At 35.0% G+C, this 65,509-nt stretch overlaps 1 protein-coding gene across 1 annotated transcript; it reads left to right on the forward strand.

The window, feature by feature from the left end:
- Positions 1-42,190: 42,190 nt before the first annotated feature.
- On the forward strand, positions 42,191-52,062 carry LOC107843002. Its single transcript, XM_016687121.2, has 2 exons — positions 42,191-42,567; positions 51,738-52,062. Exons 1-2 carry the CDS (start codon positions 42,406-42,408, stop codon positions 51,795-51,797), a joined length of 222 nt encoding a protein of 73 aa, XP_016542607.1. The 5' UTR covers positions 42,191-42,405; the 3' UTR covers positions 51,798-52,062.
- Positions 52,063-65,509: the final 13,447 nt, after the last annotated feature.

Here is a 65,509-nt window from a genome sequence, read left to right on the forward strand (position 1 = left end):
CTGAAATGCTGAAATAATAATCATATCCTCGAACTATGAGAACTCACCACTAACTCTGGCTGCTGAAGATCTGAACTGCTAAGGGTGCTTGGGAGCTCGTATGTCTGAACCTATGATATAAAACATCATAGCGCAAGAGAAAAGAATGTGTCATTACTTTGAATGTACTGATATGCTAAGTGGGGTAGGCTGAAATGTATGGGTTCATATGCATAAACAATACTGACTTAATAACATGTGTATAACTGGATGAGAGTACATACATGAATGCATAACTGTAATTGAGATCGTGATAACACTAAATACTGATTAACTGATATCTAAGTATACTGATACTAAATTACTGATAACTGAACGACTGTATCTGACAGTTCTGATTCTGTGGAACTATACTGAGTTTTGTACTGAGCTGAGTGACTATGTCTGACAGTCCTAAATCTATAGAACTTAACTATACTGAGACTAAATCTAAAACTAAGACTGAGGGAGGTAATCACCTAACCGATATTCCCTTTTCTAAATAGATTAAGGTCCAACCTATAACCCCAGTTGGAAGGGTATCAATACCGTGCCACGGATAAAGAAAAGCTGTGAGTTAACTCTCTCTGATAGAAAGCTCTTTCATCAACCCTCGCTGGCAGGAAAACTCAAATGAGATGTATCAACCCTCATTATATCTGGCCAGAAGATATCTAAACCTACACTAGCTATGTAGTTCTGTAACGTAGGGATTACTACTAAGGGTCAAACCCTTTGCTGGCAGGAATGCCCCCATCCCTGGGTTAACTTGGTGCTGAATCCTACTCCCATCTGAATAGACACTGAACTGATTTCCTAGTTCATACTAGCCTTGACTGGACTGTTACTGATTATACTATCTAACTAAATTAAACTGAGTTCACTGAGTTTCGTTGACTGGTGTAATACTACTGAATTTTGTTAACTGACTAAATTTACTGAGGTCTAAACTGAATACTGAACTGGACTAGACTGATACAGAGTCTATAAAGTTTTACTGAGTCCTGTAACTGACTGAGAGTACTTCTAAATCATGGCATGACTGATATTATTCTGTATCTGACACTGGCTCTAGGTAAATAGCTAAATTCTTGGGTATTAAATACCCCAAGGACTCGATAACATAAAAGTAAAGCATCGCATGATCTTGCATAGCATAAAATGCACACTTGTTCATAATGTATCTATAGAGACATTTTATCAAACACTTGCATGGTATAACTTGCACATAAGCTAGCATGACATGATTTCTTTCCCTTACTAGTTCACATGGACAATTCATCAAGCACTTGTGAGCATAATATATGCACATAATAAGAGGGCATCATGATTCACTTCCAGTTTCAAAATTTCACGGGGTTTAACATGGATTCATACGAATCTACACACATAATAACCAATTCCACATAAAAGGTATAATAAATCATGAAATAGAAATCTAATTCAAATAATAATCATGAATACACTTTAATTCTAATCATGGAAGTCATAATTTCCAACTACTTGAAGTTTAAGAGAGTTTCTTGGACTCCAAGGGTGGAAGGAACCCTTGGATGAACACTTCACATACCTTAGTTGGCGAATTTTTGAAGAATAATGGTGGAAACATTGAGTCTTGGATCTTGAATGTGATGAACTAGGGTTTCTTCTTGATAAATGCTAGAGAGAATGAGTATATTTTGCCTCTTGGACGGCTTAATGATATGTTCTAAAGGCTGACATAAGGTGGAAAAAGACCCATTTACCCCTCTGGACGCGGGTTTAAAAGATTAAAAATTGAACCAGTGACGCACAGGCCGACACACCACATCAATGTTATCAACGCAATGACCAACGTGTCGCATCGAGTCCGTGTTGGTTCACTGGAATTTTCCATTAGAAGCCAAGGAAAATATTAATCGATGCAATGGCCGATGCACCGCGCTGAGATCGCATCAATACACTATTTTGGATTCCCAAACATAGTTCAAACGGGGTCCAAAAAATTTGAAACTCGCATGAATCAATCTAAATATTGATATTTTAAGGTCATAGAGGCCATGAAATAGCATTACCAACTTACGAAGGCCAGAATAATACTAAATCTGAATACTTAGCTAGAATTTTCTAAGTCTGGGCCTCTTAGCAAGCTTTTAGGGACTGAGTTAAACTTAGGATTTTGTGGGGTCTTACAATGTCTCCCCCTTGGGAATATTCATCCTCGAATGACACTGACTAAGATGAGAATACTGCTAGACTGTATAGACACTATACATGCACAACTGAAGCATGATTTCATTACTGAGATTACTGATATACTGAATTATCATACTAAATATGCATATCTGATGCATGCATACATAGATGAACATGATTCATAAATGCATGACTGGGATTACTGATAAGCTGAGTTTATATACTGAACATGCATATCTGATGCATGGGTATATGACTGAACTGATTTGTGAAGGCATGACTGAGTATACAACGTTAATTGATACCAAGTTGGTAGCTATATCTAAGAATGAGACTAAGTAAGTTTAAGGAAAAACTATTACCTTGGGCTGATTCTGAGTTTACAGAGAAGAGGTGAGGATACTTGGTTTGAATATCTTTTTTGCTTCCCAAGTAGCTCCCTCAACGGACTAATTTTGCCAAAGAACTTTGACTAGAGGAACTTCTTTGTTCCTCAGTCTGTGAATCTGATAAGCAAGGATTTCGACTGGGATATCTTCATAAGAGAGGCTATTCTGAATATCTATGCCCTCAATAAGGACTACGGTTGTTGGGTCACCTATGCATTTCTTTAGCAAGGAGACATGAAACACTAGGTGCACTAAAGCTAAGTCTGAAGGCAACTCAAGCTCATAAGCTACCTTTCCGAAACGGCTGAGAATTTGGTAAGGACCGATATATCGGGGACTGAGTTTCCCTTTCTTGCCAAACCTCTTCACTCCTTTCATAGGAGATATTTTCAAATACATAAAATCACCAATATCAAACTTGAGATCCTTTTTGCATACATCTGCATATGATTTCTATCAGCTCTGAGCTATCTTAAGCCTTTCCCTGATCAACCGGATTTCTCTAAGAAATCAAATACCAAGTCAGGACCTACCACTACGGCCTTACCCACTTTAAACCAGCCAATAGAAGATCTGCATCTCCTACCATAAAGCATCTCAAATGGAGCCATCTGAATACTGGAATGATAGCTGTTGTTATATGAAAATTCAATCAAAGGCAAGTGGTCATCCCAACTACCTTTAAAGTCAATCGCACACACTCACAGCATATCTTCTAAAGTCTGAATGGTCCTTTCTGCTTGACCATCTATCTGGTGATGAAAGCTTGTACTGAGGTGAACTTGGGTACCAAGACCCTTTTGGAATGCCTTTTAGAAATGAAAGGTGAACTGGCTACCTCTATCTGAGATAATGGACAATGAAACACCTTGCAGTCTGACCAACTCCCTGATATAGAGTTTGGCATAATCCTCAACTAAATAAGAGGTATGGAATGGTAGGAAATAAGCTGATTTAGTCATCCTATCTACGATGACCCAAACTAAATCATGCTGGCGACGAGTTTGAGGCAAACCCATCGCAAAGTCCATGTTCAGTTTTTCCCACTTTCAAGTGGGAATACTGACCTCTTGCATGGACCCACTAGGCTTCTGATGATCAATTTTAACCTATTGATATTTTAAGCACTTATCCATAAACTCTGTAATATCTCTCTTCATCCCACTCTACCAATAGATCTTCCACAAATAACGGTCCATCTTAGAGGCCCTTGGATGAATAGAGTAGTGCGCGTCATGCTCCTCTGCAAGAATTCACTGTCTCAAATCACCTACACTTGGCATACATAGCCGACCCTGACAGTGCAATACAGCGTCTTCCCCCTGCGAGAAAACCTCTACCATATAATCTCTGACTGATTCCTTAAACTTCACTAGACTGGGATCTTTATTCTGCTTTTTATTCACCTCAGTAACTAGGAATGATTCTGAACTACTCTGTACCCATACACTACCTTCTGCTAAATTGACTAAGTGAACACCTAGTCGGGCAAGCTGATGAACTTCCTGAGCTAACTTCTTAATGTTCTCAACATGAACAACACTCCCCATAGACATCCTACTATGAGTATCAGCTACTATATTAGCTTTACCTGAATGATACAATACACTCATATCGTAGTCCTTCAATAACTCCAACCATCTTCTCTGACGAAGGTTTAGATCTTTCTGAGAGAACACATACTGTAGGATCTTATGGTCAATGAACACATCAACGCGTGCCCTATACAAATAGTGCCTCCAAATCTTAAGGCAAACACTACTACTGCTAACTCAAGATCATGAGTAGAATAGTTCTTTTCATGGGGCTTAAGCTGTCTAGAGGGGTAGGCTATGACCTTACCTCTCTGTATCAAAACACACCCCAAACCAACTCTGGAGGCATCACAATACACCACAAACCCATCTTAACCATCTGGTAGGGTCAAAACTAGAGGTATAGTGAGTTAGTCTTCAACTCCTGAAAACTCTTCTCACAAAAATCTGACCACTAGAATTTGACTTTCTACTGAGTCAATCTGGACATAGGGGATGAAATAGATGAAAATCCCTCAATAAACCATCGGTAATAGCCATCCAAGCCCAAGAAACTCCTGATATTTGATGGAGAGATGGGTCTAGGCCAGTTTTTCACTGCTTCAGCCTTTTGGGGATCAACACTAATGTCATCACCAAAAATTATATGGCCAAGAAAAGCTACTGAACTTAGCCAAAATTTGCACTTACTGAATTTAGTGAATAGCTGATGGTTTTTGAGAGTCTGTAACACTATTCTGAGATGGTCTACATGATCATGCTCACTGCGGGAGTAGACAAGAATGTCATCTATGAAGATTATGATGAACATGTCCAAGTACTGCTTGAACACACAATTCATTAATTTTGGGAAAAGGGTACTTTTTTTTAACCATGACTTTATTTAGCTGGCAGTAATCAATACACATTCTGAGAGAGCCATCTTTCTTATGCACGAATAAAACTGGTGCACCCCACGGGGATATACTGGGTCTGATAAATCCCTTATTTAAGAAACCCTTTAACTGTTCTTTTTACTCTCTGAGTTCTACTGGGACCATTCTGTATGGCGGAATAGATATGCATTGAGTATCTGGGAGAAAATCAATTCCAAAATCAATTTCCCTTTCAGGAAGAACTCCGGGAAGATTTTTGGGGAACACATCTGGGAATTCACATGCTACTGACACTGATTCAAGAGTAGGGGTTTCTGAACTAGAGTCCTGGACTCAAACGAGATGGTAAACACATCCCTTAGATATCATCTTTCTTTCTCAAAGGTAAGAAATAAGCAGAACCCTAAGTACTGAAGTACTACCCCTCCACTCTAGGACGGGTTCATTCAAAAATTAAAATTGGACAATTTTGTTTTTCCAGTCGACTGAGGCATAGCGGAATGAAGCCAATCCATGCCGAGAACGACATTAAAATTGGTCATCTCTAATTCAACTAAGTCTGCTGAAGTGACTTTTTAATAATCGGGCAGTTCCTATATACTTGCCTAGCTATGATGGATTTACCTACTGGGGTCGAGCCTGAAAAAGGCTCTACTAGAATTTTAAGAATGACTCTGAAATCAGTTGTTATATGGAGTAACAAAGGACAAAGAAGCTCCTGGATCTAGAATACCATAGACATATAAATGGAAAACTTGTAATGTACCAGTGACCACATCAAGAGAACTCTCCTGATCCTATCGGGACTGAAGAGCATAGATTTTGTTTGGGTACTGCCCACTGATGGCACTGAATGCAGTACCCTACTGATTCGAGGGACTGGACTGAGCTGGGAGAAAGTTATGCTGACTCTGAGGACCCACCTGAGGACACTGTCTAACCTTGTGGCCTGGTTTGCCACATCTAAAACACACATCACTACCAGCTCTGTAGATACCCTGGTAGTTTCTGCCATACTTCTAATAAAGAAGATTGGTTCGAGCACTGCTAACACTACCCTGCCGTTTAGGGCCTAACGTCCTATCTCTATTTTCGTCTCTAAATGTCAGCACAGGAGCACTGGCTGAGGATGGAGCTAGAATTGACGATTTTGGGTAGAACTAAAACGATTCCCACCCTCTGACTTAGGCTAATTAACTTGAAACTACCTGTTCTTGTTCTCTTGTTCTCTTGTTCTCTCTATCCCTCTCTTTATTCTTGGCCTCCTTTATCTACTAAGCATGGACCATGATCTTAGATATGTCTATCTCTTTAATCATTATCACGGTCCTACACTCTTTGACCACACTGTTAGACACCTCAGACACAAACTTACTCATCTTTGCTCTGCTATCTTCTTATCTAGCTAACTGAGTAAACTTGAGAGAATATTCTTGTACTGTCATATTACCCTACTTCAGGTTTATAATCTCTAAAACCTTCACTTCTCTCAACTCTAGCGGGAAGAACCTATCTAAAAATGCAACTACAAACTTCTCCAATTCTATGGGCCCTGAATCTGCAGCCCTTTCTGCTTTCCACTGTTTAAACCATGAGTGTGAAACATCTTGTAATTGATATGCGGCCAACTCAGCACTCTCAACAGCAGTCACCCCCATAATATCAGTAACTTTCTGCACCTGATCAAGAAATTTCTGAGTGTCTTTATTTGACTTAGACCTTGTAAAAGATGGAGGGTTCATTCGAGCGAAGTCCAGAATCCTAGAAGTAGCAGTATTGGCCACTGAATTGGCCAAAACAACAGTTGGACGTTCATTCTGGCCTACCACAAAATAAACTAGGGTGGTGAAAGCTACTCAAAACTTAGCGTGGGAGACATGTTCGTCCAGAGGATTTGGCTGGACGGACTGAGGTTTTGGTTGGTCTCCCATTTCTCTTCCCTTAGTTCTCTTTGGAGGCATGTTCTGTAAATAGAAGAGAAATTTGGATTAGACAGGGAGTTTAACTGGAGCTCATGCTCACTCGCATTACATGAATACTAAAAGAAGGGAAACTTTTCCTAAAACATCTCGTAGCCTCCTATTCATAAGTGTGGTGCGCTACACACCTATGCACAAGACTCTACTAGATATAGCTTTCAGACTTCCTAGGAATCTATTGAAACTTAGGCTTTGATACCAATTTAGTAATGCCCCAAGTCTGTACCCCGGACGCTACATAGTGCTCATAATCCCGAAGGACCATAAGCTAACCCATGACTGGTACCTACTGTAATAACTGAATAATGATAATACTGAAATATATGGAAACTAGGCGGAAAATATGCCATAAGATTCAATACTAAAATAAATCTATTTGCGGTATAGTAATACCAAAACTGATACATCTGTCTGAAAATACTCTAGTTTGAAAAGCCTCTAAACTGTCTGAAATATGGAGTTGATGGGACAAGTCCCCAACTAACTTTGACTACTAAAATAAACTGAAATGCTAAAAGAATAATTATATTCTCGACTATAAGGACTCACCACTAACTCTAGCTGCTGAAGATTTGAACTGCTAAGGGTGCTTAGGATCCCGTGCATCTGAACCTATGATATAAAACATCATAGCGCAAGAGAAAAGTATGCATCATTACTTTCAATGTACTGGTATGCTAAGTAAGGTAGGCTGAAATACATGGGTTCATATGCATGAATAATACTGACTAAATGATATAAGTATAACTGGATGATAGTACATGCATGAATGTGTAACTGTAATTGAGATTGTGATAACACTGAATACTGAGTTGAATACTGATTAACTAATATCTAAGTATACTGATACTAAATTACTGATAACTGAATGACTGTATCTGACATTACTGATTCTGTGGAACTACACTGTTTCGTACTGAGCTGAGTAACTGGGTCTAACAGTCTTGAATCTGTAGAACTGAATTGAGTTTGATACTGAGACTGAATCTAAAATTGAGACTGTGGGAGGTAATCATCTAAACGACATGCTCCTTTCTAAATAAATTGGGGTCCAACCTGTAACCCCAGTTAGAAGGATGTCAATACCGTGCCATGAGTAAAGACAAGCTATGAGTTAACCCTTTCTGATAGGAAGCTCTTTTGTCAACCCTCGCTAGCAGAAAAACTCGAATGAGATGTATCAACCCTTATTATATCCATCAAAAAAATATCTAAACCTACGCTAGCTAAGTAGTTTTGTAATGCAAGGGTTACTATTAAGGGTCAAACCCTCTGCTGGCAGGAATGCCCCCAGGGTTAAATCGGTGTTGAATCCTACTCCCATCTGAATAGACACTGAACTGATTTCCTAGTTCATACTAGGGTTAACTGGATTGTTACTGATTATACTGTCTAACTACACTAAACTGAGTTCACTGAGTTTCTTTAATTGATGGAATACTACTGAATGCTATTAACTGACTGAATTTACTAAGGTCTGAACTGAATACTAAACTGGACTAGACTGATACAAAGTCTACTGAGTTTTTCTGAGTCCTATAAATGACTGAGAGTACTACTGAATTGTGACATGACTGGTATTATTCTGTAGCTAACACTGGCTCTAGGTAAACAGCTAAATTGTCGGGTATTAAATACCCACAGGACTCAATAGCATAAAAAGTAAAGCATCACATGATCTTGCATAGCATAAAATGCTCACTTATTCATAATGTATCTATAGAGACATTTTATCAAACATTTGCATAGTATAACTTGCACATAATCTAGCATGACATGATTTCTTTCCCTTATTAGTTCACATGAACAATTCATCAAGAAATTGTGAGCATAATATATGCACATAATAAGAGGGTATCATGATTCACTTCTAATTTCACAATTTCAAGGGGTTTAACAGGGATTCATACGAATCTACACATATAATAACCAATTCCACATGAAACGTATAATAAATCATGACATAGAAATCTAATTCAAATAATAATCATGAATACACTTTAATTCCAATCATATAAGTCATAAATTCTAACTACTTGAAGTTTAAAAGAGTTTCTTGGACTCCAAGGGCGGAAGGAACCCTTGGATGAACACTTCACATACCTTAGATGGTGAATTCTTGAAGAATAATGGTGGAAACCTTGAGTCTTGGATCTTGAATGTGATGAATTAGGGTTGTTCTTGATAAATGCTAGAGACAATGAGTATATTTTGCCTCTTGAATGGCTTAATGATATATTTTGGGGGCTGATATAACGTGGGAAAAGACCCATTTACCCCTCCGGATGCGAGTTTAAAAGACTGAAAGTTGAACCATTAATGCGCTGGCCGATGCATCGTGTTGTTGCCATTGACGCGCTGTGTCGAGTCTGCATCGGTTCACTAGAAATTTCTATTAAAATCTAAGGAAAATATTGATTGACGTGATGGCCGATGCGCCGCACCGAGATCGTGTCGATTCACTATTTGGATTCCCAAACGCAATGCAAACGAGGCCCAAAAAATTTAAACTCGTCCAGAAATACCTACTGACATTCCTATTCATGAATCAACCTAAAGATTGACATTTTAAAGTCATAGAGGTCATGAAATATTGTTGCCAACTTACGAAGGCCAAAATAATACTAAGTTTGAATACTTAGCTAGAATTTTCCAAGTTTGGGACCCCTTAGCAAGCTTTTAGGGACTGAGTTAAGCTTAGGATTTTGTAGGGTCTTACGCTTTTTGATTACTGGGAAAAGTTATGACTTAATTAAATCAAGCTGCTGATTGACTTTGATTATTGTGATAAGTCTTATTATTATTAATTAGTTCTTTTGAATAATCATTTTTATTGAGTTGTGGCAACAGATTATATATCTTTTGCATTAGATAACCTAACTGTGACAACCGATAATTTATTTGTTGCAACAAATCAACAATCTATTGCATCAAATAATCTATTTGTTGCACATATAAGCTATCTTTTTTAATAATCACCTTATTTTTAATTGAAATTTGGTGACTTTTTTATTATATAAATTAAAAAATAGATCTAAAAATAAATATGTCGAAAAGTCATGATCAATTATTAAAATTAAATAATCATTCTTTTACGGTTATAAATTGTGCTTATCATTTATTTCTGTATTTTACGAATCTTTTTTCATATGAAATAATCGAAAAGTCAAGACTAAAGTCATTTCACCTTCTCAATAATAATAATCACCCTTTTTTATTAATAATCGCCTGTTGCAACATATGATCCATCTGTCGCAACAGATTAACCATCTGTTGCAACATATGGTTCATCCGTTTCCATAAACGCTCAATCCTTACCTCCAACCATCGACTTGTTGACAATAAGGAATAGACAAAATAAAAATTAAATATTAAATAAGAGTTAAAAATTCAAAGTTGACCAAGATTTTTGAATCCCTTAGGTAGATTCGATATAAAAAAGGAAAATACATACGCTAAAAGGAAAAACATTACGCATTTATTATTATTACTATTATTATTATCATTATTATTATTATAAGTATTACTATTACTACTTCATTGTCTGAAGGACAATTTTTATCCGGCAGTAGCAGGACCTTCCTTAACCTTGCTCTGAAGTTGGTCAAATCCCTCTAGAGTTCATCATACTGCCTTCGAAGTTCCTAGAAGGACTTGATATAAATCTTCTTGGACGAATCTGGATCAGTCATATCTGGAAGTGTAGTAGTAGAATGAACGAGTAAGGAAGGACCTATTTATAAATAAAGGGGTTAGTAAAAAAAGTCACGACTGTTCAGCCCTTAATTAAATAAAAATGGCGACTTTTCGACTATGTAAATTAAAAAATGGATCTAAATAAACATTTTATATTTATTGTATATTGTAAAGAAAATAAAATTTCTTTAAAATAAATCTAACAGATGGGTAATCTATTGTAAAATACATTCTATGTGTTAGATAATTTACAAAATATTGAAACAGTTGCAACAGATACATATATCTGTTTGATTTTTCGAACAGATAAGTCAGATGTTACAAAAGATTGATCATCTATCGTAACAGATATCTAAAACTGTTTGATAATTTTAACAGGATAGTCATCGGGAGTTAAACCATAGATAGGCTAGGAAGAATAATGTGTGTGAAGATGGATGTATCCACTTTCATGTGTGGGAGTTATGTATTATTGATATGGTCACCGGTACAACACATATAAAGTGCAATGATTTTGTGAATGCGGTTTTTAATCGATTAGACATTTGATCATTCAAACAAGATCCTGGATAATCAGTTAAGTTTGATAGGTTCAAATGGATGAAGCCAAGGGGACTATGAATTTGGTGCCGATATCCTGTTATGAATTAATGACAGTTGTTGCTCATGTTTATGTATGTCAATTGTTGAGAAGAGATCAATATTTGGTGTCATTGCAGAGATTCAATAGTGATTGGACTTAACTTTAAGCATGCATTAGACTTTGAGAAGGCCTTCAAAGCTTAGCACTGTATCAAACAAGAATGAAAAAACAACAGAAATTCCCCCTCACCTAAATTTATATGGAAGGATTGTTCTAGAAGATAATGATACATCAGAAGGAGTCGGAGGAGAAGACCTAAGAGTGAAAGGGGAGTTGATGAATGACTATATCATCTAAGAGCTAATTGAAGAGGAGACATAGGATAAGAGGGAATTTGTAGTGAATTTGGTCGATTAAGCTGATTTAAAACATGATAAAACTAAATCAAGTGAAAATATGAAATTATATCCAGTAATGAAAATCCATCTGTCGTCTCTCTCAAAGAAAAATACTGCAGTATATTAAGAAAAGAGCACCTACATAGAAAAGAGCATAACACCAAAAAAGTAGCTTTGCGGGCATCGAGGCCTTAAATGATGTATAGTAAGTTAAGAAAACTTATACCAAGAACAGCTAAATTTAACATACGGAATCAAGAGAAGGCGGCAATTTTTGAATTTTAAGTTGCATCCCATGCCTTCTTGTTTGTGTTTTCGATTAGGTCCACTGTTGTTGACTTGATCGAAAGGCAGATTGAGTATCATTACTTCCTTAGATATATGGATATACTTGATTGTGTTTTCTAGCCTTAACATGCTTTCAACATATCTTGGAGAGGATCAGAGGCTTATTATAGTATGCGAATCTCGATAATTTTCAAGCTTGCCCCCAGCTTGTGGATTCAGTATTAAAGCTTTTGTCATTGCCGTCTTTGAGGTTGGTATAGAATTCCTGATCTTTTGTGAGCTCCTCGATGAGGAACACTTTATTTAAAGTTGTGAAATTGTAAAAGGCCTTCAGAACACTTTCTTTAAAAGGCTTAAATAATACATGGAGGGTCGTTGTATTGGTTTTAAGACAACATATTGATGCACACTCAAGTAGTGGTCCCAACAGTTGAACATCTCACCTTTATCGAGGGTTGATCAATGCAGCTCGCTTAACCAACCTTCAAAGGATTTGATGAATTAATTAGCCTAGAATTACGAAAGGTGATATTGAGATATTACTAGTCATGCCTTCTGAAGACTTTCGCTGTCAGCAAAAGGCATGACTAGTAATCTCTCAATATCACCTTTTGTAATTCTAGGCTAATTAATTTATCAAATCCTTTGAAGGTTGGTTGAGCAAGATACATTGAGCAACCCTCAATATAAGTGAATTTTTTAACTATTGGGACCACTACCTGAGTGTGAATCAACATATTTTGATCTAAAACAAACACAGCAATCCTCCATGTATCATATAAGGCTTCTGAAGAAAGTGTTTTGAAGGCCTTTTACAATGCAACAAATTTGAAGAAAAGTGTTCCTCATTGAAGAGCTAACAAAAAACCAGGAACTCTATACCATCCTCAAAGACGGAAACGACATGCTTGAATACCGAATCTGTAAGCTGGAGGCAAGCTTGAAAATTATTGGTATTCACATACTACAATAAGTCTTCGATCTTCTCTAAGATATGTTAAAAGTATGCGAAACCTAGAAAACACAATCAATTATATCCATAGTGCTATGGAAGTAATGATACTCAATCTACCTTTCAATCTTGTTTGTGGAACCAATCAAGTCAACAATAGTGGACCTAATCGAAAACACAAACAAGAAGGCATAAGATGCAATTTAAAATTCAGAAATGGCCTCCCTCAATTGAGTCCCTATTTTAACTTCAGCTTTTCTTGGCGTAAGTTTTCTTGACTTACTGTACATCATTTAAGACCTCGGTGCCTACAAAGCTATTATTTTGGTGTTATGCTATTTTTTATGTAGGTGATCATCCAGACCACGCTTTCTAGTCACAGCTTCCCTAGCAAATTTCCTAGCTCCACTATTTCTCTTTGAGAGAAAGAACAGATGGATTTTCATTTTTGGATACACTTTTATATTTGCTCTTGATTCAGATTTCTCATGTTCCAAGTCAATTTCATCAGCCAGATTCACTACAAATTCCCTCCTATCCTATGTTTCCTCTTTAATTAGCTCTCAGATGATATCATTTTTCATCAACACATCTTTTCCCATGCAGGTATTCTCCTACCACACCTTCTGGCGTATAATCATCACCCTGATTAACCCAACCATATAAATTTGGGCTAGGGCAATAACTATATAGGTTTTCCATTCTTGTTAGATGCAGTGCTAGGCTTTGAAGGCCTTCTTAAAGTCCAATGCACCCTAAAAGTTAGTCCAATCACTATTGAATCTATCTATTTACAATGCCACCAAAAGTTGATCCCTTCACAAAGCTTGACACATAAACATGAGCAACAACCATCATTAAATCTTAAAAAGGTATGAAAACCATATACATGGTCCCTCATCCTTATCAGTTAGACCTATAAAACTTAACTGTAAAATTACAGATATCTTGTTTGAATGACCAATGCCTAATCAATTTAAAATAGTATTCACAAAATCAGTGTACTCTATGTATGTTTTCATGATAACATTATAAAATAATACATACCTCTCACATATAAAGTGGTTTCATTAGCAACAGCTTATTCCTTCGAACCCATTTTTACTGTAGCCTCTTGTGCTGGTTGGAAAAAAGTTGATCAACTTTCATTACCTTATATTTACAAATAAGAGAAAAATAATTTATGTCAAACAAGAGAAGATCATAAAGAACATTACCCATCTGATGTAATAGATTACCCATTTTTTGCAACAGACTCCACATTTGTTGTAATAGATGCCCCATCTGTTCAACAAATGGGCAATCTGTTATAACAGGATACTCATATGTTGCAACAGATGCGTATCTTATTACAACATATAGTAAATCTATTGGAATAGATCAAACCAGCCTAGCTAGTGGTTTGATTTATTTCAATAGTCGCTCCGTCTGTTGCAACATCAAAAACAACATCAACAAAAAAGAAACTACTAATACATAACATCATTTGTTCCAACACCATCAACAACACCATACCACACATTCCAACAACATCAATAATAGCATCAACAATAAGGAAACAAACAAAATACATACAAAAAAATGATACAAACAATAAGACTTTTAAACTTCTCCCAACATATGACTTTTTTCGCATATTTTAGTAATAACAATGATTCATTCATTCCAGACTTAAAAGTCACCTTTTCCTTCAAATTTTTTAAAATAAATAGGATATGGGTAAAGGGTAATTAAATAAAAAACAATTGTAAATAACTAATTTATAAAACTTGCAAAGAAAAAGGCGAGAATGAAAAAAAAATAGTGAATCATACCTGCAATATCAAAGGCAAGGGGATCAAAACATTAATTTCAATAGAAAAGTTATAGATCGGTTGAGATCCGAAAGTATACTCACAAGAAAGCGGAGAGAAAAGATAGAAAAAAAGGAGCCAGTTATGATAACCCTAAAGAGTAGAGCAAGAAAAAGAGTAGATCAGAATAAATTTATGGCTGAAGGAGAGATAATTATAGAGAAGGCAACTAAATATTCATTAATAATAACTTTGAGGAGCCCGAGGAAGATGGGTGACATTGAAAAGACAAGATAAGACTAATTAAGGAGGAGATTTTTGAGTTATTCAAGAAATATTTTTTACCGTCTTTAGTATTTCATTTTTGTTTTGGAAAAAAAATTTCTTTAAAATAAAAAAAAATTCAAATATATATGTCACCTATTCAACAAATAACAATATCTGTTTGAACATTTCCTACAAGTCAGTTATCTATCGAAATAGATGCAAATGTCTATTTGATAATTAAAATAGATCTATAATTTGCTGCAACATATCACAATATCCGTTTGAAAATCTCCAATAACTCAGTCGTCTGTTGCAACAGATTTCTAAGTAATTGATTTAGGTAGAACTAGGGATGAGTTCATAGGGTCAACTACAACATCAAATGAGTCTTTACAATTGTATGCTTTAGGTATTGTGTTCATCTAGACCCGAATCATCGATCGATCACTCTGAGTTGAAAAGATTCTCATTAACTTAATGTTAAGCTAGTACCTAAATTGATTTAGGTAGAACATGGGATGATCTCATAGGGTCAACTAAAACTTCAATTGAGTCTATCCAATTGCATGGTGTTGATATTGCATTTATCCCGACCCAATGTAAGACCCGCAAAATTCTAAGCTTAACTCAGTTCGTTAAAGCTTGAAGAGAGCTTCCAGACTTAGAAATTTCAGCTAAGTGTTTATACTTAGAAGTATTTTAGCCTTCGTAAGTTGGAAATACTATTTTATGACTCCTATGACATAAAAATATTGATCCTTAGGTTGATTCATGATTAGGGATGTTAGTAGGCATTCTCGGGCGAGTTTTGGATTTTTTGAACACAGTTTGAGGCACGTTTGGAAGTCCAAACTAGTGGATCAACGCAATCTTATTGCGCCGCATTGCCTATCATGTTGATAAGTATTTTTCCCAGCTCCCAATGTCAAATTCCAGTGAGCCGACGTAGACTCGATGCAGCGCGTCATCCATAGCGTCGATCCCATCGATGTGGTGTGTCGGGCTATGTGTCACTGGGCATATTTTCAGACATTAAAAGCCCATATTCATAGGGGTATTTGGGTCACTCTCCCACCCATTTTCAGCCCCAAAACATAGAATTAAGCGACCCTAGAGGCTAAATTGCTCACCTTCTTTCAAATTCTCTCAAAGCTACTCAAGAACAAACCCTAAGGCCTTTAATTTCAAAAGCAAATCTTCAAGGAAGCACCATCAACCTTCACTAATTCAAGAACCAAGGTATGTGAAGTGTCCATCCTAGGGTTCCTTCCACCGTTGGAGTTCAAAAAACTCTTTTCTACAAGTAAATTGATTTCATGAATTCCATGTGGGATTTGAGTGTATTCATGGTTTTGATGTTAATTATGTTTAAAGCCAAGGTTTACTTCAAGTTTCATCTGAAATTATTTATCATGTATTTAGTATCATGTGAATTCATGTTAAAGCCCTTAATTTGCAAAGTGGGATTTGAAAGTATGATGCTTACATGTTGCCTAGTATAATGTGGATAGATTTTGATCCCCAAGTGCTTCATAAATGGCTCATGTGAGTTAAAGGTGAAAATCATGCCATGTTATCATATGTGCAAACTTATTTCTCACAAGTATTTGATGAAATATCTCTATGAATGAATTATGAACAAGTGTGCATCGTTGTGCTTTTCAAGTTCATGCTATGTTTGCTTTTATGCTATCGAGTCCTGGAGGTATTCAATACCTAAAAATCTAGCTATTTACCTAGAGCTACGGTAGTTATAGAACAGTCTTAGTAGTGTCACAAACAGTAATACTCAGAAGCCAGTCCCCAGTCTCAGTTCAAAATTCAGTAATTTTAGTTAGCTAACAGAACTCAGTAGTACTCCATCACTTAATAGAACCAAGTAAACTCAGTTCATTTCAGTCAGTTAAAACGATCAGTAATAGTTCAGTCCAACCTAGAACAGTGTAGAAATCAGTTCAGAGTCTATTCAGTTGGGAGTAGGATTCAGCACCAAGTGAACCCAAGGATGGGGACTCACCTGCCAGTAGAGGGTGTGAACCTTAGAAGCAGTCCTTGTGTTCCAGAACTATGCAGCCAGCATAGGTTCAGACATCAATCTTCCAGTTGAGGGTTGACGAGGTGTTTTGACCTTCTAGTTGAGGGTACCACCGTTCTCATTAGAGTACCTGCCAGATGAGGGTAACTCTTCAGCTTGTCCTTACCTATGGGACAGTACTGACACCTTTCCACATGGGGTTACAGGTTAGACCCCAATTAGTTTAGAGATGGGCATGTCAGTTAGATGATTACCTCTCACAGTTTCAGTTTCAATCTCAGTATAGAACTAAGTTCAGTTCTACAGAATCAAGACTATTAGACACAGTCGCTCAGCTCAGTATGGAACTCTGCAAGTTCCATAAAATTAGGACTGTCAAAAACAGTCACCCTGCTATCCATAATGCAATTATCAATAAACTAAGATATTTGTTATTTAGTTGTCTGAACACAGTACCTAGTGTGACTATGATCTCTGACATAGTATATGTAGATATATGCACAGTATTGCATAATCAGTCTTTTATTATTGCATAATCAGTCTTTTATTAATTTTAGTTATACGTGTACTCTCATTCAGTTGTATTCATATTACTCAGTCAGTTATTGTTCATGCATATCAGCCTACCTCACTTGGCATACCAGTACATTCAAAGTAGCATACCTTTTTTTTGCACTATGATATTTTATATCATAGGTTCGGATGTATGGGCTCCTAACCGCACTTAGCAGCCCAGCTATCAGCAGCAGACTTAGTGTGATTCCTCATAGTTTGAGGACAAAGTTATTATATCATTTCATTATTTCAGTTTTCAGTTTAGTTTAGTAGTCAGAGTTAGTTGGGAAATTATCCCGTCAACACCATATTCAGACAGTTAGAGGCTTTTAGACTAGAGTATTTTAGATAGATATTTTAGTATTCAATTTGTAGTATTCAGTATTTGTTTCAATTATGAACCTTAAGGTGATTTCCAGCCTATCTTTCACAATTATTTCAGATATATTATCATTGTAGTGTTGTTATTATTTAGTGCTCACAGCAGGTACCAGTCATGGGTTAGCTAGTGGTCTTTCGGGGTCGCCAGCACTGTGTAGTATTTGGGGTACAGACTCGGGGCATTCCAAACTTAGTATCAGATCCTAAGCTTAAATAGAGTCCTAGGAAGTTTGAAACTAGCATATAGTAGAGTCTTATGCATGGGGGTGTAGTGCGCCACACTTATGGACAGAAGGCTATGAGATATTTTAGGAAAAGTTTCCCTTCTTTCAGTATTCATGTTGTGCGAGTGAGAACAAGCTCAAATTAAACTCTCAGTCTAATCTTTTTCTTACTTCTACTTATAGAACATACCTCCCATGAAGAACAACGAAAGAAGAATAGGAAATCACTAGTACCTCAGCCTATTTAGGTAAATCCCCTGGATGAGCATGTCTCCCATACCGAATTTAGAGCTGCTTTCACCACCTATCCAATTCCATTCCAGCTAAGAATAAATGGCTAGCTATTTTTCCAGCCAACCTAGTGGCCAATACTATTGCAGCTAGAATTCGGGACTTCACCCAAATGAACCCTCCAGCTTTTACCTAGTCTAAGTCAGATAAAGACCTATAGGAATTTCTTGATCAGGTGCAGAAAGTTACAAATATTATGGAGGTGACAACTAGTAAGAGTGCTGAGTTAGCCGCATATCAGTTGCAAGATATGTCTCAATCATAGTTCAAGTAGTGGGAGGCTGAGAGGGTCACAGATGTAGGGCCCATAGAATGGGAGGAGTTTGCCACTACTTTTTTGGGCAGGTTCTTCCCACTGGAGTTGAGGAAAGTGAAGGTGTTGAATTTTATTAATTTGAAGTAGGGTAATATGAAAGTGAAAGAGTATTCTCTCAAGTTTACTCAACTAGCCAAATACGCCCCTTATGTGGTAGCAGATAGTAAATCTAAGATGAGTAAGTTTGTGTTTGGCGTGTCTAACAGTATGGTTAAGGAGTGTATGACTGCAATGCTGATCAAGGATATGGACATACCCAGGCTTATAGTACTTGGTCAGCAGATAGAGGAGGCTAAGAATAGGGAGAATAATATAGCTAGAACAGGTAGCTTCAATTTCGCTCAGCCTAAGTCAAAAGGTGGAAATCGTTCCCAGTTCTGCCTGAAATCTTCAGTTCCAACGCCGTCCTCATCTAGTGCTCTAGTGCCAAAATTTAGGGATGGCAATAAAAATAGGGCACCAAGCTCGAAACCTCAGGGCAGTGTTAGCAGTGCCCGAACAAACTCTCTTTGCCAAAAATATGGCAGAAACCATCAGGGTGTCTATAGGGCTAGCAGTGATGTATGTTACAAATGTATTAAGCTAGGCCACAGGGTCATAGATTATCCTCGTTTAGGTTCTCAAGGTCAGTATAATCATCCCCCATCTTAGTCTGGTCGCCCGAATCAGCAGGGTGCCGCTTCCAGTGCCACCAGTGGGCAATGCCCAAACAAACTCTATGTACTTTATTCTCGACAAGATCAGGAAAGTTATCTTGATGTGGTTACTGGTACATTACAAGTTTATCACTTACATGTTTATGTTTTGTTAGATCCAGGAGCTTCTTTGTCTTTTGTAACTCCTTATATAGCTGATGACTTTGGAGTCAGTCTCGAAATCCTAATAGAGCCTTTCTCAGTCTCTACGCTAGTAGGTAAATCTATCATAGCCTGACGGGTATACAGGAACTGTCCGATTATGGTATCACAGAAAGTTACTTCGGCAGACTTAGTAGAATTAGAGATGACCGACTTTGATGTCATTCTTGGCATGGATTGGCTTCATTCATGCTATGCTTTAGTTGACTGTAGAAACAAAATTTTCCATTTTCAATTTTTGAATATACCTGCCTTTGAGTAGAGGGGTAGTACTTTAGTCCTTAGAGGTCAGCTTGTTTCTTACCTTAGGGCGAGAAAAATAATATCTAAGAGATGTCTCTATCATTTTATTTGAGTCCACGACTCTAGTTTAGAAAACCCTAATCTTGATTCAGTATCAGTAGCTTGTGAATTCCCAGATATATTTCCTGAAGATCTTTCAAGAGTCTCTTCTAAGTGGGAAATTGACTTCAGAATCGACCTTCTTCCAAATACTCAACCTATCTTTATTCCGCCATACAGAACAACTCCAGCAAAACTTAAAGAGTTAAAAGAATAGTTGAAGGATCTCCTAGATAAGGGATTCATCAGACCCAGTGTATCCCCGTGGGGCACACCAATTCTATTCGTGTGTAAGAAAGACAGTTCTCTCAGGATGTGTATAGACTGCCATAAGTTAAATATAGTCTCGGTCAAGAACAAGTATCTACTTCTCAGAATCAATGACTTATTTGATCAACTTTAGGGTGCCAGTTACTTTTCTAACATAGATCTCAAATCAGGCTATCAACAGCTCAGAGTCAGAGAATGTGATATTCCAAAGATATCCTTCAAAACTCTGTATGGTCACTTTGAATTCTTAGTCATGTCATTTGGTCTTACCAATGCCCCAGTAGCTTTCATGGACTTGATGAACCATGTGTTCAAGCAGTACTTGGACATATTTATCATAGTCTTCATAGATGACATTCTTGTCTACTCCCACAGTGAGCATGATCACGTAGACTATCTCAGAATAGTATTACAAGCTCTTAAAAACCATCAATTGTTCACCAAATTTAGTAAGTGTGAATTTTGTCTAAGGTCAGTATCTTTCCTTGGTCATATAATTTTCGGTGATGGCATTAGAGTGGATCCTCAAAAGACCAAAGCAGTGAGAAACTGGCCCAGACCCATCTCTCCATCAGATATCAGGAGTTTTTTGGGTTTGGCTGGCTATTACCGACGATTTATTGAGGGATTCTCATCTAGTGCATCCCCCATGTCTAGATTGACTTAGAAGAAAGTCAAATTCCAGTGGTCAGACTCTTGTGAGAAGGGTTTTCAGGAGTTGAAAACTCGACTCACTACAACCCAGTTTTAACTCTACTAGACGGTTCAGATGAATTTATGGTATATTGTAATGCTTCCAGAGTTGGTTTAGGGTGTGTTTTGATGTAGAGAGATAAGGTCATATCCTATGCCTCTAGATAGCTTAAGCCCCATGAAAAGAACTATCCCACTCATGATCTTGAGTTAGTAGCTGTAGTATTTGCCTTGAAGATTTGGAGGCATTAATTATATGGGGTACATGTGGATATAATCACAGACCATCAAGGCCTGCAATATATGTTCTCTCAGGAAGATCTGAACCTATATTAGAAGATGGTTAGAGTTGTTGAAAGATTATGATATGAGCGTCTTAGCAAAGCCAATATAGTGGTTGATGCTCTCAGTAGGATGTCTATGGGTAGTTTTGATCATGTGGAGGATAATAAGAAGAAGTTAGGTTAGTAAGTTCATCAGCTTGCCCGACTAGGTGTCCGCTTAGTCAATTTAGTAGAGGGAAGTGCATGGGTGCAAAATAGTTCAGAATTGTCTCTGGTTTCCAAGGTGAAGAAAAAATAGAATAGATAAACCAGTTTAGCAAAGTTTAAAGATTCAGTCAAAGATTAGAAGGTAGAGGTTTTCTCCCAAGGAAAAGATGGTGTGTTATGTTCCAGGGTTGATTATGTATGCCAGGAGTAGATAACTTGAGGCAACGAATTCTAGAAAAAGCGCATGGTACGCATTAATCTATTCATCCAGAGGCCACTAATATGTACCATGATTTACGGGAGCTCTAATGGTGGAGTGGGATAAAAAGAGACATTGTCGAGCTTGTGACTAAGTGATCTATATGTCAGCAGGTTAAGATTGAGCACCAGAAACCTAGTGGGTCTATACAGGAGTTCAGTATTCCCACTTGGAAATGAGAGGAGGTGAATATGGATTTTGTGATGGGTTTGCCTCATACTCATCGTCAGCATGATTCAATTTTGGTCATTGTAGATAAAATGACCAAATCAGCTAATTTTCTACCAGTCTATACTTCTTATTCAGTCGAGGATTATGCCAAGCTCTATGTTAGAGAGTTGGCCAGATTGCATAGAGTTTCACTATCCATCATCTCAGATAGAGGTACGCAGTTCACCTCACACTTTTGGAAAGCCTTCCAAAAGGGTCTTGGTACCCAAGTTCACCTCAGTACAGCCTTCCACCCTCAGATAGATGGTCAGGCAGAGAGGACCATCCAGACTCTAGAAGATATGTTAAGGGCGTGTGCCATTGACTTTAAAGGCAGTTGCTATGACCATTTCCCACTGATTGAATTTGTATATAACAACAACTATCATTCCAACATTTAGATGGCTCTATTTTAGGCGCTCTATAAGAGGAGATGTAGATCTCTCATTAGTTGGTTTGAAGTGGGTAAGGCCGTAGTGGTAGGGCCTGACTTGGTATTTGATACCTTAGAAAAAGTTCAGTTGATCAGGAAAAGGCTCAAGACAGCTCAGAGCCGGTAGAAATCATACACATATATGCAAAGAAAGGACCTCGAGTTTAAGGTTGGTGACTATGTATATTTGAAAATCTCTCCTATGAAAGGAGTGAAAAGGTTTGGCAGAAAGGGGATGCTCAATCCCCGATATATCGGTCCTTACCGGATTCTCAACCATTTCGGAAAGGTAGCCTATGAGCTTGAGTTGCCTTCAGACTCAGCTTCAGTCCATCCAGTGTTTAATGTCTCCTTGCTAAAGAAATACATAGAAGACCCAGCAGTTATAGTCCCTATAGAGGGTATAGATGTTTAGAATAGCCACTCTTATAAGGAAATCCCAATCAAAATTCTCGATCGTCAGATTCGTAAACTGGTGAACAAAGAAGTTTCACTAGTCAAAGTTCTTTGGCGAAATCAGTCCGTTGAGGGAGCTACTTGGGAAACAGAATCAGATATATAGACCAAGTATCCTCAACACCTCTCCGAAAAATCAGACTCAGCTCAAGGTAACAATTTTTCTTGAATCTATTCAGTTCCATGCTCAGATTACCTTTACAACCCTGTATCGGTTCAGTTGCATAACATTTTATATCATGCATGCCTTCATGAAACAACTCAGTCATGTGTCATATTTTTAGAACTCAGTCATGCTTCAATTATGCATGTTCAGTATAAGATCTCAGTATATTAGTACTTTCAGTCATGTAATTACGCTTCAGTTGTGTGTGTTCAGTATATAAATTCAGTCTATCAGTACTTTCAGCTTAGTCAGTCTCATTCGAGGAAAAATATTCCCAAGAGGGAGATATTATAATACCCCACAAAATTCTAAGCTCAACTCAGTCCGTTAAAGCCTGAAGAGAGGTCCCAGACTTAGAAAATTCAGCTAAGTATTTATACTTAGAAGTATTTTAACCGTCGTAAGTTGGTAATCCTATTTCACGACCCTTATGATCATAAAATATCTATCCGTATATTAATTCATGATCAAGGATGTCAGTAGGCATTCTCGGGTCAGTTTTGGATTTTTCAAACACTGTATAAGGCATGTTTTGAAGTCCAAACCAGTATATCATCACGATCTCAATTCAACGCATCACCTATCATGCTGATAAATATTTTTCCCAGCTCCCAGTGTCAAATTCTAGTGAGCCAACATAGATTCAATGCGACACACCGTATATAGCATCGATCCCATTAATTCAGTACGTCGAGCTGTATGTCATTGGGCATGTTTTCAGTCATTAAAATCCCACGTCCATAGGGATATTTGGGTCATTATACCACCCGTTTTCAGCCCCAAAACATAAAATTAAGCGACCCTAGAGGCTAAATTGCTCACGTTCTTTCAAATTCTCTCAAAGCTGCTCAAGAACAAACCCTAGGGCCTTTAATTTCAAGAGCAAATCTTCAAGGAAGCACCATCAACCTTCACTAATTCAAGCACCAAGGTATGTGAAGTGTTCATCCAAGGGTTTCCTTCCACCCTTGGAGTTCAAAAAACTCTTTTAAACTACAAGTTAATTGATTTTATGAATTCCATGTGGGATTTGAGTGAATTCATGGTTATGTTGTTAATTGTGCTTAAATCCATGGTTTATTTCAAGTTTCATATGAAATTATTGTGAATTCATGTTAAAATTCCTTGATTTGCAAAGTGGGATTTAAAAGTATGATGCTTACATATTGCCTAGTATTATGTGGATAGATTTTGATCCCCAAGTGCTTCATAAATGGCTCATGTGAGTTAAAGGTAAAAATCATGCCATGTTATCATATGTGCAAGCTTATATCTCATAAGTACTTGATAACATATCTCTATAAATGAATTATCAACAAGTGTGCATCGTTGTGCTTTTCAAGTTCATGCTATGTTTTACCTTTATGCTATCGAATCCTAGGGGTATTCAATACCTAAAAATCTAGCTGTTTACCTAGAGATAAGTAGTTATAGAACAGTCTCAGTAGTGTCATGAACAGTAATACTCAGAAACCAGTCTCAGTTTCAGTTCAGAATTCAGCAAATTCAGCCAGCTAACAAAACTCAGTAGTACTCCATCAATTAATGGAACCCAGTTAACTTAGTTCAGTTCATTCATTTAACACGGTCAGTATTAGTTCAGTCAAGCCTAGAATAGTTTAGAAATCAGTTTAGAGTCTATTCAGTTGGGAGCAGGATTCAACACTGAGTGAACCCAAGGATGGGGATTCACCTACCAGTAGAGAGTGTAACACCCCATATTTTTGTGTGTACTTGTTCTATTTATATGGAACTTGATATATCTTTGTGGTGTATATGGAGTTCTAAATACTTCCCATGTGGTTTAATGTGACCAAGTATATACAAATTTTAAGTTAGATTAAAGAGTTAAGAACTAAAAATTGAGTATTTTGTTAAGGTGCTTTCTTGACTTACTTAAGCTAGTAGGTAGATCACTTACTTGAGCTATTTGGAACAAGTTAATGGGATCAAGACCACGTATCAGATTAGGCCTTATATTAATGTAATTATTTGAGCCCAAATTAAGTAAAAAAGAAAGAAAACGGAGAAAAGAGGCTCAATACTTAAATCTGCCAAATACCAAGTTAAAGAGAAGAAAGGGAGGAAAAATTGGTAGCTAAGGCCCAATAGATTTTGATCCACAAAGGCCCAATATATTAGGCAACTGTATACATAAATTACTTTAAAAAAATATGGCCCAAAAGTAGTCAATAAATTCGTCCAAGAGCAGCTCCTATTTATGGATTGAAATCAGCATTTTTTCTCATTTTAACTTAGACAAAATTTCCAGCTTTCTAGGTTTTTCTCTCTTGTTCTCTCTTGGCTATGAAACAACCCTATAATACCACAAGGGTTCTTGGGATTGACCTTCCTTACAAGCTAAAGGTAAGTGAACAATTCATGAGCTTGTACCATGGAAACTATGTGTTCTTTAAGATTAATTTCCAGACAGCTCTCTCTATAAGTTTGGGCAGTCCATTGTTCTTAGTTATTAAGGGATTTCTCTTTTCTCTTTTGATGTATGTGTGAAGGGATTAATATATGGAGGAAATACACATTAAGACACTAAAATACCAAGGAAATCAAGGTATGGTTGTTGTCTACTTTTGTCCTTTTTCCATATACATGTGTTGATAGAGAATTGCACATATTGGGTTGCTATTAAAGGACGATTGAGTGTTATTGTAGACTGTTTTGTGTGCTTGTGTTGTGGGCTTCTGGATTGCTATTGGAAAAAGGTGTGAATAGTTTGTATTGAATTATAGAAGATGGATGTGGTGATACACCACTGAATTTATGATTGTGTATGTCTATTGCTCATTTCATTTTGTGTGTGTTGATTGAAAGGTGAAATGAAGCCGACGTTGTGTCGGGGGATATTATATGAATATGTATGGTATGTGGCTGTAATTGGAGTATAAGAGAGTTAAAGTGACACCCTTTGTTGATAAATTAAGGGCTTACTTCCCGGCCACTAGTTTGGTGAAGTTAAATAGCCAAAATATGACATTTGGTTGCTAATATTAGTTTGCCATATATTTCATTGTAAATAAGTAATCTAAAAGTGCGGGAAGTCGAGTTGGGATGGTATTGGAGTTTTACAACCAGGTATGTAAGGCATACTCTATTTTGCACTCTTGGCGTGAAAACGGATACTTGTTCCATCGAGTAAGCTTCCAAGGTTATCCAAAAACACGTGCTACATAATAGCACCTATGATATCCCATGCTACTAATTAACTTATTCCCACTCTCTAATGTGTTAAACCACCTCAATACATGCTTTCTACCTATCCTACATGCCTATTTTCACTAGTAAATTTTAGAATTTTCCCGGTTACTCAAATAAGACCCATGTGTTATTTTTAGCTCCTAAACACTTCATTAGTGTGCCAATAACTCCTTACTTCATTGTTATTGCATTGATTGCCTATTTACATGTATCTTATTGATAGATCATTGTTTCAAGGTACCATAAGGTTATGACCACCGAAGTAACAATCTCAAAAGGCTAATTAAACTAAGTAACAGAAATCTGTAAAATGGGTGGAAGCTCAGGGTCATAAGCCTAGCATGGGCCGATACTGATACTTTATATCTAGGTGGAAGCTCAGGAGCATAAGCCTAGTATGGGTCGATCCTGATTTATTAGTTACCACTGATCAGCTGGTCATTTGTATCATATGGACTACAAAGATAATGAAGTAAGAAGGTAAAAGGAAGAAAGAAATGAAATGTACCCTGTTCCACAAGTAAATGTAAAGGTGGTCTACTAGCATTATTCTTACACTTGTTCCATATTTTTATTAATCCTTTATGTCATGTATTGTTACTTTTCCACCTTCCATACTCAATACATTTTTTTTCGTACTAACTCCCCTTATGGGGGGACTTATATTTCATGCTACAGGCACAGGAGCTTCGGCAAACATGCCTCCTCAGTAGAAGCCCAGGATATCCATCTACTATTGGTGAGCTCCAGTTTGCTTTGGGTCTTACCAAGTCGTTTCCATATATTTTTGGAATTGTATAAAGGTTAATAGTATGGCGGGGGTTTGTCCCGATATTAGCTAAATTTTTTGTATCGTCTAGAGGCTTTGTAGACCAATGTAAAGTTAAGCATGGTAGTGTGTTATCTTGTAGATGTTATAGCCTCAACAGCCAAGACTATTATGTATATAGTTTTAGGGCTTGTCATTTATATTTTTTTGCATTAAGGCATTATATTCGTATATGGCAAAACCTTTGCCTATTATAGTTGCATGCATGTGAATTCCAAGGTTTTAGGTTGGTTCTCTCGGGCCTTCACGGCTACGTGTGCCTGTCCGCCCCAATAGAATTTGAGGCGTGACAGAGGGTGTGATCCTTAAAAGCAGTCCTTGTATTCTAAAACTATGTAGCCAGTGTAGGTTGAGATATCAACCTGCCAGTTGAGGGTTGATGAGGTGTTTTAACCTGCCAATTGAGGGTACCACCATTCTCATTAACGTACCTGCTAGATGAGGGTAACTCTTTAGCTTATCTTTACCCATAGATCGATATTGACACCCTTCCAGCTGGGGTTACAGGCTAGACCCCAATCAGTTTAGAGAGGGGCATGTCAATTAGATAATTACCTCCTACTATTTCAGTTTCAGTCTCAGTATAGAACTCAGTTCAATTTTATAGAATCAAGACTGTCAGACACAATCACTCATCTCAGTATGGAACTCAGCATAGTTCCACAAAATTAAGACTGTCAAAAATAGTCACCCAGCTATCAGTAATACAGTATCAGTAAACTCAGATATCAGTTATTCAGTTATCAGAACTCAGTATCTAGTGTGACTATGATATCAGACACAATATATGTAGATATGTGCATAGTACTGCATAATTAGTCTTTCATCAGTTTCTGTTATATGTGTACTCTCATTCAGTTGTATTCATATTACTTAGTCAGTTATTATTTATGTATATGAACCCATGCATATCATCCTACCTCACTTGGCATGCCAGTACATTAAAAGTACTGACGCATACATTTCTGTTACACTATGATGTTTTATATCATAGGTTTAAATGTACGGGCTCCTGACTGCATTTAACAGCCCAATTATTAGTAGCAGACTTAGTGGTGAGTCCTCATAGTTCAAGGACAAAGTTATTATATTATTTTATTATTTCAGTGTGCTGTTTAGTTCAGTAGTTGGAGTTAGTTGGAGAATTCTCCCATCAACTCCATATTTAGATAGTTAAAGGCTTTCAGACTAGAGTATTTTAGATAGATGTTTCAGTATTCAGTTTACAGTATTCAGTATTTGTTTTAGTTATGAACCTTAGGATAATTTCCAGCCTATCTTTCGTATTTATTTCAGATTTATTATCATTGCAGTGTTATTATTATTCAGTGCTCACACCAGGTACCAGTCATGGGTTAACTGGTATTCCTTCGGGGTCGCTAGCACCATGTAGTATCTCGGGTACAGACTCGAGGCGTTACACCAGAGTTGTCGATCGATCACTCTTAGTTGAAAAGATTCTCATTAAATTAATGTTAAGCTAGCACCTAAACTAATTTAGGTAGAACTAGGTATGAGTTCATAGGTTCAACTACAACATCAGTTGAGTCTTTGTAATTGCATGATGTTGGTATTGCATTCATCTCGACCTGAGTCGTTGATTGATCACTCTGAGTTAAAAAGATTCTCATTAACTTAATGTTAATCTAGTACCTAAATTGATTTAGGTAGAACTAAGGATGAGTTCATAAGGTCAACTACAACTTCAACTAAGTCTTTGAAATTGCATGGTGTTGGGATTGCGTTCATCCCAACACGAGTCGTCAATTGATCACTCTGAGTTAAAAATATTCTCATTAACTTAATATTAAGCTAGTACCTAAATTGATTTAGGTAGAACTAGGGATGAGCTGATAAGGTCAACTACAACTTCAATTGAGTCTTTGCAATTGCATGGTATTGGTATTACGTTCATCTTGACCCAAGTCGTCGACTAGTCTCTCTGAGTTGAAAAGATTCTCATTAACTTAATGTTAAGCTAGTATCTAAATTTATTTAGGTAGAACTAGAGATGAGTTCATAGGGTCAACTACAACTTTAATTGAGTCTTTTTAATTGCATGGTGTTAGGTTGCGTTCATCCCAACCCAAGTCGTCAATCGATCACTCTGAGTTGAAAAGATTCTCATTAACTAAATGATAAGCTAGTACTAAATTGATTTATGTAGAACTAAGGATGGGTTCATAGGGTTAATTATAACTTCAATTGAGTCTTTGCAATTGCATAGTATTGGTATTGCGTGCATCCCGACCTGAGTCATCGATCGATCACTCTGAGTTAAAAAAATTCTCATTAACTTAATATTTTAAAAAATATATCTTTTAAAATTTTAAAAATTAATTAAGATCAATTCAGACCAAATTAATAATTTCAAAACTTCTCATTCTCTTCTAAAATTACAAATCAACCCATACAAATCATCCATTTGCGGGAAGAACTTTTACTCATTTCATATCTCAAGTTCTCGCTCTTCTCTCTCTCTCTCTCTCAATAATACAGACAACAACTACTCAACATATTGCCTAACCCTTCAAAATAAATTGATTTTCTTCTCATTTTCGACTACATAGTTGTTATTTTTTACTTTATTCTCGCTTGTATCCATTATTTTTTCTGTCTAACAGAGTTAGAGAAGAGTTCTACATCTATTCTTTATTCTAAAAATTATGGCTTTTTTGTTAATGATGAAAACAATACTTTTAGTTGTATTATCTTCGAGAATGGGTTAACAATTTTGAGTTTTGATACTAAAAATGAAGGAAGCACCTGAGAAAACCCTAGTTTTTATCACAGTGTTTTGTTGAGTATCGTGGTATTGTTGGATGGTGTTTGTGGTATTTTTGGTGGTTGTTGTTGGTGATGTCGATATTTGTGGTTTTAGTGGTGGTATCGATGGTCTTGGTGGTGGTATTGGTGGCATTAGTGGTGGTCTTGGTGGCACTGATGGTGGTCTTGGTGGCATTGGTAGAGGCATTAGTTATGGTGTTGGTGGTGGTCTTGGTGGTCAATCTGTTGCAACAGCTGGAAGATCTGTTGGGAGATATTAAATAGATCTTCAAACAGATTCCCCATCTGTTCCAACTGATGGGTTATCCGTTGGAGTATTTTTTTTTAATGTGGCGTATAATAATTTATTGAAATTTGTCTTACCTTTTTAAAAAAAATTATGCAGACACCAAATTTAATGTATTTTTTGTTTTTTTGTTGTTTGTAGTTAAAAGATGTCTCCCTAAAGAAAAGAAATTGAAAGTGGATCAACTTTTTACCACCCAACAAAAAAGCCTAGATTACAGATAGATTCCGAGAAACTTCCTGAACAATATCAATCAGGGAAAAATGAAGCTGAGGAAAATGAGAACTCCTTCTCACCAATGGGGCACAAATTAATATCGAAATCCCATCATGATCCTGTCAAAACCATTTTTATTGATAGGTTTTGAGTACCCTGTAGAAGCAACTGGTGATTGATGAGTGGTGAGTTTACCACTCATTTGCACTTATTTTTCGTGCACATTAACTTGTTTTAAATGAATAAATGAGACAACGTCTATGGGTAGATGCACTAATATCCACTCTTTGCAGGCATAAAGTTGAGAAGACCAAAAGATGTGGATTGGAGATAAAAATGATAAAAAGGGAGCAAGAAAGAGTGCAGCTAAAGACCTGGACTACATCAGCCTCGGTTACCGCAACCATAGTCCTCTATTCGTGGTCATAGTCAGTCAAGACGGTCAGAGCAATGCGGTCGCAGCATAAAACCACGGTCGCGAGGTCGCGGACAGATATCTGCGATAGTAATTAAGTGAGAATAGGCCCAGGGCAGATCTATAAAAGCACTTAGACGCATCCCAAGTCATATTTAAGCAAAAATCCCTTCCTCTTTAAAGGAGCTTAGCTCATAAGATATCTTGGAATTTAAGACTTGAAACCCTAATCTTGGGCAAGTGTGTAATTAATTTTGGAGGATCAATTTCTTAGTTCCTTGGTGATGAGTGATTGCTTTGAATGAGCCATATGGTATATTTCTCTTTACTTTCTTCATAAGTAGCTAAGTAATTTGGTCATGGGATTATGTTGAACTAGCATGTAGTTGTGTGTGTATTGTTGTGTTTGCATGGGTTTTAGTTGTTGAGTATGGATTTCACCATTACTTGAGCCTATGTGTTGGAATTTGGTGGGTGAAAACTCTAAATATCCAAATGGGTTTGGTGGGTGAAAGCCCCAAGCTATAAAAAAAACCCTATTTTCATCCTCTACAGAGGGATTTAAACGAATATTAGATAACCCATAACATCCTCAAAAGAGGGTTATCGGGGGACAAAGCAACAGTGAACAACTAAGCCTATAGTTTACTACCCTTTGCAATCTTAGACATAAGTGATTAGGGAATGTGAATCATATCAAGAGAATCATCCTAGAAATAAGGATGTTTGGTTGAGGTTTTGGGTGGTTATATAAACTCCACACTTAATAGGTGCTCAAAAGAGCCAATGAGTGAACTCGTTGGGGTTTTATTGAAAGATTGACCTCAATGATCTTCGACCTATCCTATAAAGTAATTAACAACTAAATTCCATAATAAACCAACATTACCCCGCATGCTTTACTTCTAAGGATACGTAATCCCAAGATCTCTCCAAACCTTGAAGTTCAAACCTAAGATAGCATTTGCCGCCTGCTTGTTGAAGTTTATGTGAAAAAGTTTTCCACCAAATCCCCCATTTATTTACACATGTTGTTTTCATTAGTATTCTGGGTAACCTCATAGTAACTTAAGCACCCATAGGTTCGAAGTCTATAGCATTCACTCCTTGAGATTTGACCTCAATCTACATTGGGTTACTTGAGAACGACTGCCTCACCCCTCAATCATGGGAATGAGTTAAGCGTTATCAGTGACCTTGTACTTAAATATCAGTTAGGAAAGGTTTTGATGAATTTAGGAGTATTATGAAGAATTAAAACATAGACGGACTTTTTAAGAGGAGCTACTTTGCATACTTTCTTAAGTTGCCTAAGGACCACACTCTCCATTTCTAAATAAGCATGGTATATGGTCTTCTTAAGCACAAGATCAAGTACGTGGAGGTGATAAAAATTCAATGGATGGGGCAAAAAGATGGATGAAATTTGGATCAACTACTATGGCATACCGGTTTGTTTTGGATTGAAAGAGTTTACCATAGTGACGGGCTTAAGATGTGATCATATAGAAGAACCTCTCATCAAGGAAACACCCCACAAAAGGTCCAACAAATACAAGGGGAAAAAGATAGGTTGTTGGGCATTGTTGGACATAGCTACAAAGTGGGGGATTTGATAGCAGATCTCAATGATAAAACCATACCAAAGCAGTACACGGAGAAATTGTGCTTAGTTTGGTTTGTCCATTACGCTATATTGGCAAGAGATGCCAAGAACATTAAAGAAGATGATTTGTTTGCTCTTGCTGATGATTTTAAGAAATTCAACGATTATTCCTAAATATATGACAGTTACTACTTGACTGTCAAATATTTACTGACAAAGCTATCCCCAGGGATAATCATATTATACGGCTTTCCTTGGGCTTTCATGGTAAAATTAATCACTATTTTTACTTATCCATTAATTTATATTGAATATAGTTATTATGAATTTTTTTTTCTTGCTTCTTGTTTACATTTTTTAGGCTTGGGCATTTGAAGCCATTCATATCCTCTGAAAGCAGTTCAAGGATTACTCGGATGAGGTTTCTTATCCAAGGATCCTTAGGTGGTTGGTTGCAAAGAGCAACAAAAAAATTAATGAGGCTGATCTCTTTAACCCTCCGAATGTAGTACATCTTTTTTCAACTAAAGTAATTTGCCTCAAAGAAAGATATTGAAACAGATGTGCTATCTGCTGCGACAAATGGGTCGTCTGTTGTAACAAATTACCTATCAACTTCAACTGGTGCAATAGCTGGGTAATCTGTTGCGACAGACGATCCATATTTCATAATAGATTAACCATCTGTTGCTCTGGTTCTCTAAACCCGACTTAACAGTTTACCCATCTACTACAAATTATGCAATAGAAGGGTAATCTAATGCAACATATTATTAATCTGTTGCGACATACAGATCAGTTGTTGTGGCAGATAAATCATCTATTGTATAAGTTGGTTGTGTTAACATGTAACTCAATTGACTGTAAATTATTATTATATGATTTAAATACCTTTTGTCTTTTTTATAGGTTGTGCATCCTTAGATCGTGCCTACTGAGCAGGAGTTGGGGATGACTTCTTTTATTGCTCTAGGTCTTGTTGATACAATAGCAGACCCAACGATGGAGTTAATAAAGAAGGAATTGGCTGGAGCAACGGCCATAAGAAGAGCAGTTAGGTAAGGTCAACCTAATGTTGAAGCTCTTCATGACCAACCAATTACAACAGATCTGGGTGCTTCTTTTAGGAGTGTTGCTGGTGGAGTTGTTGATGATGGTGGTAGCCATCCTGATGCTGCTGCTGCCAGTCATGATTATGAGAATTTTGGTGCTCAGGAAAAAATAAATACATTTGAAAACACCCCTTGCAAATTTCCCTCTCACCTTTACACTGGTCCCTTTCACCCTTACAGTGGTCCCTCTCACCCCTGTTCACCCTCATGTTCTTATTGTAAATGCAAAGTGTCCAAGGAAAGAGAGAATAAACTCTTTAAAAATTAGAGACTATTACTGAAGCAGTCGAGGAGTTAAAAATCAAAAGGGGTTTAATATCATCCAAGAAGGTGAGGTAGCCATAAACTCTACAGTAGAGGTTAGAAGGAAGAGAAGAAACATTATCCAATTACTCTCCATTCTGAAAATAGAAAAAATTACAACTCCTCTAAGAGTTGTTAAAGTTCAGGGGCCGCTGAAGAAGGTGGACATACACGTGACACTTGAAGATGAAGAGAAGAAGGAACTTGAAAAAATCTTGACTGACGAGACGAAACCTCCACAAGAATACACCATGCATTTATTTTCCGCCCAAGACTTCATGAGTATGATAAATATGCGTGAGTGGTACATGGACAATGTAAGTTTATTTTTGCTAACCTAGCCTTCCAATTTACTCCATGAAGAAGAAGCTACGCAAAATATGCGTAATCTGATGTAACAACTGGGTATTCTATTGCAACATAATACACATCTGTTGCATAAGTTGCGTTAGCTGGGTAATCTGTGAATTGATTCAGAGAACCCTCTGCAATAGAATCTTTCCACTGTGTTTTTCTTCTTTATAATTACTAACCTATTTAAAAATTATCTTCTTATACCATAGTATGTTGATGAAATTCTTTGCCTCATGAGGGGCAGGCAATTAGCGTACCCGGATACTTATAATAATGCTGATAGGATAATGGACCTCAACTTCTACAATAATTTCAAGAGTAGGTATGATACTCTCCGTAGGAAAGCTTCTTTTGGTGGCCGGGTATTTGATCAGTTAGTTTCTACGTTCAATGAGATGAAGACATGATTAACTATATTAGAGGGAAAAGGTTATGTCCACACGGCTAGAGCTGGACCAAGGCAAAGAGAATCCTCGCAGTCATAAATGTAAAAGTCAAATATTTTCTTGCTGTTGAGATACTACTCGATGAGGGAAAGATTAAGGTTTATGACTGCAACTTACCTATCTTCAAGGAGGCCACGTTTTTAACCCACATACAACCACTCTTGAAGTTGTTCCCCAAGTTATTGACGCAGAGTAAACTAATGGATCATTTACCAGCGGAAGTATTGAAAAAGAAATCATGGGATTTTCAAGGTCGAAATAAGAATATCCACCTTCAAAAAGATAAAACCAGTGCCGCGTGGGGCCATAATCACTTGCATACATCAAGTGTTTGCTAACTGGCACAAAAATGGCCGGTATGTATGACGCCATTATGGAAAAGATGCAAGAGGTCTGGGCTTATGGGGTACTAACTAAATGGTTGGAGTTCGTGTATAAAAAAAGAAGATGTACAAAGACAGAAATGAACACGATAATAATTTTTTATTTCAACCCACTTCACTTTACATGGAGTGGCAATATTTTATGTCTGACGAAAGTTGAATTTTTATAATGCAACAGATTGTCTATCTGTTGTAACAGATATCATACTTGTTGTGACATGTTGATTATCTGTTGCAATAGGTTGGTCATTTATTCTATTATGAAGTCTGTCTGTTTGTCGCAACAGATATACAATCTATTGCAACATATAATCTATCTGTTACAATTGATAGGTACTCTGTTGGAACAAATCAAAAAAGTAGGAAGACCTGTTATATAATTTCCAGCAGATGATCTACATATTGCAAAATATGTCTAAATCTGTTTGATAAGATATGTCGTCTGTTGCAGTAGATGTATTATTTGTTGCAATATTTAAATCTAGTATTCCATTTCAATTACAAAGTTCAAAACTAAGGATTAAATTATATTCATAGATAGCATAAAATAAATTGAAGCCTTCGAAAATTACATGAAATAACTCAACAAATAAATGAAATATAAAAAAAATATTATGGGTACAAATGATATACTATACAAATAAATCAATAAGTTAACCAAGGAGGATAGGTTATTACATTGACAAACTCAAGCTATAAGAAACTACTGAATATTAACAAGTTGTTCTTCATTCGGTGCTACGGAATTCGATTTTGGTCATTGTGGATCTTTAATGTCGCTTGCGTATGATTTTTCAGCTTTTGTTTCTCCGTATTTCCATAAAGGAGCAACATATATTTTGCGGAGTAATCCGACATCAAGTCCATTATTTGGTACTTGTAATCCATCACTCAAATACTCGATATAAATGGAAATAAAAAGACTGCAATCCCTGCATTTTAAAAAAAACAGATAATCCATATCTTGTAGTTCATGTAAGCATTGTGAAATTTATGAAATGAAACTAAATCATGATACTTATACTTATCGAATACCAATGGTTAGTTGATCAATTCCTTTAACATATTGTACATCAAATGAATTACTCATTTTATCCTGGTATGCTTCAATCATCGACCAATCAGTATGAACCTTTTGGTCCAAAAAGCACTCATATCGAGGTAACTAGGCAATATTTTGGCCAACTTTTGAAACGTCTCCTTCGCGACATCGAGTCATGAACTCAAATGCGCCTCTCTTTTAGAACGACGAGAGCTAACACCCAATGGAATTCATCACCACAATTGATTAGGATGTACACTTCGTCGATCAAATGCCAAGGTAAGCCAACTGGAATTCTAAAACCTTTGATGATGTTGATTAAGTATTCCTCATTTCAGGAAACTTCCGATTGTTGTTGACAATACCTAGCGTAGGCATTATTGATGTAAACTTTGTACAAAAAATTGTCTGTCGTGTATCTGTATTATTCTTGTGTTTCAACTTGGCCTTCTTTTGGAGGTAGTAAAAAATGACATCAATGTGTTGCACATATTATCAAATATTTCATATTACATGAAGAAAAAATTAATACACAGATGCAATTAAATAAAGTATTAATTAATAGTAATATGTATGACATTTAAACCTCATCATTCCAGCAAGTTTAGGACTGTGACATCAAATAGAACCAATTCTTCATTTCGGGATGTGCAACAACAAAGTCAAAAATATCAAAACCAAGGCTTGATTCGTTCACTTTATAGTATTTGTCATTTTGTTTTATATATGCTAATTTATACGTGGTAATGTCATGTTTTAACAACAAGAATTGTATAAATTAATATCTTTAAAATTGATTTATCTACCTACCGGCATAATGCTTTAACAGCCCATTGGCAATCCATTCTGAATAGTCGTTGATCAACTTTATTAGTTTTTTAGAGCCTCGTTCGAGATATTGAACCCTTCAAATGGATAATTCTTCCGTTCTTCCAAACTGGTAGGCTCTACTTTTTCTTCTTCTTTGGAAGCAATTGATGGATTATCAACTATGATATTATGTTGTTCAGCAGTAGATTCTACTGTGGCATCTACTTAGAAAGCCAGAATTGTCAATGCTAATTACAGATATACAATAGATTATCTATCTGTTGCAATAGATAGATTATTTGTTGGGATAAATTTGAACAGGTAAAACAGAACGGTACGATAATTTCAAATAGATGACCCATCTGTTGCAACATAAGACTCATATGTTAGTACAAATTAAAACAAAATAAAAACCTATTTGATTTGATGAAACAAATGAAAATATGTTGCAACAGATAATGCATCTAATTCAACAGGTTAGACAACAGTTGCAACAGATGTATATATTTGTTTGATAGTTTTTAGTAGATGTGTCATCTATTGAAATAGATATGATCCTGGTTGTTTGTTGGAATAGATGATATACATTCACCTTCTTCAGCTCATGCTGCTCTCCTACAGCCCTTGTACATTGAACAACGATGCAAGACAAAGATAGAGAAATTGTAATTTTGCTTTTTTCGATGCTTGATGATGCCTTGAAAATATATTTTCTTCTCCTCTTAGCCACCTTGATCTCTAGTGGAGTGTATGGATATGAAATCTTTTTTGCTGGAATAACACCCCTATTAGATGTAATTTCCTTTACAGAAGCAGTTAGTGCATTAATAGCACTAATCACTCTATCATGTTTTGCCTTACAGTCTTGACATTTGCATGCTGAACATTCGCTAGAAGTGACAAAATCTGTATAACTAGTATGATCACAATCATAATGGTTTGTTATTTCAAAAACAATAAGAAGAGAATAATTAGCCCCAACAGCAGCACTACTACCACTACCCTACCATTACCATCATCAGCAATAACAAGCCCCCCCCTCCAAAATTATTTTTCTTGTGATGGTTGTTGCTCCAAACAATTATTTTTATTCTATCAATGACCTTAGGGTCCGATAAAGTTTGCACAGACCGTAAAGTAAGAAAAAATGACATCTTCAACTCTCGATTAGTCGGAACAAGCCATGGATAAACAATCTAAAGTAAATCAGTACATATATTAGAATAATGATGAAATAATTTAAAATAATCATTAATTAAAACAAAAACTTGATTAGAATTAGACTTACTACTTTCTTCGGGGGATTGAAAAGATCAAGAAATTTTGCATTTTTATCAGTTTTGGCCGTCAACCATCTCATAATTCTTGGACAGGAAACTTCTTCTTGATAGTTCGCTTGTTGTCTCAAATAAAGAATGGCTTCAAATGCCCAAGCCTATAATATAACGCCAATAAATCAAAAGGATTATTGAATAAAAAATAAATCATATCATAATAAAAGAAATATTTACCATAAAAGTCTATGAAAAGTCATATAAGTTGACTGTCTTTGGTGTTAATGGGGTCAACAAATATTTGATAGCCATTTTGAAGCTTTCATAACCTCAAGGATAGCTGTTAAATGCTTCAAGATCCTTGGAGAGATTTATTAAACCTAGGCTTATGTTGTTGTTAACATCTCTCACCCAAAGAATAATATGTACAAACCAAACCAAGCAGAATGATTGTTTGTGCTTCTTTGAAAGTCTTTTACCTTTCAATGCTTCTATAAAATTTTTGTTTTTGAAGCTTGGACCAACAATGGACACCAGGTCATCACGATCACTCAACTTGCCTTTGCCTTTTTGAGTGTGCGGGGTGCATATTTTGGGTTAAGAGTAGGTATAACTTGAGAAGGAGAAGGATGATAATATTTTAGTTCAGTGACTATGGAAAACTCCATCCAACCAAAACAAATAGGCATTCCATAGTATTTTATCTGTCTCATCTATCTTATCTTTGTTTTCATATATAAACCTACGCTTGAGAAGATCATATACTATTTTCATTTGAAAACGAGCATTATTGTCCTCCGGTAAATCAAGATATTGCCCAAAGCAACTTTCCCTAAAATAAAAATCCAATTTTTGTTCTCGAAGTATTTTTCTAAAGGCGTCGAAAGTTTTTCCCATGGATGAATTAACCACGAAATCACTCGTTAAATCTGTGGCATCATCGCATTGCATTCTCACAGAATAACGATCAATGCTGAAGATTGTGATCAACTCTTCGGTGGAAGGGCTATTAGCATTTGGATAATCTCTTTTGAAATATTCCTCCTCTCCGTGTTCATTATCTTCTGCTCCTGATTGAGATAACGCTTGTAAAGCAAGCTCATAGCGTGGTGGATGCAGCCTAGCTGCTTCACTTGTTTCTTTACTTGGAGTTGATTCGGTTTCTTTTCTTTTGGGGGCCATATTATCTTAAATTAACAGAAACATAAAATTAATTATAATTGATTAATGCATTGTTAAAAAAAGATAACAGTAAATCTAACATGCACTATAGTAAAATAACATTTCCAACAGACCACACATCTGTTGCACCAAGTATGTTATCTGTTGTAACATATAACCAACCTATTGCAAAAAATGAGTAAACCGCTGAAAATAATAAAAACATATCACTCATTTGTTGCACCAGGTAGTTTATCTGTTGCAACATATAACCAACCTGTTGCAACGAATGAGTAATCCGTTGGAAATAATAAAAATAGATCACTCATCTATTGCACCAGGAAGGTTACTTGTTGTAACATATAACCAACTTGTTGTAACGGATAAGTAATCTGTTGGAAACAATTATAACAGATCACTCATCTTTTGAAACAGGTCTCTTATCTATTGCCAAATAAGTTATTTGTTGGAACTGTTATCAACTGCCAATATTATTTAGATTTCTTTCTAACAGAAGAGTCATCTATCGCAACAGATGAATGATCTGTTAGATTATCCATCTGTTGCATCAGATGTTCATCTATTGTATCAGATTTTCATCTGTTGCATTAGAAGGTCCATCTGTTACTTCAGATGGTTCATCTATTGCATTATATTGTTCATCTATTGCATCATATTTGCATCTGTTGTGGAAAAGAATAGTACCAGAATTTTATTCAATAGAACAACATCACTATCACCGTTTAATATCAAATACACCATTTTTATCAGGAAAAACAACAAATCAACCCAGTTACACAAACACAACAAACACTCTAAGAATAAGAACATCAACGGTGACCAAAAATCATTAACATTGTTGTTTTGCATTTGTACAAATACAAACAATAAAAATTAAACTTCAAAAAACTCAACAGACACCAAAGAATCAAATTAACAGTTCGACAACAAGAACTATAATAACAACAAAAAATTATATTTCGAAAAGAGTCGAGAAGAAATGCTTGAAATTAAATTTGGGTTTTCTTCGATCCATATTTCAAATTAAAGCAACAAATATTAAAATTGTTAACCAATACTAGAAGAGAAGTTGGCTCAAGTTCCCTTTTTTTCTTCAAAACTAAAAAGGCATAAATTTTTACCTGTGACAAAAGAAATGAGTTGTTATCACCAGAGATCACTGTTGTAACATTGATGGTTGAAAGTCGAAAAGAAACTCACCCACTTATTTATCGGCAAGGGTTGAAGTCATCGAGGATTGAAGGGAGAAATTTTGCTGAACTGTTGGTTGGGAGAGAGTTGAGAGATGTTGTCGAGAGAGAGAAGAGAAATGGTCGATGATTTGGAGAGGAGAAGGGTGTGGGTTGATTTGTATTTTTGAAAAGATTAGAAAGTTTTGAAACTATTAATCAAGTCCACAATTAACTTAATCAAGTTTCCTAATTATGTTTGACCCTTTAAATTGGTCAATGTCACCAATCCTTCATTCAAGACTTAAAATACACCTTTCCTTCAATTTTCTCGTGTTAGTTTTCTATTTAATAAAATTCCATAATTTGATTAAAAAACATTTTAAATCAATTAAATTTGATTTTAAGAAGATTTAAAAAATCTAAAAATAAATATCAAATCGTTAGAATTAGAAAACTTTAAGAAGTACCAAATTTTAAAAAATTTTAAGTACATAATAAGAATGTAATTAATGATTTTGTAAAAATTTGACTTTAAAAACAAGAAAAGATTTAGAAAAATAATTTTACCACAAATATGGTTCAAATTGTTGCGTCTCTCTTAGCCCCTGGCAGCAAGGGAAGAGGTGTTGTATGATAAACGCAAAGTGATATGTAAAATATATATGTGCTTACACTAAAATATATGTTTATGTTTGCATCATTATATTAAAGTGTGAAGAATTTTTTAAAAGTAATTTAAATTTTTACACTTCATTAAAAATCTCCATAATAGATAAAATTATTTAATTTTAAATAATCAACGTTATACGTACGAGGCACGTGCAACTAAACTAGTAAATATTAAAAGTGTGAAGGGTCTTACAAATGTCGTTTGAACTTTTTGCCCTTTATTAAAAGTCTTTGCTTTAGACAAAATCGTCTTTTCACTTTTTTTCTAATATTTAAAAGTCAAAAATTAATTAAATATATTTGTAGTAAAATCTGTCCTTATTAGAAGTCATTAGAATAGATGACAACTAATATTTTTTCCATTAGTTTGAGAATTATAAATCAACTAAATTTGATTTTAAGAAGATTTAAAATTGTCTTTTCCTATATTTCTCAAATAAAATTCTAATTTTCATTAGTTTGAGAATTCTTGTTTTTTCCTATTTTTAGTGACTAACTCTTGTTTCTAATGACTGATAAATGGAGTTCTAAGTTAAAAAAAAAATCATATGATAAGGGTATATCAAGAGTTTGGACTTACTAGATAATGCGGTTCATGTGAATATCATTATCCTTCTTTTTGAGACCCTCAAAAGATGAACGAGAGTGTACTAAAAAGAAGAGGAGGTGGACACAAGATAAAATTGTGTAGCTCTTACCAAATTCACTATGCACTATTAATTTATTGTCTAATCTATAAAATTATGTTATGTAATATGTATCAGATATCAAAATTTTCTTTTATCTATGAATTATTCGTCTTTTTAGTTGTGTGAAATTCTATGGATCAATTTATACGTAATAAGAATATAATCAATGATTTGCAAAGATTTGACTTTAAAAATAAAGAAAAATAACTATACCACAAATATGGTTGAAACTAATATGTTTCTCTTAGCATCTGATAGTAAGGGAAAGAGGTATCGCATGAAAAATACAAAAATAATATGTAAAATATGTAAATGCTTATACTAAAAAATATATTTATATTTCTATTATTATATTAAAGTGTGAAGAATATTTGAAACGTAATTAAGATTTTTATAGTTTATTAAAAATTTCTATAATAAATAAAATTATTTAATTTTAAATTAAATCTTACATAAGCGAATACGTGTAAATAAATTTATAAAAATAAAAAGAGTGTGTGAGAGAGAGAAAATGAGGGCAAACTAAGATACCGGTAGGAGCCGCATTTCTCTTGTCAAGCATGGAGACACACCCGACTTTTATTGGTCGAGTTTTATCCACCCTAAAAATTTTCATACACAACAGGCTATAGCTGTCCCGTTTCCAAATTTACCATTTGTAATTGTATAGTCTATTTCCAGAAAGGCACAATGGCGAAGAGGTTAGCGAGAGGTGGAAGAAGGGACGAGCTACATTCGCCGTCGATTTTGACTCGAGCAGTGGAATCAGTATTCGATTTCGTCCGATTCGCTGAGTTCGAGATCCTCTTCGTCCTCTTTTTTGTTGCAGCATATGTCATTTTTAAGGATCTGGTTAGCTTCTCCCTTCCTTCATCACCCTTTCATATTTCTCTTCTTCTCTTGGTTTATGGGAAGTGCTTTTATTTTCTTTTCACAGATATGATATTTTGATTGGTTTAGATAAGCTTCTTTTCCTTGATTGTGGAAAGGGGAGGTAAGGGTATTTGATCGTTGTGACTTCAGATTTGGGTAATTCTGCAAATGGTACATACATATGGCTTGGCTTGAAAAAAGAAAAAAAAACAATAGAATGGTTTAGCCGGTGAAGCAAAAAAAAAAGATATAAGGGAAAAGAATTCCCCAGCTAATACATGTTGATAACAAAATAGCATGATGAATAATTTAACTTTGGTTCTTTGTTATGCGTAGCAATTTTAGATATCACTGCATCAGTTTGGGGTGGGGTGGGGTGGGTGGGCGTGGGTGGGGGGACTTGTTCTTGTTTTCTCTTCTTGACAGAACTAAGGAGACAGTACCAACAACTGTCCTCTTCTAGAACCAAGGTGGCCCTTGTATTCTCTAAAATGGGATAGTTTAGGCATGTATTTGCTCAAATACTTTAAAACAGGGCATTGGAAGGATTAGTGGGAAGCAAATTAAGGAGCACCACAGGATTTACAAAGGCACGAGGGACTAAAACATAATGGCACATACTGCCATTGGTATACAAAAGCTGTTTGGCTATGCAAGTTCAGGTAATCATTTTCTAATACCATAATTAGGACTAAAAGGGAAACCCGGTGCATTAAAGATCCCGCTATGCACAGGGTTCGTGCAAGGGCCTGACCACAAGGGTCTATTGTACGCAGCCTTACCTTGCATTTTTAGCAGAGAGGCTGTTTACAAGGCTTGAACTCGCGATCTCCTTTACCAGTTACTCCAAGGCTCCCTTTCAATACCATAAATAGCAGTGCAGTTTGGTAAACTTGCTGGCTTTGTTTAGAGATCATAATGGAATATCAGGTCCTATTTTAATAAGTAAATAGGTCAGATTTTAGTACATACAAAGGGGTAAACCATACAAGTAGAGGAGTTATCAAAAATTTACTTCTACATAAAATATTCAATCTTCTGTAGTCAAAAGTAAACAAAAATTGAGCATGCTCCTTCCCAACAACAACAAAAAAAACTAAGCATGCTATTTTCAGTCGGGTTAAAAGCTCATCCCCCAAATGTTATTCTGTGCGGTCCTCTCCAAATTGTACATATTAGAAATAAACAGAACCATTCAAGTTCTGTGTCTTTTCTTTTCCTGATTCCTTTTCTACTCATAATAAGGTTCTCCACATTTCCCAGAAAGAAGTACTAATTTCTCGTGTTCACCATCTTAATCCACAACTAATGGCTGACATATCTGCCTGCTTTCTTACAAAATTATCAACATGTATAATTTCTTTTCCTTTTCTTTTTTTTTTTTGAGAATTGGTAAGTAGTATTCTTCAGCAGTAAGGAAGTGTTTTTCACCATCAGAAAGCGATTAACCATGACCAAAAAAGTTAACAAACTTCCTATTAGATCTATGATTCGATCTACATCTTCTATACATAATTATTTACACCAAAAAAGTAAAGATACTAAACAATTCCATTTAACTTTGTGAATGAAATTAGATCTATCTTCAAAACATCTTCCATTTCTTTTTGTCCAAACCGACCACCATATGCATTATGGGATCAATTTCCACCATCTCTTTTGAGTCTTGCTACCCCCTCTTCTAATCCAGCAGCTTAGGTGGTCAGAGGTGTGCTCTGGCATGGTTGCCAACTGAGGCCAGTGTTGTTTAGGAATAGCTCCCATAAATGTGTAGTATATTTACAACGGAAAAAGAGGTGTTTATTAGTTTCTCCAGTTAAGTTGCACTGAAAGCACCTAGGAACTAGTGGCTGTCCTTTTTTCTGCAACACTTCTTGATTGAGACATGCTCTCCTGATGACTAACCATGTGAAGCATTTCACCTTAGTAGGTGTCAATCCTTTCCAAATGTCGTTCCAATGGTATTGTCTACCACCATCTACTCCCTGTATCCCTCTTCTATCAGTACTGTTTACTGTGAAAAGCCCCTCCTTGGTATGTTTCCAAATTACTCTATCATTGACATTGTGGATGTGAGAAATAATGGAGAAAAGTATTATTGAATGGTGTGTTTACATAATTACATCAAGACCCTATTTATAGACACTATAGTACAATCCTTTTCCAAGTAGGATTTGGTATATACTATTCCTATTTCTAATAATATTCTAACACTCCCCCTCAAGCTGGTGCATACAATCATATGTACCTAGCTTGTTACAAATGTAATGAATACGAGTACCGGTGAGGGACTTGGTGAAGATATCTGCAAGTTGATCACTTCACTTCACAAATTTTGTATCAATATCTCCTGAGAGTATCTTTTTTCTGACAAAGTGACAATCAATTTCTATGTGTTTAGTCCTCTCATGAAATACTGGATTTGATGCGATATGAAGGGCTGCTTGATTATCACACACAAGTTTCATCTTATCGATTTCTCCAAATTTTAATTCTCTCAGCAACTGTTTGATCCAAACTAGCTCACAAGTTGCTACAGCCATTGCTCCATATTCTGCTTCTGCACTAGATCGAGCAACCACACTCTGTTTCTTACTTTTCCTAGACACCAAACTACCTCCTACTAAAACACAATATCCGGAGGTAGAACGTCTATCAGAGGGTGATCCTGCCCAATCAGCATCTGTGTATCCAATGATATGCTCGTGACCTCGATCCTCAAAGAGTAGTCCTTTACCTGGAGCTGACTTTATATATCGCAGAATATGAACAACTGCATCCCAATGACTATCACAGGGGAAGTCATAAACTGACTTACAATACTCACAGGAAAGGATATGTTAGGTCTAGTCACGGTGAGATAATTCAACTTTCCAACCAACCGCCTATACTGTTTAGGATCACTGAGTGGCTCCTCCTGTCCTGGTAAAAGTTTGGCATTTGGATCCATAGGAGTGTCAATGGGTCTACATCCCATTATTCCTATCTCCTCAAGAATGTCTAAGGCATACTTGCATTGAGAAATAACAATACCTGATCTGGACTGAGCAACCTCAATACCTAGAAAATATTTCAGTCTGCCGAGGTCTTCGGTCCGAAAGTGCTGAAAGAGATGTTGCTTCAATTTGGAGATACCATCTTCATCATTGCCGGTGATAACGATATCATCAACATAAACCACCAGATAAATACACAAATTTGGTTGAGAATGTCAATAAAACACTGAGTGATCAGCTCCACTACGAATCATGCCAAACTGTTGAATTACTGTGCTGAAATTTCCAAACCAAGCCCGAGGAGACTGTTTCAGACCATAGAGTAACCTGCACAATTGACATACAAGGTTACTAGACTCCCCCTGAGCAACAAAACCAGGTGGTTGCTCCATATAGACTTCTTCCTCAAGATCACCGAAAGGCATTCTTAATATCCTACTGATAAAGAGGTCAATGACGAACGGCAGCAATGGATAGGAAAAGACGGACAAATGCTACTTTAGCCACTGGAGAAAAAGTGTCACTATAATCAAGCTCAAATATTTGTGTGTATCCTTTGGCAATAAGGCGAGCCTTAAACCGATCAACCTGACCGTCTGGACCAACTTTAACCGCATAAACCCAACGGCAACCAATAGTAGATTTACTTGCAGGAATGGAAACAAGCTCCCTAGTACCACTCGCATGTAAAACAAACATCTCATCTATCATAGCCTGCTTCTATCTTGAATGAGGAAGTGCTTCACCTATAGTCTTAGGTATGGAAATAGATGACAAAGACGATACAAAAGCATAATGGGGTGATGATAAATGATGATAACTCAAGAAAGTATAGTGTGGGTTAGCATTACGAGTGGAACTCATACCTTTTTGAAGTGTAACTGATTGGCTAGAAGAAGGCAAGTCCGCAGTAGGAGCAGCGTCCGATGCATGACATGAATCATCTGGGACTAATGGTGGACGCGAACGACGATGATAAGTCAAAAGTGGTGGCACCATAGCAGGAGATGTAGAAGTAACTGTTGATTCCTTAAAGGTTGGGTCGGGTAAGTCTGGAGATATGGGTAAGACCAAAGATAGTGCAGGTAAGACTAGAGATATGGGTAAAATCTCAGAGATATCAGGATGATCAGAAGATATATAGTAAGGTCGAGATTAAAAAAAAGTGACATCGGCGAACATAAAGTAGCGACGAAGATCTGGTGAATAATAACGATACCCTTTTTAAACTCGAGAGTAACCAAGGAAGCACGAGGGGCTAATTTATCTTTTTCAGGGGCTAAGTTATGGACAAAACATGTGCTCCCAAAGACACGAGGGGGGATAGAGTAGAGATGTGACTGTGGAAACAATATAGAATGGGGAACTTTATTTTGAAGGGAAGATGATGGCATTCTATAATTAGATAACAAGATGTGAGAACTGCATCGCCCCAAAATTGCAGCGGAACATGGGATTCAATGAGAAGAGTGCGAGCAGTCTCAAGAAGATGCCTATTTTTTCTTTCTGCTATACCATTTTGTTGAGGGGTGTATGGACAAGATGTTTGGTGAACAATTCCTTGATGAGTCATAAACTCCTGAAACTGAGAGGATAAGTATTCCAAGGCATTGTCACTACGAAAAGTATGAATAGAAACACTAAATTGAGTCTGTATTTCAGCACAAAACTTTTGAATATAAAAAATATCTCAGAATTATCTTTCATTAAGAAAACCCAAGTACAACTTGAAAAATCATCAATGAAACTAACAAAATAACGAAAACCTAAAGGTGAACTGACTCTACTAGGACCCTAAACATCAGAATGTACTAATGAGAAAATAGACTCGGAACGACTCTCAATACTACGTGGGAAAATAGCATGGTTGTGTTTCCCAAGTTGACATGACTCCCAATCTAATGTGGATAAACTAGACAAACTAGGCACCATCTTTTGTAGCTTGGATAGACTCGGATGTCCCAAACGTTTGTGAATTAGGTTTGGAGGGTCTATAACGGAGTATGCTGTGAAGGAATTTGAAGAGGTAAGATGGTAAAGGCCTTGTGATTCATGTCCTGCGCCAATCGTCTGTCCCGTACTGCGGTCCTGCATTAGAAAATAGTCATCAAGAAAGGTTATGCTACAATTAAGGGCACGTGTCAAACGACTAACAGATGCAAGATTAAAAGGACAACCACGGACATAAAGAACAAAGTCTAGAGTGACAGAAGATAGGGGTTTGGTTTTTCCAATTCCTTTTGGTTTTGTTCGGATCCCATTGGCTGAAGTAATAGCAGGAAGAGATTGTGAATAAACAATATTAGACAAAAGTGATTCGTTACCAGAAATATGATCAGAAACACTTGAGTCTACAACCCATGATTCAAGAGTACTAGACTGTAAAACACAAGCAAAAGGATTACCAGCAACAGAAGCATTAAGCTGGGCAACTGAGGGTACTTGTGGAGATGTTTGCTTACTTGCTCTATACTGGAGGAGTTCATCATATTCTGTTTGGGCAATATGAGCATTATTGGATGGTCGATTAGGCTGTGGAGATGTCTTCTTACTTGCTCGATTTCGAAGGAACTCATTATATTCCTTTACAGCAGCAGTCTCATAACTCTCATAACTGGGTGGTGGACCATGCAAATTATGACATATATCCTGAGTGTGTCCAACTTTATGACAATAACTACACTTCGATCTCAATTTTTCAAAACGACCTCCTCCTCGTCGATTTTCCATAGGCTGATATGTTCGTTTTTCTATGGTTTGAGATGCAAGAATAGAAGAGTCAACAGTGGGTGATGAAACTACTTTGTGACTAGGAGGCGTGGCAAGACGAAGCAGACGAGAGAATAACTCATCAATTGTAGGAACCGTAGGACTAGCTAAAATCTGATCACATACAGCATCATGGTCAGTAGAAAGTCCAGCAAGTGTAAGAACTAAAAACAACTTCTGTCTGTGCTCTTGTTTGTAAGAACTAAAAACAACTTCTGTCTGTGCTCTTGTTTTTCTACATCTGCAGTGACGGGCATCAATGTATCAAATTCTTCCATGACTACTTGTACTTGTCCCAAGACAGTAGACATATCGGATTCCTGTTTCTTCAAATTGGTCATTCGAGCTATCACATTATAAAAACGAGATATATCATTAGTGTATAAAGCACGAGCCTTTTCCCAAACTAAATAACACGTCTGGATTGGACGAAACAAAGGCATCAACTTGGAATTAATAGATTGTCATAAGAGATTACATAGTTGAGCATCAAGTTTCTCCCATTGCTCTTTAGCTTTCGCATCTTCCACGCTAGACTTTCCCTTTTCATCTACCACACTAGCCTTGTTTGTTAAATGATCTTGGACACCTTGACCTTTGCACCACAACTCAACTGAGGAAGCCCAGGCTAAATAATTTGAACTTCTCATTAATGATTCGAAATTTGAATATAAGGTAATTGGCCGAATCAAAAAAGGACGGCGACCCCAACAATAAAAGAACCACTCAAAAAATTCAACCGAAGAAGGCACACGCGCCGGCGCGTGATTGAATTTACTGATTTCCGGCAGGCGCGTGGGGGCGCGTGGGGCTGATTTTCCGGTGGTTTTAGGTCGGGTTTGCGTCGCCTGAGCTTTCTGAGTCTCTTGGTGGTGTTGTATTTTTCACACAACCCACAAAATAAAGAATGACACAAATCAGTCTCCGAAATTGACGACGGTGATTGAAGTTTTTTTTTTTCTTTTTTTTCTTTTCTGAAGTTTCTCACCAATGCTCTAATACCATGTGAGAAATAATGGAGATTAATATTATTGAATGGTGTGTTTACATAATTACATCAAGACTCTATTTATAGACACTATAGTACAATCTTTTTTCAAGTAGGATTTGGTATATACTATTCCTATTTCTAATAATATTCTAACAGTGGAGATGTCTACTCCACTAAGTATTTCCAGTTGGGAGGCTACTCTTTCCTTGCAAAAAAGGCAGCTGCCTTAACCGATGTCTAGTAGGTACCCATCGAGTCTCTGCTTGAAAATTTTACAGTTGAGGCAACTTCTATGGTTGTTGGGGTAAACGTGTAAAATAAAAAGTTGAAAAAAATTTGTCACTTTTACTTAATTTTTAAAGCTTGAAGGGCCCCCACTTAATTGACAAACTCATTTGTCCCTTTCCCATCCTATTTCATGTTTCATTACGGCCTCGGTGTACTATTCTCTATCTTGAGCCGGGGGTCTATCGGAAACAACCTCTGTACTTCTGCGGAGGTAGTGGTATGAACTGCATACATCTTACCCTCCCCAGACCTCACTTTGTGGGAATACACTGGACTGTTGTTGTATTTGTCCCTTTCAATTGCATCTCCTATCTAACTTGCACCTTCATCCACACCTCCTAGAACAAGAAAACAAGACTACTGAAATTGTTTTTCGCAGCAAAAAATAATATTTCTCAAAAAGATTACTCAAGCTGTCAATTTGCAGACACAACAGTCTGATGGCCAGTGTTGAAATGATTTTAGAATTATGTTCTTGTTTCTTTCTGCATGAAGTTACTCAGCTGGTGGTCTTCAATATTGTCTGCGGCATCTTGGCTTTTTTATTTAGGTTACATAAAGGAAGGCAAGTATTCAGATATTTATCAAAAAGAAACAAGGAGGCATGTATTGAGATCGTAAAAAGAAACATGAAAAACTAAAGCTATATCATGTTTCCTGGTTGTGCAGAAATATATCATGTTTCCTGGTTGTGCAGAAAGTCTTAAGTGGGAATGACTTAAAATATGTATAAACTAGTGTCTTTCTCTAACTTTTTGTACTATTCTGCATCTTCTTGATGCCAGCAATGAAATTTCTTATTACTTCATCAAAAATAAAAAAAATGTATAAGAGGGGAAACTCCAGAAAGAGAAAATAAATTGTGAGTCCATCACGGAGGATTTACATTAAATATGTGACCTTTAATGAGCTTTTAAGTTGTTCGTCCTTATTTTCTTCCCAGGCTTTTATTGCGAAAAAGGTCCTTAATTTTTTTTATCTTCTCTTTTTTTGCAATAGTTAAGAGTCACATAAAAGGGGAAACTACAAAAAGGGAAAATAAATCGTGAGTCTATCACGGAGGATTTTCATTAAATAGGTGACCTTTAATGAGCTTTTAAGTTGTTCATCTTTGTTTTCTTCCAAGGCTTTTATTGCGGAAAAGGTCCTTAATTTTTTTATTTCTCTTTTTTTGCAATAGTTAGAGGCACGTGTGAATTGCAGGTGGAGTAGTACTTGTGGGTGGCTGCTCCCCAATAGTTAGAAGCACATAAAGAGTGATGAATTGCAAGATGGAGTAGTACTTGTGGGTGACTGCAAGGGTGTATTCACGTACAATTTCAGAAAGAGTGATGAATTGCAGGTGTAGTAGTACTTGTGGGTGACTGCACCCCAATAGTTAGAGGGCATAAAGAGTGATGAATTGTAGGATGGAGTAGTACTTGTGGGAGTGATGAATTGTAGGATGGAGTAGTACTTGTGGGAGTGATAAATTGTAGGATGGAGTAGTACTTGTGGGTGACTGCAAGGGTGTCCTACTTTTGATTCACCTACAATTAATTTGAGATTAGTTTTGTGGGAATAATCTTTTATGCAATGTATAGGATGCCAATGGTACAATTACTTTGAGATTAGTTTTGTGCGAATAATATTTGAGATAAGTCACCTTTTCTTAACGACTCAAACTTGTTTGGAACTGAGCCGTAGTTGTTGTTGTTTATTTGGACAAGTAGAGTATGTTAATTTTATACTCTTGTTATATCAGTTCTGGAATTGGGTATGGAGATGGTATAGTTACACCTGAAAAGTACTTTAAAATCTAGGCATGATAATGAGGAAAACTTGGATGTTGGTGATCATTATGTTTTAACAGAACGAGAGAGCTTCAATCTAAATTAGACTCGGCTTATGAGGTGTTTCTGTGTATAGTTATTTGGTTCTGTTGAGATTGAAAATCATGAAAGAAAACAGATTTGTTAGTTCAACCTATTTGTTTTTATTAGTGTCGGTTGATATTCATTTTCTCAGGTTAGTAATTGTGCATAAACACGGCTTAAAATTTATGTTCTTTTTATTATGCATTAACACTTTGTCTTTAGAATTTATGTTCTTTCTTCTTTCCCCAGACTTCAAGGCCGGAGTATAATCAGATAATGGTGCAGAAGCCAGATTGGTGGCCTTATTAGACTCTACCCTCAGGGTGTTTTCTTTGTCTACTTGAAGAGTATGAGTTTCTCTGTATGTTCTTTTTCTAAATGTATGTCGGATCTACCTGCCGGGTGATATTTGATATTGTAAGAGGAAGTCAATTTTGAAATCAGGTTTTATAGGAAAGAATTCCACCTATTCTAGTAATACTAGTAAATTTGAATGTATGAAAGGTTTAAAGATGAAAACATCCAATTTCAATTTATATTTCTGATTAGGCAGTGAAAAGGACTGCCAAACATATCACAAGGGGTGAGCTTTTAACTTCTCATCTAATGCAAAGAAGGAGATCTAATTATGTGCATGTTTGATTGGTAATTTAATAAAATATTACGGTATCTTTTTTATTTTCTGAAAACATATATCTAAACACATTCTCTTTTCAAAATCATTTTTAAAACTAGTACGTAATTTGTTTCTCAAAAATTCACTTAATTTTCTGTACAAGTTTTTTCACAAAAAAGAAAAAGGAAAAAATATAGCACCATCTAAGTTTAAATAAATATTAGAAGTCATCGTGAGTTTATACATTTAAGGTCGGAGAAGGGATATATATCTCCGAACTATGATAAATTGTATGCATATATCCTCCGTTATACTTTGAATAAATTATGTCTTTGTTGTTAATGAAATCGTACGTATATGCCCCTCACACTAACGGTGAAAACATGTATATTCAAAGTATGATGGAGGATATATATATACATATATATATACCATTTATCATAGTTTGGGATATACTTGTTCTCTTTTTTTTAATTTTTTTATCTCAAATAATTAACTCAAACCAACTATCCAATCCAATAAAGCCAATATCCGATTTGAACCCAATTAAACCCAAGAGAGGCCTATTTAGCAGACGAGTTTTTCCACTTCTATAACGATATACACACACAATACAGTAACACCCACCAAGAATAACAACTCTATTCTAATTCTCCATTAACAACACTAACAATACACCAACAATAACAACAATACAATAAACAACAACTAAACACCATCTCCTCCATTTCAATTGAAAAAAATACCCACAAATTTCACTTCACTACTATCAATTTTTATTTTTTTTGAAAAACCCATTAACTCATAACACTCCATATAAATTGAACCCCTCAAGTTTCAATTTCTACTGAAATTTCATTGAAAAAACACTACCCACCAACAATCAATACCACATAGCCACAATCTCCGTCGAATCAAAAATACCCTATCGGCGAACCATCGTTGCATCTCTAGCTTCGGTCACCTCCGACCTAATCTCCACTCTCTTCAACCAGTAAACACCAACGCAGTAGCTACCAATCACTGCAATTTGATTGAAATTTATATTTAAGAGAAAAATAGATGGAGTATCGAGTATGAAATAAAAAATAGAGGTCGGATTGAGTTGATTTGAAATCAGATTCGATGATTTTATCAAGTTGGGTAGTGGATTTGAGTTAATTATTTGAGAGAAAAAATTTAAAATGAAAAAAAAAAAAATACCCCAAACTATGATAAATGGTCTGTATATATCCTTTGTCATACTTTGGGTACAAATATGCCCCTACGGTTAATGTGACAGACATCAGTAGGGGTATATGTGTATGCAAAGTATGACAAAGGGTATATACGTGTCATTTATCATAATTCAGGGGTATATTTATCCCTTGTCCGTTTTAAGGTTAATGCTAATTTTAAATGACATAACTTCTTTAGCTAAATATATGATTGCTTTGAAAAATACGGATCATAACTCACACTTAAAGAACTTGGCGTATAAGTGTTGGTCCTTCAAAGTCTGAAGAACAATTGCTCCTTTGCCAATTTTTCTAATACTTCATAGTGCTTCATATTTTGAGGCACCTACCCCGATTTTCCCAATAGGTAAGTCAATTCTTACAAAAACTAAGTAGAGAAGAATTGGCGTAGAGGCTACTTTTAAAATTTATTTTGCCAAATAGTCACTAAATTTCTTTTTCATTTAATTTTTAAGGTTAGGATCCAAAAAGTGAAAAAAGTGGGGTCCATATGTGGACAAATGGGCCTTTTCAACATTTTCAAAAATTAAATAATCTACATCTAACTCCCTCCGCTTCTTTCAATATTAAACTAAATTTCTTTTCTCTCTCCTCCTCAACTTCTCCCCTTTTTGCTATTCTCAAGAAAAAGTTTTCAAACTCCATTTTTGCTTCACATTCTTCTCCAACTACAAAGGGCTCTATTTTTTGTTCTTAGGTCAGTTAAAATCAAGTTTTGATTATTTCTAGATTCATTTTAGCGATTTTTATTTGTTATACATTTTGTAGTAAGCCATAGTATAGAACTTTTTTTGTTGTTGAATATGATTTGATTAAATAGTGAAAATATGAGTATTTTATAGCTAATTAATTTGATTTTGTAGTAATAATTGAGTTTTGATTCCGCAGATTCGACAGAATTTTTTATTGATCACGATGTTGAATTTTGAATTTTTTGTTAAGAAATTTTGTTGTAGTTCTGATATTTTTTGTGTACTGCATTGTTGAATAGTGAAAAAATTATTAGTTATTTTGGCTATTTGAATCAAATATTGACCTATTTCTGTTTGTAGACTTGTGGTCTATGAATTGACAATGCCCTAGATTGTGTTAAATTTTTAGGTATATGAAATTCTTTTCAAATATGATTGATTAAACAATGAAAATATATATATTTTTTTAGCTAAGTAGTTTGATTCTATTAGCAATAGTTGAGTTTTGATTCTGCATATTTGACTGAAATTTTTTTGTTGATTACGCTGTTAGATTTTGAATATTTTTTCTAAAAAATTTAATTTAGTCCGAGTATTTTTGTGCACTGAATTATTTAATGGTGGAATAATTTTTTATTATTGTGCTTTTTCATTTGAGCATTGACCTCTTTCTGTTAGTAGACTAGTGATCTATGAATTGGATATGACAGAACTATTTTTACGTGTAGATTCTGTTAAAAATGAATAAAGCTATAGTTGGTGTTAAAGGGATTGTTGGTACCGCATCTGATTGTGCTTCTACCAGTAGAAAAAAGAAGAAGTGAGGCAGTTGAAAATGTCTCTAAAAGAAAAATAACTGAAGTGAAAGACTCAGAATTAAATTCAAAGACCATAAAGGAGATAGATAAATATGTCGATGAGTCTAGTAAAAGTGTTGAGTCTAGTGATGATGTTGCTGAGTGTAGCGGTAGTGATGATAGTGAAGGGAGTGAGGATAGTGAAAAAATAGTGTTGATGGGGACAATGATCCCTTGTCCATATCATTTTGTTCAAGGTACATTTTTATGGAGCGGTATGACCTTCGAACTTTGATGGACGAGATTGGATCTTTCTCGACGAAGATATCGGTTAGATCAAGGATGACTGCATACCAAGATTTTAAGCAAATTCGTTTTGATCAAAATTTAAAGAAAAGATTTAAGCAGTCCTATTTTGAACACTTGAAAAACATCTCGCAACATCTCAAATTCAATGAATAGATGATCCGTTATTTATTATTGCGGCATGTTAAGAACGATAGGATGCTTCGTGAGATGTGATTTTGTATGAATAATAAGCCTGCTTGTTTTAACTTAAAGGAGTTTAGTTTGATCACGAAGTTGAACTGCTCATCATAACCCAGTGAATCAAAATTGAAGAAGGTGTTCGAAAAGGGAAATGTTTTTACTTTAAGATGACGAAAAATAAAAATATTACGTCGGCCAACTTGTTACAGTTAATTAGAGAAAATAAGTTGAACAAGGACCAGAAGTTTAAGTGTTGTTTACAGTGGTTCTTGCATACCATATTGCTTGAAAAAGATTCAACGAAAGTTATCGACACAAATTAATTCGAATAGTGAATTCTTTGAGTTTCTTCGAGAGTTATCCATGGGGAAATGAGAAATTTCAATTGACCATGGATTATATAAAGAAGAAAACTGACTTAAAGAAGCAGAGAGAAGTATTTGATGAGAAGCAAAAGGCATTCTATGATCTATTCGAATTTTCTTAAGCATTTATGGTATCTATCATCAACCCTTTAGTCAGTTTGAATCTACGAAATTTTCCTCATTTTGAAAAATTGGTTGAAAAATTAATGGATGAGCCATTTTTCATTTTTCATATCCTCAGATGGCACACTATAAAAGTGATAAGATAATCAAAGATAACCTATTCAAGTATAAAGAAAAAATTATCGAGGTATGGATTTATTTTTTATTATGTAATAATACTACTGTAATATTAAATGTAGTATAATTATTAAATTATTTTTTATAGAACATGCACTCGTACATCTTTTCTACTGTTCGTGAGATGAAGATGGATTACATGATTACGTTTAAGTCATAGAAGGGCGAAGTAAAGAATAACTTCCTCGATGGCTTGAATAAAGATTTACAAGGGGGTGACTGTCCGTACTTAAGACGGGGACAGTGATGATAGCGGAGATTTAGGTGATAATCCTATTGAAGCATGCATTGGTGATGATGCTTATCTGGGTACCTCAAAAATTGTAGTAGACACCTCTATCGATGAAAATTTACATAAGTGTGTTGCTATGCTCGAAAAAATCATGTTGGATATTGCTGCCCATATCAAGAAAAAAAGACTAAAGAAAAAACAAAAAAAATAAGCAACAATATGAACAAGGTAACTCTATTTAATAATTGATGTAGTTACTTAAATTTTACCTGTAAATTTTACTTACACTTTGTAATATGATACAGTACATGTGGATTTTAACAAAGTGAAAAGGAATGAGAGGAAAGAAAAAAAATAAAATTGATAAATTCGCTATTGTTGTGGGAGAAGAGGATAAAAAAAGAAGAATGAAGAAGAAGAAGAAGAAGAAGAAGAAGAATTGGAGAAAGTTAAGGTTGAAGAAGAAACTGAAAAATAAAAAGCAACAAATGAAGAAGAGGAAGGTAAGAAAGAAGAAAAAGTAGAGATAGAAGCAGAAGATGAAGAAGAAAAAGGTGAGAAAAAAAGGAAGCTGACAAAGGAGAAGAAGTTGAAAAAAAAAACAGAAAAAGAAGAAGTTGAGAAAGAAGAAGAAGAAGCTGGAAAAAATAAAAAAGAATTAGTCAAAACAGATGAAAAGGAATAGGAAGAAAAAGAACCAGACAAAAAAGATGAAGAACAGAAAGAAGAATAAGAAGAAAAAGACAAAGAAGAGGCAGAACAAGAGAAAAAGGACGAGAAAGAAGAAGAGAAAAGGGAGGAAGAAGAAGAAAATGTCCATGATGTGGTGATGGATATCGTTGATTTCATCAACAATAACATTTATGTTGATGAGAAGAAAGACATTTGAATGAAAATATGGTGAAAGTTAGACAATCTTTTTATTTGGGCAACAAATGAGTTGAATGATCGTTGGATGATATCACAAACAATTTTTTATTTTATGAAAGTTCTTAGAATTTGATAATGAATCTATTTTTCTCAAACTGTGTTGTTGTAGGGAACCTAAATATGCTTTGTGTTATCATAGATGATATAGTGTATGGTTAACATCATAGAATGCATTTTAAGTCTTTCGTATACTACTAAAATAGTCGACTATTTCCATGTTAGTCGATTTTAAGTTGATTTGTAGTTTAATCGACTACGATTCTATGAATAGCAGTATTAACATTCTACTAAAATAGAAAGATTTTTATTTATTCAATCTCACTACATTGATGTTACACTATTCCAAACAACGAATACTAGCATTATACCACATAACATCATTTTTAGGTCATTCTCCCTTTCTTCGGTCAAAATCAACTTTTATTTTAGTTGATCCCCCTTTATTTGGGTGTCTTGTAGCAATATTTTCAAGTGATCCCTACGCTCTTCAACTTCTTTGAATAATGTCATGAGGAAATCTCTATTCTCTTCATATTCTCGAAGCCTTTGTAGTAGATTAAATTTTACAACGCCATAAAAATTTGATGTCTCGAGCTCCGAACTCAATGTTGATAAACTACTTGGGGGTGATACCTCATCAAGCCATTTAAAATACGGGCACGCACCATTACCCTAAAAAATTAATAATTAAATAACGATCTACTTAATTTAAGAAAAAATCATACACGACTCACTTTTTCAATTGCACAGTTATAAAATTTACGAACTGAATTTGAGTTTGTGTGTGACGTCTTCAAGACAGCCGCATTCCTGCAAAGATAAATTATAGTCTTTTTGAATTGGATATTTGAGATACTTGAGATATTGTACAATTTTAAAATAAAAATAAAGTAGAGAAAATGATGAGTGATTGAGGACTTTATATCTATATCTATATCTATAATCTATAATCTATAATATATTAAAAGTGTGAAGGAATTTAGAAATATTGTTTGAACTTTTTGCTCTCCATTAAAAGATTCTGCTTTAACGCAATTGTCTTTTCATCTATTTCCTTCAATTATTAATTAATTATTAAAAAATTAAATAATCCTAAAATTATATGGTAAGATAAAAAGTATGGAGAATTAATGTTGTTAGATTTTTTCTTTTTCCTTTTCTAAGTGAAAAAGGAGTCCTCAAATTATTAGATAAAGTAATAAGTAATGAGTCCTAAAATATATGATTAAAGATGGAGGAAAAATTAAAAAAGAGGTACATCATTATAAAACAATAAAGAACAAAAAGAAGAGTAGAGAGAATTGAGAGTTATTGTTATTTCTCTTACTTGAGGGATTTGCATATAGATTTTTGTCAAGTGACAATATCAGTATGTGTGACATCTTCAAGTGTTTGGACTTCAAATCAAATAAGTGTTATGCTTACCAAGATGCATCCTTTTATGTCACTTGATAAATGTTTCTACATCAGCATGCTTAAATTAACGTAGAATTTAAATCCTCATAATCTTTTACAATATTACGCCAATACTGTATCAAAGATATCATTGACAGTTTCTCATTTTGTATTGGTTCGCAATGTGACATAACATTTTGAGATCTCATCACTTCATTATTTTCAGGTACCTAAACTTATCATAAAGTTTCATGAAGTGTTATGTCGTAGGCTCTTCAAAGCACATTGACTTCTTATTATGATTATTTGCTCCTTGTTTCATTTGGAACCGATTAGTCTACCATGTTTCATGCATGCATAGACTTTGTCCTTCAAGAACACAAAATAGGAGTACTTGCAGCATAATATGAGATGCTTTTAACATATGACTTGAATTATATTATGAATGAGCATCTGATGATAATTCCTAACATACTTCATAGCTGCTTATAAGCTCCCCCTTATGTTAGGAAAACTAACATACATCCTCCATCTTCTTTGAGGAACATCTTTGTGCATCATGGTATATTCATTAATCATATACCGCACATCAACTATTAGCTGGACAACGTGTGGTTCCTAACTTAGAACCAATTGAGAGGGAAGAAATAATCATAATTTGTTAGTCTAATGCATACAAGTGCTATTGTATGCAATATATCATATTTCAGACTAACACATGAAGTTTTGTTCTCATTAGCAATGATTTAGCTATTTATCGAAGGCATTTAATGCCAAACCATCATCATCAAGATGAATTGTCTTGATTACACAATCTGAAAATTATGTTCTTAACTCAATTTTATTGAGCAAGCAACATTATGAATGTCAAACTTCAGGTTGACAATAAATGTATAAGTGATTATCTTATATCGATGCATCTTAATAGATCACATGACTGGTGAACGGGCCCATATTCACCTTTTATATTTTTCAGATTTCAAGGGATCCAATCCCAAAATTAGTTGGTCCAAGCAACGTATCATGAGAATAAGCAACATTAAAGTTCATGAAGAATTTTCGAATTCTTCAATGTATGTTTAATACTTAATATATACATCTTTAAGATGTCGCAATCGTTCATGTCAATTTATGAACTTTTATACTAGTAAACTCCAAGTTTACCATGACATGTATTTTTTTCTTTAGTAAATTTCAGATTTACTATTACATGAATAAATTTCATATTTACTACTTTAGAAGTAGATTTTAAAATAACTTTTCTCAGTTATTCTGCCTCATTCGGAGGTGAGTTGTGATACCATCACAATCAAGTGCACGTTTGCATTAATAAGGTTCTCATTCCCTAGGAATAGAATATAATTGTGCCTTAGCCTTTAAGCCTATCAAATTATAATAGCTTATAACCTCTTTCATGATATTGTTACTTCAGGAGCAAATCGAGGCATAAGTATGATAAAGAGAATTTCTCTATATTGCTACCACATTCACTTCAAGAATGGAGCAACTTATCATATATTGCTACCACATTCACTTCTTTGAAATGGAGAATATTCAATGGATAAGTTTCATGACTTTTCATCAAAAACACATTATTTTGCCTTAGCCATCATAATATCATCAATATGGTGCATTGAGATTCAAACTCAACGTGTTACCCATATAAAGGCATCGTAGGCATAAATCAATGGGACTTGAACCCAACATATTATCATCCATTTTGATAATATTATTCTTGAGGAATAAATTTAAAACATAAATGGTTCCAAACCAATTATTTTTCCTCAAATTCAACAATAATTATATTATTAATAGCAAAAGACAGATAACATAAGAAATTACTAACCTTGAAATTAACGTTAGATTTATAATCTCATCTTGTTTGGCAGAGTCTCATGCTGATAACGTGTTATAAACTAATAAGAGAAGAAATAAGAATCACTCTCTCGATTCTCTCTACTCTTCTTCTTTATTCTTTATTAGTTTATAACATACATATTTTTTTAAAAAAAATTGTAGAATGGTATACATATTACGTATTACTATTTTACTTGATACAGATTTAGGAATTTTCTCTCTTTTTAAAAAAATACCAAAACAGTTTTAGGAGTTTTTTTTTTTTTTTTACCAAAGTTGGTTTAGGGTTGTTTTTTAAAAGAAGTTAATATTATACATTATTTAGGTTTTAAATTAATTAAGGTCCTTATTTATTCTAGGCAAGAAATCATAATATTTCACACTTTAAATCAACTAAAAGTTTATCTTATATATAAAAGATTTTCTACAATTCTATTTAAGTAATATTTTCGATCAAACTTTATAAGAAATAATCGACTTAAGCTACTTTTACGTTTTTCTCTTATTTTGATTTTACTATTATAATTATATACAAACTCTAATAATATATGAAATTTTAGACCCAAAATATATGGAAAGAATATTTCATAATCGTGAGAGTATTTCAAAAATTAATTGTACCATTTTATTTCCTCCTAAAACTACATTATATTTTTGGGTGTAGTCGTAAATAATTAAGGATAGAGAGCAAAAAGAAAAGAAGTTAGAGTTTCCTGTGAAATACTACCTTTGATTTAGAGTGATACTCTTTCTTGTGTTATTAGTGTTATTAAATCATAATCATGAGTAAAAACTTGTGGGGTCTTGGGATGAAACGTAATGTGTTAAAGGTGTACGTTGCAGTCCTTTATATGTATATCTTTTCTTTTTCTCTTAGGGTCGTTTAGGATCGTTTGGTGTGAGGTATTAAATCATATAGTCTCAAAATAAAATAATAGTTACGGAATAAATTTTTTGATGCTATGTTTGATTGTCAAATTCGAGATAACTTATCCTGAAATTAACAAATAGTATCGGAATAAGTTATTCCATCTAAGGGGTGGTATAAATAATTTCGCCATATTTTAACTTAGGATAAAGTAATAAAATGACAAAATTACACTCTAAATATTTTAATTATCACTTTTCATATATATTTATATATGTATATAAATTTACTACTATATATAAGAGAGAACGCGAGATTTTGATAGTCCTTACATTAAATTTTTTTGATAATTTTATCCCTAATTTAAATTTTAATTACTCTACAAATTTTCGTTTATTTTGATAAATTTGAACAATTATATGGGCTTAATATGTATATGTGTATATATACATATACATATACATACATATATATATATACACACACATATATATATGTATATATAAACTTTTTGAGTCATAACACTTTGTTTCTAAAAGCTTTACTTTTACTCTTCTTATGGGAGATTCTTCTAACCGACATAAACTATGTGAGCTACCATGGAGTCCAACGTCTTACCCATAGAACGTGAGATTTTGTTAATCTTTACATTAAAGTTTTTTGATAATTTTATCTCTAAATTAAATTTTAATTACTCTACAAATTTTCTTTCATTTTGGTATATTTGAATAATTATACGGACTTAACTATTTATACAATCAAATTCAAAATTGATCCAAGGGTTTATTGTCTTTGTATTTTGTAATCATTGATCTTACTTTAAATTTTTATTTTTCCTAACAAATTTATCATGGACAAGTAATTAAAGCATCTTGACATTCCCTTTCTAACTTAGTGCATGCTTAATTATTAAATAAAAAATTATTTTTTATATATAGTTAAACATGTTTGAATTTTTTTATTTTTTTTTAAAATACAATTCAACTTTTCAAATATTAATGATACTAAATAATGTAAGATGAGAGTAATTCTTTGTCACATTTTTTGATGATGAATGTTTTTTTTAAAAAATGTAATTATCAATATTTTATAGAATTTAGGACAAAATAAGTAATTTAACATGAAATATTAAAATAAATAAGGCGAAGGATATTTTTGTAGATAAATTATCTATTCTTAGAAAGGATGTAACGCCTATCATTTTTAGTAACACAAATCAAACAATTACTAAAAAATAAGACGAGGATAACTTATCCCAGGACAACTAATCTCAGTATAACTAATCTCAGTATAACTACTCTCAATATAACTAATTCAAGTATAACTTATTTCCCAACCAAACAACCCCTTAGATTTTATATAAGATCATCGTGATTTTGTAACTTTTAATTTATTTTAATGGTGCACCTATTTCAGATGTACTCATGCTCAGTGAGCGTTAAGCTCTCAAAGAGATCTTCATGGTATCTTGGTGCTCAGTGTATTAAAATGTAAGGAGTGGTATCAATCACTTTAAGTTTTTGCGCCATAGGAAGCTCGGCTTTAAGTTCAACATAATTGAGGTTAGTATGTCAATTGAGCTCTACTTATCTAATTAGTTTACTAATTGTCTTTTTAATATTGTTGTAGTTTTTCTTCAATTCTGGTGTTGTTTGTTTTATTGTAACCAAAAGAAAAGTGGAGATAAAAGTAAGTAAAGTAAATATCTTTTTCTTTTTGAATTTATGATAGATAATTCAAATATTAACATTGTTGTTTTTTTGTTCTTTTGCCTCCCTCTGCTCTGACCTTATTCAACAACTTATCAGATATATACACATTATTTTCGAATACATGATAACTGATTCAAACATTAACTTGAATTTTATGTTCTGTTCTTGTTCGTCTAGATCATTATAACCTTATTCATTATATTATTTTAATTGTTTAGATTTCACACCTATATTCTACTTAAGGATGGAGATTAATCTCTTCAATCACTTCTTTTCGTGGTGGTGTAAGATTGGGAGACTTTTACTTAAAGACTCCATGGTTAAGGGAAAAAAAGCCAGAAAGTATATTGAGAGAGAAAAGAATTAAGCCCTTTGAATTTCATATTTAAACCATAGTTTCATGTACCTTTTCACCATTAAATTTTTGTTCAGGCAACAAATGACATCGTGAACTGTTAATGTTGTTGGGCCTTTATTGGTGATAGTATTACCATATGAGGTTAAATTAGTTGATAGGTTGAAGATCTTTCTTTATATTAAATCAAAACATCCAAATGTTTTTCACGATATATATCTTACATGGCTCTCTAATTGTAGATCTCATGCATAATTAGATATTTCTCTTTAGCATCTTGGTTCGATATCGCGATTCATTGTCAATCGTGCAAAAGACATGGCACCGAAAGTCGCTACGAAAGATAAAATGAGTCACAAGGCTATGTCTTAGTCTGATCGACAAGAAACATCTAAATGTGTTTCCTATAAATTTCATATCTGCATTTTGTGTATCCTGGAATGCATGATATCATAGCCTCCTCAATTAGGACTCTTTGGGTGTGCTGCTTCTAATTATTTTTGTGTTCAGTGAAAGCTAGGAAGAAAACAAAAAGAGGTATAGGGCAGATAACAGTTTCATCAATCATTTCTTGGATGGTTTTTTGACTGTGCACACATAATAGATGATTCAGTTCATTATACTTATTCATGCTCAAGGAGCTTCTACGTTGTGTGATTATCTGGTCTTCATCTCCTTTGCTTTTTCTTCCTAACCTCACTCAAAAATAAATGATCAGAAAAAATAGTTTATATGAGGGTTCAACTTTTGATATGAATGAGCTGAAACCATTGTGGAAAAGTTTTATAATTTCAGCCCCTAAACAGTTCAGCATTCCCTTATATATATGTGTAATGGATTTTCATCATCAACATGAAAGTACTTGCCACACGTCCCTTCTTTCAGCATCTTTACACTCTTTTTAGGTAACATATTTCAATCCTAATCCTGTCTGCTTGTGTATGTAATCAGGCACCATAATGTGTGGAAGATCGGGATGAAGCACTTCATGAGATAGGAAAACAATCATATGAGACAGCCCTCTCCCTTGAAAAGGCAACAACACTGCTAAAAGCAGTTGAAAGCTTACTAGTTTTGGTGATTGGGGGAGCTGAAGATGTAATTGTACCTTCAAAGTCTGTTCAAGCTATGGCTTTTAAAATTCTTTACTTTAAACAAAATCATCTTTTTCCTATTTTTCTAATATTTAAGAGTTAAAAAATAATTAAATAAATTTATGGGAAAATATTTCCTTATTAGAAGTCATCAAAGTTAATGACAACTAATACTTTTTTCATTAGTTTAAGAATTCTAAATTAACTAAATTTGATTTTAAGAAGATATTTATCACAAATATGTTCAAATTAATGTGTCTTTCTTAGCCTCTAGCAACAAGGGAAAGAGATACTGCATGACAAACGCAAAAGTGATGATGTAAAATATTTACGTGCTTACACTAAAATAATGTGTTTATGTTTACAATATTATATTAAAGTGTGGAGAATCTTTGAAAAGTGATTTAAACTTTTAAACTTCGTTAAAAATCTCCGCAATAGATAAAATAATTTAATTTTAAATAGTCAAACGTTACACGTGCGAAACATATGTGACTAAACTAGTATGAAGTAAAAAGAAGTACTATCATTTAAGAAGTATTAAATTAGCCGTTTGTTATCGTTGGAATAGTAATTATGATTTTTGAATTATTGGAGACAATTAATAGACTGTCATCGATCTTGACCTATGTCAATCCTTGACTCATCATAATAGTATATCGTAGACCAGCTGAATTAGTAGACCCTCACTAGCATGTTGTTTAAAAGGAAATAATTAAATAAAAAATAAATAAATCATGAGATTCTACACATATGAAGGAGTTTAAAAAAGTGACATGATCATGTAATAGTCCACACAAATTAAGGGTGTGATCGAAGGGGTATTTGGGTGGGTAGTAGTTGAACAAACAATATTCTCAAAATATACTTGTGCTTTGAGGGTCCGTCGATTCATACGATCTACCGTAGACGTGTATAGTCAGTCTAGCATGGTTTGTTATCAAGATCGATGGTTGATCCCATAGTTCTATGTATATGGTTTTAGATCCTCACTAGCATGTTATTTAAAAGAAAATAAAAAAAATATATAGTATGGAATTCTAACATATAAAAGAGTTTAAACAAGTGACATGATCATGTA

The sequence above is a fragment of the Capsicum annuum genome, chromosome 9 (assembly GCF_002878395.1).
Source record: "Capsicum annuum cultivar UCD-10X-F1 chromosome 9, UCD10Xv1.1, whole genome shotgun sequence".
Lineage (NCBI taxonomy): Eukaryota > Viridiplantae > Streptophyta > Magnoliopsida > Solanales > Solanaceae > Capsicum > Capsicum annuum.

Coding starts and splice junctions, on each gene's coding strand:
- LOC107843002 (XM_016687121.2), top strand. CDS start 42,406: ATGGCGAAGAGGTTAGCGAGAGGTGGAAGAAGGGACGAGCTACATTCG. Junction 42,568..51,737: donor ATGTCATTTTTAAGGATCTG/GTTAGCTTCTCC, acceptor TTCTTTCCCCAG/ACTTCAAGGCCGGAGTATAA.